Raw genomic sequence first — 72,089 nt, forward strand, 5'->3', positions numbered from 1 at the left:
ACGTTTATATTTGGAGGCATTTATATGTATTAAAATGTGAATTTCTTATATTAAAGTATGAATAAACTCATAGCTTAATATAAAAAATTCATAGTTTAATACACTACATTCACAACTCATTTACATGTATAAAATTCAAATCTAGATAACAAAAATTCAGAATTCACAGTTTAATAAAACATTTCAGATATTAATTCAAAACTTAATTCAAAATTTCAATCACCAAAATTCACAACTTAATGCATCAAAAAATCAGAATTCATAGTATAATACACACTTCAAACAACAATTCACAACTTAATACAAAATTTTAAACACTTGTTAATAAATTAAAAACTTACAGATCTCGTTGAAGCATTTCATCAAGCACCTTGTCTGCATATTGTTTTCGATCTGATGTGATTTATAGATCTAAGATTGTCATGTTTCATAGAGTCTCCTGATATTATAGATCCGAATAGATCAAACCAGATATGAGAAATCATTATGTCTTTGACTTCAGATCTAACAAGATTTAAGCTTGAAATTACACTAAACATATCGGATGTGACCAGATCTAACCAAATCCGAGAAAGCGGTATGTTTTTGCTTCAGATCTGAAAGATTGATGGCAATTGATGACTTTTCCGACGTCTTTGGCTTCAGATCTGAAAGGTTAAGAGAGGCGACCCAATATTTTCTGGTGGTTTGGTGAGGTGGTCGGAAACGAAGCATAACTCACATATTTGAAGGTATACAAGGCTAACATCGATAGTTACGAAGACGATTAACCGAAGCAACAAAAATTGTAACACCCTGATTCTCAGGTATTGATTTAATATAAGAATTTTCTTGTTTTCAAGGGCTACTCAACGAGTTGGTTGCCCTACTTGTCGAGTAGCAGCAGGTTGGTCCACGTGTTTTAGTGACCTACTCGTCGAGTCTACGAAGGAACTCGACGAGTAGGAGCTGGCAGATGAAACCCTAAATCCCAGGGTATTGCACCCTATTTAAAGTATCATTGGCCTTCCTCGGCCTCCCCTTTACAGCTACTTGACACCCTTAAACCCTAATTCATGTGAGGGTCCTCCATTTGTGTTCTTAATCTTGGAAAGGGGATTTTTGGTGAGAAGAAGCTTGGAGATCAAGTGTCTAGGAGCAAAGGACATGTGGAATCAGGAACCTAACTCAGTTGGCACCCTTTTTAGGAGGTATTAAGCCATTATCCTAACTCTCCTCTTCATTATAAATCTATTTTGGGTGGATTTTAGGGCTTTTCTAGCTTAATAGGAAGCCTTTCTTGTGTTTGAGCTAAGTGATAGGTTTTGGTCATAAGACATCCTATGTGCTCATACAAACCCTAATGCTTGGATCTAGGTTTCTCTATTGTACATGCAAGTTATCCAAGACTATCAACCCTAATTCTAGCATTCAAATAATCATATTAACATGAGAATAAGTTTATAATGTTACCTTGATTGTTATGTAGCAATAACAATCCTAATTCCTCCTTGAATTGACTTTGGAAGGCTTAGAGTCACAAGTGTCACTCCTCTAATGTTTCACAAACACCATAAGCAAGAGGATGAAGAGGAGAGAGGATGGAGGCTACCAAAAACGTCTATAAACCCTAGAGCAAGTCTTAGCCACGTTTTTGGTCCTTAAGGGATCTATATATAGTTAGGCTATTAGGGTTATCTAACAAGGAAACCCTAATTTGGTTACTTAAGCTCTAAGCAACCCATGGAGCCTTTTCCTTAAGGCCTTGGACGATTTCATATGGGCTTCCCCATAGAATTCGTCCACCTTATAATATAAGGCAATCCATGGCCCAAATTGCAATTATCTTATAATTACAATTCCAGTCCCTTAAGTTTAATTAATCTCTTTTAGTCACAAAACTAATTACTAATTAATTCTTGACTAATATTAATTAAACAATATGATTTCTCCTTTATATTATTCCCATAATATATTAATAAATCATATTTAATCCTTTCTCTTCATAATTCATCCTATCAAGTTGCTTTGGTGAAGGCAACCCAAAAGGACCATGCACCATCGGGTCAAGTACATACCAAAATAGTTATGGACTTAGACACTAATCCAACAGTCTCCCACTTGGATAAGTCTAACAACTATTTTGCGTATGACTTCAGATCCTGATCTGCAATCGTAGCTTTCCAAAGCCGCTGTCAACTCTGATCCTATCAGACACGTGTGTCCTTAGATAAGGGATCATATATTCCTCCATTCTAGATATCATATGACATATGATTTCAAATCATTCTCTTTGTACTATATCTAGATTCCCGATTTATGACGACTGACTAATTGAACAAATCAAATTAGCCCTAGCCCGGCCGAGCATTTATGTTTGTCATCACTAAATCATCGAGGGGCCCAAAGATATCGCTTTTATCCTACTTTGGATAAAAGGAACGGATAAACTTTGATACAATGCTTGCTTGCACTCACTCACCGAATCACACACAACAATATGTTTTATAACACCAAGTTACTAGTGAGTTTACATATTATCAATGTGCAACCGATTTGCAAGATACAACTCACACATCTCGGTTTCAAGAATATAAGATGTTATCGTCTCACCAATCACTCATGATACAATTCATGGAGTGATCCAAGTGAGCGTGGGTCTAATCCAATGCTCAAATCATATTCATAAGCACTCATGAACGTTGCAGCAAACATTTGCTTATGTTTAATACCTTATAGACAATCCACACACCAATTCATGACAGTCTTCATTCATATCTACTTCCAACATATGAACAACTGTGGCCCGTTTGAATAATTCGATTATTCTTAATAAACTCAATTATTCTGGAAGTCAAAACATGCAAGGTGAAACACAAGAATAATACTAATCCCATATGGCCTCATACCTTTGAGCATAAATAAAACTCCTTTTATTTATCACCATATCGATTACTCATTATTTGTCGTTTCGGGTAATCAACTTCTTACTTGAATTATTACACTTGTCCCATGCTCTTAGCATGCACACAATGTTTTCCTATGGTTCTTACTTTGTGAATTAGACCAAATTGAGCACATTTCCAATCATTCTCATTTCACAACCCCAAATCCTTTTTCATAAGTGAAAGAATATCAAATTCTTGCTACTTATAGAATATGCTAGATTCTAACATTCTATGCAACTATCCTTTCGTAATGTTACTTCACGTAAGTCACAAAGACTATTGTCAATGATATTACAAAGTCTTGTATCGAAGATTGTTACAAGACAATTCCTTAGATATGATGTCTCTCACTCAAAGTACATTCCTTTGAACGTCCTTTTGCATAAAAGTTTCTAATCTAGACATAGATTTTCAATATTCAATTTCCAATATGGATACATTTCCATATTTTCCATATGACAACTTATTCTTAATAGAATCTTATCTATTCATAATAATGTCGATATGGTCCATCCAATATGGAAGCATTTCCATAATTTCCATATGACAACTCATTCTTAATAGAATCTTTTCTATTCAAAATAATGTCGATATGGTCCATCCAATACCATGCTTCCAACTACTCACAAGCAACCAATCCTCGTCGAACTTTGGATTGTCCTTTGATAGTTGTTTAATTATTTTAGTCAAAACCGATTCTAGTCCTTTTTCCCTTTAAATGTGCTAGACATTTGGAAAATTTTAGAATCGTCAAATATTAAAGCATTTGCAATCGATCCTATACCCGAAGCGTGTGAGACACGATGCATAATATTTTATTTGCTATGTTCTCAAAAAACCGAATTGTGAAGAGGAATGCCGTAATCATAATCGAAATTTCAAGAACACACTATGTACCTTTGACTAAATTTATTAACATTTCTCAACCTAAGCTTTTAGATTTGAAATGAAGCATAATATTCTCTCCCTTAATTATAGCAAAACAACTTTACAACCCTTACGACTTTGCAAGGTATAACTCTTGTTTTCTATAATTAATATTGCCAACTTGCAATACTTTCCTTAATAATCATACAATCATAACATTTATGCTCCCACTATCATGATGATTATTATAAACATAACACTTATGCTCCCACTAGCTTTGACATGTATTTAGAAACAGCTTAACTTTCAGAAAAACAATGCTTATTGAATTTCTTAAGTTCATGTTTCTAATACTTAGTGCTTTGATAATCTTTTATCAAGGCTTCTTGAACTTATACACCTTTGCCTTAGATAGTTCATATGTGTGTCTAAACAATTGCCAAACCTCACAATTCAAATTATGGAAAGGGATACCGTAACCATAATCGAATTCGAGAATGCAATTTTACAATCATTATCTTCTTAAAATCTTTCTTAGTGAAAGCATTTCCTCACAATCATTTCCATGAAGGAGGAAATCTTATGACACTTAGATTTAAAAGGTGTATGTGTTCCTATCCATGTGAATTTGTTAAAACCAAAGTTTACGACAAATTCAAACTCATATGGATCGAACTTTCTTAATCTCGATTTCTTGCCTTATGGTAGCACAGCTGCCCACCATGTCTTCCAATTAGTTAAGCAGCTCACCTTTTCTTATCAATGTACTTTCCATTGATCAAGGTCCTTGCCTTTTATGCATTCAAATGAGAACTCATAGGACTCACATGCATAATTAACTCGATTGGATTGGCACAGAAACAAAATAATGTCAACACGATAGGTTGTAAACCTCAACTCGTGTGCTAGTGATGATCGATAAGGTTTATTTGATTTGTTCTTGAACCTTTTCAAACCATTAAGACTCCCACTGACTCCTTGACATATAAGATTCTCTTGTCAATAAACATTTCTTGACAAACAATTATTCAAGAGTTAGCGTAGTTTTTTATCAAAACATTTCATAAGTTGGTCATAGTTGGTCTTTGTCTTATCCAAGACATCACAACTTTTCCATATTTGATGAATGCTATAAACCTTCTTAATACTTATCACTCAATATCACAATCTTAACTCTAAGACTTGGAACGAAGTATGATTGACTTTCTAATTTAACCATTTCTTCAATTCTTGATTCCTCTTCTTAGACATAGAATTGCACTAAGACTCACTTAGATGATCAATTGAGATATGGTTCTTAATCATTAAGACTTATCATAAAGCATAAAAGCTACTCTCCCTTCTTCTTAGAATGGAGAAACTTTTATCTTTCTGCCTACTTGATTCTTCTTATTCGTTTTGCTATTGATTTAAACTTTTTCAATCAATTCATAATTACACTTAATCTTGTAAGTATAATCATATTTACTAAACCTTTAGTAAATCATGACGAATATCATTGTTACTCTTATGGTGGACTTGATTAACACGCAACTTTGTGTGCTTGATCTCCTAGTCCTTCACTTGACATTTCGTCAATGAATTAGTCTAATTTCCAAATATGAAATTTCTCATTCATCGCGCAACCAAGTTGCATGATTCCAAGTTTCTGTCCAATTGAAACTTGGGCGATGAGAAACTCTCCCTATTTGGTAAACTCTCGACATTCCATAAATAACATAATAAGAACCAAATCCATTATTGCTAATAATAGAAACATTCAAACATCAATTTTTCATATACGCCATTGCAAGGATAAATAATATAAAATCAAAATTTATTTTATTGCGGAAAAAATTTGTCCTTACAATGCAATTCATTTAAAAACTATGCTAATACATCTTTCTTAGCAATCTAATTCTAACTCTAAGTAGTAGCTCAAGAATCTAATCTTCTAGAAATGCGATCGAAATCCATTCCTTCACGGTTAGATTCTGCTCATTTCTTCCCTTAAGCTTCCTTTATTTTCTTCGATCCTACAAAATATCAATTGTAATCTTATCACATTATGTATTAAGAATCTAGAATAGAAGCTTAAAAGAGTTAGTTAATGGATTTTACCTATATTAGAGCCATACGTTTCGACTCTCCCATCTCTTAGATCTCTTAGGTAAATGGGGCAGCTTCGTCTCCAATGCCCTTTTTCTTGGCAATAAAAGCAAATTGACTCTTTTGGAACATGACATGGAACTACTTCATACATGGCCTTTCTCTTATGATCAAACTTTTCGATCATAGCATGTCTTTCGTTGCCATTGTCTATATCCATAGAGGTCTTGAAGGCAGATTCACCAATCAACTTTGCTTTTCTATTGCGCCAAACCATTGTTGATTCAGCAGCAATAAGCATATAGGTGAGATCTATAAGGGTCATGTCGCGGTACATCATATTGTACTCTCTTACGAACTCACTATATGAGTTAGGAAGTGATTGAAGAACCCAATCAACAGTCATTTCCTCACAGACAACGGATCCCAACATTCTTAACCTATCAATGTGTGACTTCATCCCTAGGACGTGTGCACACACCGACTTTCCTTCTTTATGTTTACTTGCCAAAAGGGCTTGAGTGATCTTGAACTTTTCAAGCCTTTGAACTTGTGGGTTAGGGAGAATAATTGGAGGAGGTGGAGGAAGTGAAGCATGATCTCTTGTTCCTCGATCGAATCGTGGAATATCATCTTCATGTGGAATGCTTGTTCCACGGGATTTGGGAAGACCATAGTTGTCGAACTTTGACATCTACAAAACGGGAGAAAACGAATTCAAGTTAGTTGATTGATTGAGTCCTTAGTAAATCACCCAAATGAGATACTAAGGCTAGGACCCAACACAATATTCTACAACTCGGGAGAGGGATTTCGTAACCCTAATCGCAGAATATTTGAAGGTAAGTGAATGACAATTCACTAATTTCCACCACGACAAACGAAAAAGAAATTTAAGTTTTAAATCTATGAAAACTCCTAGATCCTTTGAGATTCACTGAACTTTCAATGGCATGTTTAAATCTCGATATGCCCCTCTTGTTTGTGACTGGGATGCCGAGGATCACAAAGCAGGTGTGAATAACCATGCAAACTACATGGTGCCCCCACATGTTACAGTCACCTATTTGATGTGCCGATAAACCACACACGCTCCACCGAACTATGACAAACATTGAGTCACCCTTTGCTACCTTTGCTTAGAACCATTTAGTGTGCCGGTTAACCACACACGCTCCACTAACGTCTTCGCAAGGGCACAAAGTGTAATTTCATGGAATTGCATCAATTCACTTTTGCCTAAGTAACTAAGATTGGGAATTTTATGAAAACATTTAGTTACTTTTATACTTCATTATACTTATAATGGAAGGTTTCGTCCTATCCTACCCGTTCAGCTAACGACCCTCCACTAGTCAAGAGTGCGGTGGGTAAGAGTGGATACCCATTCAATCGCCATTTTATAGGCAATTTCCTTAAACACCCCTTATAGACTAGCTTCGTGAATGAGGCCTACTAACGGTAAGACTGAATTCTACTCATACATATATATAATGTTAGACTTCTAATGTTATATATAGTATAGGGTGTATTTTACACTTTTAAACAGAACTTACATTCATTTACACTAGTGATCTATATCTCTTTAATCTCTCAGTGTAATGTAACTTCACATCGTCACCTGTGATACACGTAAACTGAGTGGGTCAGGTTGGGATACCTGGTGAGTGCATAGGGTTTTCAAACCACAATAATATAATTATTATGTTTAATCATCAAACAATTAACCCAATTACCCATCCCCATTATCTTCTTTATTCCTAAGTACCTTCCCTAAGGATTTATCCTAAGGGTCGTCTCCTACATCATATTTACCTCTCATCTCCTTACATCGCATTTCCTTATATGTTTGTTCCTAAGGACTCTCCCTAAGGATCATCACCTATATCGCATAGACAATATTGATTCAGGGATTACTCCCCCAATACGTGCCCAACAAGGGTTAGGGTATCATCGCATGAATACGTAGTTACAACATCTCCTGAACTCGTAATTCATGGTGAGGGGTTAGAGTATCATCGCATGAATACGTAGTTACAACATCGCCTGAACTCGTAATTCATAGTAAGGGGTTAGAGTATCATCGCATGAATACGTAGTTACAACATCGCCTGAACTCGTAATTCATAGTAAGGGTTAGAGTATCATCTCATGAATACGTAGTTACAACCTCGCCTGAACTCGTAATTCATCACCTACAGGTTATGAGCCTGCTGGTGTTTCCACGGGGTTGTCCATAATAGTCCGTGGTCGCCATCTATACTCTGGTAGATGACTACATCTCCAAATTGTCGGACAAGGTTATAGTATCTTTCATCCTACATCACTGATTCATCATCACCTATCTATCCTCACCTAATCATCATCACCTTCCTATCATCACCTATCTCTCATCATTTTATTTTTGTCACACAGATACTATTTCATCTACCCATATTTTATGCCAACATATTTGTAGATATGAAATAAATATACATTTTTAATCATTTAAAACATGTATAAAATCGTTCATCCAACATAGAAAGAAAGTATTCAGATAATATGCACACATACACATAATTTATATAAAATACTTCATATCTATGTGTAAGATGAAAGGGACCATGCACTCACTTGAAAAGGTGGTGGTTCCGAACTTAGACAGCGCTTCGCTTCTTAAAAATAATTTCCTCTGATGAAACCTAGTATTATTACCACTAGAGTTTAGTCTATTATTCGCTGAGACTAATTAATAGTCTAGCTATTATTACTATTATATAAGCGTTATACAATACTTATATAACCCATAATAATAGCCCTATTACTTATTATAAGTTCCTAATAACGTTACTATAATTAAATAAAAGCTATATTAAAGATAGCATAGGCGTAGCTCACTTACAACGGGTTTTATAGAAAAACGGGCTTTGCTTGGAGTAGCGTTCCTGAGCCGAAAAGCTCTTCTTTTCATAGAGCACTCTGGGGCTTCCGCCTCGTGCTAGAGAGGTTCCCTAGGCTTTTCGGGGGGTTTCAGGGCTAGAGAGAGGTTCTAGAGAGAGAGTAAAGAGAAGAAAGAATGGGAAAGGTGTGAAAAAAAATGAGGGTAGGAGAGGTCCTATTTATAGGGTGAAAAATTGCTGAACTTGGTGCCACATGTCACCATCTAGTGGCAAGACTTGGGGAGAAAGCAATGGCCAAGATTGTGTCACATCACTCACTTTCGCACAACACACTTCCGACTTCTAAAATCCGTAACTTTCACATACATCCTCCGTTTTTGACGTTCTTTATATCCACGCGTAGGTAAAAATAAGATCTACAACTTTCATTTTGACTCTGTCGGCTAATTCTCGATCGATCTTAAATTTAACAGTACGAGGAGATTATACTATTAAATGTCCGCGTAAAATTGATAACTTCTACATACGGACTTTGTTTTCGTCTATCTTTTTACCGTTGAGTTCCTATTAATGATATCTTCAATTCTAGTTTAGGCCGTGTAGGCCAAAAAACAGCTCGATCTAAAATTCGAGTTTCGGGTTGTGCACTGCTAAGCCAAATCTTAGAAAATTCATAACTTCCTCATACAGAGTCAGATTTGGGCGTTCTTTTTTTGTATGTTCTCGTATTAACATATACTAAAACTTTTGTTTAGATTGCTAAGGCTAAAAGTCGCTCCATGGTAAATTTACTATTTACGCTTCCTGGTGTCGTGCCGGTTTTTCATTAAAACTTCGACGAGCCATAACTTCTTCGTTATAACTCGGATCTCGGCGTTCTTTATATGTACGGAAACCTTGAGACATATTCTAAAACTTGGTTAAGACTATTTATTATAAATAATCTTTTGCCGAAAAGTCTCTTTTCGACACTTATTGCCTCTAAATTAACTAGCCCGGATCTACGGGCGTTACACTGGTAGGTCAGTTGGGATTCAGTTAGCCTTTCTCTAGGAATGAGGATTGAGAATTCACTATGCTTATGTATATTGTTAGGGCTTTGTGGTGATACTTGAGACAAATATGGGTAGGTGTGGAAGGTAGTATGGGCCCGTACTACTGAAAGCAAAGGACCCATACGCGTATCGAGGAAGTGACAACCCCTAGGGTTTAGTAGGGAGTTGGTTTCCAGTTATTTATGTGGATTATCTGATATCTTGTGGTATGTTTGAGAATGGTGATGATGAGGCGCTTTGTGACTGGATCCGGTTAAGGATTAGGATCAAGAGACGGAGACCAGGAGGGACCAACAGCACCTGAGCCCGTCGTGCAGATGGGTACTGAGGAGTTGGTGTTGGATTAATGTCTAAGTCCATAACTATATTTGGTATGTATTTGACCCGACCCGGCATGGTCCATTTGGTTTGCACTTCACCGACACAATTTATATGGATAGTCTTTTGAGAATAGTATATTTATGATTAATATTAATATATTATAAGTTCTATCATATTAATATGGAATCATATTATTTAATTAGTATTGATCAAGAATTAATTTAGAATTAATTAAGTGATCAAAAGTAACTAATTAAATATGGACTCCTAAATATATGGAATGGGCAAAGTTCATTTAGGTTGGGCTAAGCTTTTATGGATAGTCCATGGAGCTTTTAACCCGTGGATCCTATGTAAATGAAAGGTCATGGGTATTAGGGTTTACATGGATGTAACCCTAATCCTCCATAATATATAAAGGGGTCCTTGACTCACAAAATTGACACAAGTGTGTGAAAATAAGAGTGGGCCGATTTTAGTGTGCATACATATTCTCTCAAGTTCTTCCAAGGTGTTTTGGTGATTTGTGATTCCATTTGAGGCTTCCACACTATTGGGGCTAAGCTCTTAAAGCTTGAAGACATCAAGCTACATCAAAAGGTATGTCATCTAACTAGAACTTTGTATTATAGGTGCTTCATAATATGCTAGTTAGGATGAAACCTTGGAATAGTTAATATTTGCATGTATAATAGAGAAAACATAGATCCAAGGTTTATAGGGTTGCATGTACACCATAGGAGTGTTAGAATGCTCAAAACCCAACAGTGGTATCAGAGACATGAGTTGTTTTCTGTTATATTGATGCAAATGTTTTATTTTCAAAGTTAAAAAAAAAAGGAAAAAAACATGACGTTTGTCAAATTTTAAGATAATTAGTTGTTTTTGTGAAAAACTAATTATTAGTAAAATTTGAATCATTTGCTATATGAGTTGAATTAGGTCAAATTTGGTAAAAGATAAAATGATATGATTATTTTATTAGTTTTAAAAGTTTGATCTAAAGAGTTTTTTGAAACCTCCATAAGTTATGGATATTAAAAGGTTTTAAAAAAAATTGATTCAAAGTTTTTTATGGAGTTACAAAACTTGGTCTTAATGTTTTAAAGAATTCCATAATTTGTTCTTAAGTTATGGAACATGAAAATTTTCATCATAAAACAAACATTAAACTCATGGAATCCAAAAGTTTTCAAGAGTTACAAAACTTGCCCTCGAGTTTTGGAATTTGGAAAACGTTTTTATGAAAAAAAAAAAGAATTGAATTCTAAAACTCTTGGGTTCATAACTTAAACAATTAATTAAATGATTTTAATTTTGAATTTAATAATTGGAATTATGATGTTTTTATTGAATAATTCAATTAACTCTTATGGACTTTATTAATAGATAATTAACGTGTTTAATTAAAAGAGAATTAATAATTCCATAATGACATGGTTTAAGTTTAATTAAATTAAGAGTATAGTTTAATTAATACATTAAACCACCAAGTATTTTAAATGTCTAAAATACACCCTTATAATATTATAATATTAAAAGTTTAATATATTATATGTATAAGAGCAAGTCGTCTTACCATTAGTAAGCCTCATTCACAAAGCCGGTCTATAAGGGGGTATAAGGTTACTGCCTATAAAATGGCAGTTTAATGGGTGTCCACTCTCACCCACCGCTTCCTTGACCGGTGGAGGGTCGTTAGCCGAACAAGTAGGACAAGGACTATAATTCTCCCTTCATTATAAGTATAATGATAAATATTAAGTAACTAAACACTTATAAATTCCCAATCTTAGTTACTTAGGAAAATGTTAATGAGGTGCTAATCCATGAAATTACACTTTGCACTTTGTTTAAGCCGTTAGTGGAGCGTCTGCGGTTAACCGGCACACTGACATGGACTTAACAAGGTAGGAAAAGGGTAACTTAATGTTTATCATAGTATCGTTGGAGCGTGTGTGGTTAACCGGCACATCGATTGAGGGGTAAATACTAAGGGTACCAAGTATATTTGCATGGTTACTTCACACCTTGTTTTGTGATCATCGGCATCCCAGTCACAAAACCTAAAGGGCACACTCGAGATTGAAACATGCCATTGAAATGTTCAATGAATCTTAAAAGAATCTAGGAGTTTCAAAACCAATTAAAACCTAATAATACATTTCGTTTATCTTGGTGGAAATTGGTGAATCGTCATTCACCTACCTTTAAATATTTTATAGTTTGGATTACGGCATCCCTCTTCCAAGTTATAAAATAGTTTGTTGGGTCCTAGCCTTAATATTTCATATTAGGTGTTATATTAAGGACTTAAATAATCTTTACTTGAATTTCTCCCATTGTTGATGTATGGTTTAGACAACAATGATCTTCCCAAACCAAGCTTTCCTAATGAATATGACTTCCCAAGTTTGGTTCATGGAAATCATACTTCTCTTCCTCCACCTCCTCCAATTATTCTCCCTGACCCACAAGCTCAAAGACTTGAATAGTTCAAGATCACTCAATCCCTATCCACAATGAAAGATAAAGGTGGAAGTCCTACGTGCACTCATGTCTTAGGACTAAAGTCACACATTGACATGTTGAGAATGTTGGGTGTCGTCCTAAGGAAGTTGGCTATTGACTAGGTCTTTCAGTCACTTCCTGAGTCATATAGAAAGACTACTATGTGACAGGTCACAACCTAACCCTAATGGATCTTTCTTATTTGCTTATTGTTGCTGAATCAAAAATGATTTGGTGCAATAGTCAAGCAAATATGGATGGAAGGTCTATTTCTCAAACTTCCATGGACACATTGGAAGTCCAAAAAAGCTTTCTCTTCCCAATGGAAAGGGACCGGCCTTGGTCAACCTGGTTGACCGGAAAGTAAAGAGAAAGTCTAAGTCTGGCATAGCCTTTTGTACCATTCCCGAAGATTCTATATGTTTTCATTGTGAAGAAAAGGGGAATTGGAAGCGAAGTTGCCCAAGCTACCTAAAAGAAAGAAGAATCAAAAAGTTTGAATCTGCTTCAGGTAGGTCCACTATCTAACTCTGTTAAGTTCCCAGTTGATGATTCTTAATACAAAATGTGACTCAGTTGCATTTTGATATTTAGCAGGATCAAGTAAAGGGAAGGAAACTTAAGGAAAAGAGTATGATGAATCTGATCGCGAAAATGGATTTCAATCGCTTGGTTGAAGATCGGATTCTTGAGCTACTTTTAGGAGTTATGATAAATTGCTAGGAAACATGTAATAACATAGTTTTCATTTCAAGTTGCCTTGTAAGGAAAAGGTTTTCCGCATTTTTATAAATAAATAAAAGTTTTACTTTATATCTCCTTGCAATGGCATTTATGAAAACTTGATGTTTGTATGTTTCTAGCAATATTGGAAATATGAATTTGATTCTTTCGTTTGTGGTAGTGTCTAAATTTACCAAATAAGGAAAGATTCTCATCACCCAAGTTTCAATTGGACAAAAACTTGGAATCATACAAGTTGTATAGTATGATGTATGAGAAGTTTCATTTTGGAAAATTAAGACTAGTTCCTTGTTCACATGTATATGTGACTCAAGAGAAGGACTAAGGGATCAAGTACACATTCTTGTGCACTAGCCAAAGTTCACCACAAAAGATGGATAAGACTATTCATAATGATTTACTAAGGTTTAGTAAATATGATTATACTTACAAGCTTAAGTATAATTCTGAGACATTGGAAAAGTTCCAAATGTATGGCAGAGCGAATAAGAAGAATCAAATTAGGCAAAAGGACAAAATTTTCTCAAATCTGAAAAGATGGGAGAGTACTTTAGTATCATGTATATATGATCATCTTATGATTAAGAGACCTTATCACAATTCATCCTCTAAGTGCATTCTGATAGCTAAGAAGAGGAGTCGTGAATTGTTGAAGTGGTTAAATTAAAAAGATGATTCATACTTCGTTCCAAAACAAATATTAGAGTCATACTCCAAGATTGTAACTTAAGTGACATATCTCAAAGAAGGTTTATAACACTTATTAAATGTAAGAGTAAAAGTTTTCTACTCTTGTACATTTTAAATTGGTAAGTTATGATGTTTTGGATAAAACAAAGACCAACTAAGGCCAATTGTGTGAAGTGTTAGTCTTGATTAGAATCCACAATATTTCCTTGAATATTTGGCAAGCAATTCTTATAGGTCAAGAAGATAGTGGGAGTCTAACAGATCTGATATAGTTTCAAGAACTAATCAAGAATAAAATCTGTATTTCATCACTATCACACAACTAGAGGTTTATAACCTATTGTGTTGACATTTCTGTGCCCATTCCAGTTAAGTTGGCTAGAACATTTGAGTTCTACATGTTCTCAGTTGTTTGCATAACTACTTGGAAGCAATGGCAGGCCCTTGTGCTGCCAGGTGGCAAGAGGTTAAGATTGTACAAGTTCAATCCATATGAGTTAGGATTTGTCACTAACCTAGTCTTGTGATTATGGTTTTGACAAATTCACATGGATAAGAACACATACACCATAAAATCTAAGGGTCATAAGGTTTCTCTCCGATTCATGAAATTGATGGTGAGGAAACACTTCCACCAAGTAGATTTTAAGTAAGATAGCAATTGTAATCTTTGCATTCTCAAAGTCGTTAGTGGAGCGTGCATGGTTATCTGACACACTAACATGGACTTATGAGAAATGGCAAAAGTCTAAACAATCGAGACTATGATTACAGCATCCTTTTTCATAGTTCTTAAATTGTTTAGACACACATGTGAGTTATCTAAAATAAGGTGTATGATTTTGATAAAGTCTTATCAAAGCAATCTAGTATCAGAAATCTGAACTTTGGTAAGAAAGTCAATAAAGTATTGACTTCTAGAAGTCCATCTGTTTTCTGGATACATGTCAAAGCTAGTGGGAGCATACGTGTTATGCTAATAATCATCATGTTAGTGGGAGCATGATAATTATGATAAGTATTGCAAGTTAGCAATGTTAATTATAGAAAACAAAAGTTTCAATTCGTGAGGCTGCAGGGGTTGAAAAAGTTGTTTTGTTATAATTAAGGGAGAGGAAATTATACTTCATGTCAATTCTAAAAAGCTTAGCGTGAGATTTTAAGCTTAGATTGAGATTTTAATCATCTTTAGTCAAGAATATATATGTGAATTTCATGTTGGATTAGTTCAGCTTAAGGAAATTTTATATATTGCGTTCTCAAAATTCGATTATGATTACGGCATCCCTCTTCATAGTCAGATTTTTGAGAACATGGCAAATAAAAATATTGTAGCAAAAGACTGGTCTAGAATCATGTCTTTATGTGAGACATCATGAATCGTGTCCCATTTGCTCTGGGTACAAGACCGATTACATGTGCTATAATATTTATCCTTTCTAAATTTTCAAATGCCTTGGGGCATAAAGGAGGGAAAAGGTTTAGAATTGGATATGACTAAAGTGATTAAGCAATTGTCAAGGACAATCTAAGGTTTTACCAAAGATTGGTTGCTCAAGGACAGTTGGAAGTATACTGTTAATATTGGAAGGACCATATTGACATAGTCTGAAAAGAGGCAACTCTTGTTCAGAAGTGGTAGTTAAAATGGGAATATGGAGTTGTCTCCATAGGTGGAATTTATTTGTGTTAGAAAACTTAATGCAATATGAGACTTTGTTTCCTGGAGTTGATCTCCATTAGAATACTTTGTAATGTCTGTTGACAAGTTGTTGTGACTTTGTGCATGATCATTACAAGAGATTCAGTGCATATAAGTTTAAAATCTAAACAGATTTCAATAAATGATAGGAATTTGGAATTCTTAAATTTTTCGATAACGATTTGGGAGTGTGAAAAGAGAATCATTGAAATTATGTTCAATTGATCTAGTTCACAAAGTAAGGATCATAGACAAAAATAGAGTGCATACTTGGTGTATGGCAAAGCTATTGTTTAAGGGAGCATGGGACAACTAGTGTTTTTAATTCAAATATAAAGTTGATAAAACCGAAAAAATGAATAATGAGTAATCAGTATGGTGATAAATAAAAGTGTTTATTTATATTCATAGGGTTTGATACCATATTTGATTCATTTATTCTTGTGTTTCACTTTTCATGTTTTGACTTCCAGAATAACTAAGTCGCTCTTCCTGAATGATTAAGTTATTCAAACCATCCACAGTCGGTCATATGTTGGAAATAGATATGAATCAAGACTGTCATGGGTTGGTTTGTAGAGGTCCAAGCTGGTGGACAAAGCGGTACTACAACACTCATGAGTGCTCATAAGTTCTCAGTATTAGATTCAACCCGTGCTCATTTAAATCACTTCATGGATTTTATCACGAGTGATCATGAGACGATAATATCTTATATTCTTCAAACCTAGAGATATGAGTTGTTACTATGAGTTGATAGTACATTGATTGCACGAAAACACATTGGTAACTCAATGTTATAAAACGTGCCGTTGTGTATAATTCAACAAGTAGCAGAACAAGCCATATGAGTCGAAGTTTATCCATTCCTTTTACCTTCGGGATAAAAGTGCTATCTGTGGGGCCCTCGATGATTTAGCGATGACACATGTGAGTGCTTGGCCAAGCCAGTACTGATTTGATTTTTTCAATCAGTCAGTCATCATAAATCGAAAATTGCGAAACAACAAATGGACAGAGAGAATGATTATAATCCATTTCTCAGTCCATATGATATCTAGAATGGAGGAATATATGATCCCCTATCTAATGGACAAGTCATTGACAAGGTCATAGTTCGACAGCGGCTTTAAGAGCTACGATTGCCAGTTAGGTTTTGAAGTCATACTCAACAATAGTTTTAGACTTATCCAAGTGGGAGACTGTTGGATTAATGTCTAAGTCCATAACTATATTTGGTATGTACTTGACCCGACCCGGCATGGTCCATTTGGGTTGCACTTCACCGACACAATTTATATGGATAGTCTTTTGAGAATAGTATATTTATGATTAATATTAATATATTATAAGTTCTAATATATTAATATGGAATCATATTATTTAATTAGTATTGATCAAGAATTAATTTAGAGTTAATTAAGTGATCAAAAGTAACTAATTAAATATGGACTCCTATATATATGGAATGGGCGAAGTTCATTTAGGTTGGGCTAAGCTTTTATGGATAGTCCATGGAGCTTTTAACCCATGGATCCTATGTAAATGAAAGGTCATGGGTATTAGGGTTTACATGGATGTAACCCTAATCCTCCATAATATATAAAGGGGTCCTTGGCTCACAAAATTGAAACAAGTGTGTGAAAATAAGAGTGGGCCGATTTTAGTGTGCATACATATTCTCTCAAGTTCTTCCAAGGTGTTTTGGTGATTTGTGATTCCATTTGAGGCTTCCACACTATTGGGGCTAAGCTCTTAAAGCTTGAAGACATCAAGCTACATCAAAAGGTATGTCATCTAACTAGAACTTTGTATTATAGGTGCTTCATAATATGCTAGTCAGGATGAAAACTTGGAATAGTTAATATTTGCATGTATAATAGAGAAAACATAGATCCAAGGTTTATAGGGTTGCATGTACACCATAGGAGTGTTAGAATGCTCAAGACCCAACAGTTGGATTCCAGGATTCGGGATATCCTGCATGATGAGGTTGTTGTTGCATTCCGGGCACAGTTGCCGGAGATGTTTGGGTCGATTAAGACCGCCATGGTTGAGTACTTTGATGAGCGCTATGCAGCCCTTGCGGAAGCGGTTGCCGCTGCTGCTGCATCGGCTATAACAGCGGCAGAGGGAGGAGGAGGAGCCACTCGGGGCTTCCAGTACAAGGACTTCGATAACACGAAGCCCCTTACTTTTGATGGGACTTAGGACCCCATCAAGGCCATGAGATGGATTTCTGATGTGTAGGGGTGTTTCTTTACTTGCTCGTGTCCTACTGACCAGAGGGTCAGATGTACCCTGAACCTACTGAGGCTTGGGGCCAAGGACTGGTGGAGATTGACGACAGGGTCGTACTCTGATGAGCAGAGAGCTGCTATTACTTGGGAGCAGTTCTGGGATATGTTCTGCACTCGATAAATTCCACGGGTTGAGAGGGAACTTTTGGCACAGGAGTTTTTGAGTTTGAGACAGGATGGAGAGTCAATGACGGAGATCACCCATATGTTCACTGAGAGGGCGATGTTCTACCCAGAGTTTGCTTCTGAGCAGTCTCAGATGACCCGTTATCTAAGCATGCTCAAGACTGACATTCGAGAGTTTGTTTCCACCCAACGATGTGATACACTACTGGATTTACAGGAGGCTACCAGAAGGCGTGAGTTGGAGATCGAATTGCAGTTGAAGGAGCAGCGATCGGCGCCGGCACAGTCGCAGCCGGCGCCGAAGCGGTCTAAGACCGCTGATCCTAGGATCGGGAGTCGGTAGAACCGTACTTGTGGGAAGTGCGGCAAGGGTCATTTTGGGGTTTGTCAAGTTGGGAGTGGGTGCCACATGTGTGGCAAGGATAGGAACCTTGCGAAGGACTGTCGCCAGCCGGCCACGATTCCAAGTATGAGGTTGTGTTATCACTGCAATCAGGTTGGCCACTTGAAGGCCAATTGTCCGTTACTCGCTGCTAGGTCGGCGCAGGCTCCAGCGCCGGCTACACTGAGGATTAATAATGGGAGGCAGGGCAGAGCAGAGCCTCCGAAAGCTCAGGGGCGTGCCTTCCAACTGACCGCGAAGGAGGCCAGGGCAGCACCGGATATGGTTGTTGGTATGTTTCTATCCCTTAACTTATTGATCTTATATGTTTTATGCTTATATGTCTACCTGCGTTTAGGTACATTTTTAGTGAACTCCTTGCCTGCATTGGTTTTATTTGACTCAGGGTCGAGCTAGAGTGTCCATTGCGAGTTTTGATCGCCAACAAGCACGGGATTTCTACTTCTTCAATCTATCGAGGATGCGAGTTGGAGATCTTTGGAATGTCCTTTCCAATAGATTTGATACCGATTCCCATGGGGGAGGTATACGTGATCGTAGGGATGGATTGGCTTAGTCGTTTTGGTGCCATGATAGATTGCGAGGGCCAGCGAGTGGTAGTTCGAACCCCAAGTGAGGGAGAACTGATTGTTTATGGCGAGGGCACCAGGATGGGATCAGGGTTTTGTTCAGCTGCTAGGGCTCGACAATACCTTCAGCACGGATGTGCAGGTTATCTAGCATACGTGGTAGATACGCGGGCCAGAGAGCAGGTTTCAGTTTCAGATGTTCCGGTAGTCAGGGAATTTGTTGATGTGTTCCCGGAGGAGTTACCCAGAGTACCTCCGGAGAGGCAGGTTGAGTTCAGGATCGACCTAGTGCCAGGTGTGGCTCCTATCGCCAAGGCGTCGTACCGGTTAGCACCACCAGAGATGTTGGAGTTATCATCATAGTTGCAGGAGTTGTTGGGTAAGCAGTTCATTCGTCCAAGCAGTTCCCCATGGGGAGCACCGATACTCTTCGTCAGGAAGAAGGATGGTTCGCACCGGATGTGCATTGATTACCAGGAGTTGAACAAGTTAACGGAGAATAACCGTTATCCGCTCCCGAGGATAGATGATCTTTTCGATCAGTTGCAGGGTGCATCTTGGTTTTCCAAGATCGATTTGAGATCTGGGTATCATCAGGTTAGAGTGAGGGAGGAGGACGTGGAGAAGACCGTGTTATGGACATTATGAGTTTGTGGTGATGCCGTTTGGGCTCACCAACGCGCCAGAAGGTATTTATGGATCTGATGAATCGGGTCTACAGACCGATGCTCGATCGTTCGGTCATTGTGTTCATAGATGATGTCTTGGTGTATTCCAAGACCCAAGAGCAGCATGAGGAGCATCTAGGGGAGTTATTGGGAGTCTTGAGGCGAGAACGGCTTTATTCCAAGTTATCGAAGTGTGAGTTTTGGTTACGAGAAGTCCAGTTCCTTGGACATCTCGTTAACCTGGAAGGGATTTTTGTCGACCCGGCCAAAATCGAGGCAGTCATGTAGTGGGAGGTTCCGAAATCTCCCTTAGATATCAGGAGCTTTCTGGGATTGGCAGGGTACTACCGGAGATTCATACAGGATTTCTCCAAGATTGCAGTACCCCTCACTCGTCTGACGAGGAAGGGAGAGGATTTCCGGTGGTGTTCTGAGTAGCAGAGGGCGTTTGAGACCCTCCGTTAGCGGTTATGTGAGGCTCCAGTTTTGACACTCCTAGAGGGAGTTGAGGTTTTCGTGGTGTTCTGTGATGCATCCATCATAGGTTTAGGCGCAGTCCTCGTGAAGAGGGGACGAGTGATAGCTTATGCATCGTGGCAGTTGAAGTCGCATGAGACGAGATATCCTACTCATGATCTGGAGCTGGGAGCGAACACCATCGCTCTGAAGATATGGATACATTACTTATATGGGGTTCGTTGTACCATATATATGGATCACAAGAGTTTGAGACACATCATGGATCAGCCAAACCTGAACATGAGACAACGTAGGTGGCTGGATGTAGTCAAAGACTACGACTGTGAGATCCTTTACCACACCGGTAAAGCGAATGTGGTTGTGGACGCTTTGAGCCGCAAGTCAGTTGGGTCTTCCATTCCAGCGGTATGTATGAGGATAGCGGAGGATTCTCGGCTTGTGAGTTTGATCATAGATGCCCAGGTTGAGGGCATGCGACCGAAGAACTGGAGGTTGGAAAGGATCAAGGGTGAGAACACCCGGTTTGTGCAGGATAGCCGAGGATTATTGACCCGGTGCGGTCGGGTATGGGTTCTGATGTCTGGTGGAGTCAGACAGACAGTCATGGAGGAGGCTCATAAGTCTCACTTCTCTATTCACCCCGAGGCCACCAAGATGTAAAGGGATTTGAGTTTGAGCTACTGGTGGCCGTGCATGAAGCGATAAATCGCTTGGTATGTCGAGAGGTGCTTGACCTGTAGGATGGTCAAGGCCGAGCATCAGAGGCCGCATGGCAAGCTGTAGCCCCTGGAGATTCCTATGTGGAAATGGGAATAGATCACGATGGATTTTATTACCAAGCTGCCGAGAACAGCAAAGGGGTTTGATGTTATATGGGTCATCATGGATCGATTAACCAAGACCTCCCATTTCTTGGCCATTCGGGAGAGTTCGTCGGCCAAAAAATTGGCCGACATATATGTCCGCGAGATCATTGCTCGCCATGGGGTTCCGACACTATTAGAAAACAGTCCTTTAATGATGTGCAAACAATGACGTGCGCTGATAGAGGACGCGCATTTGTGCGTATCCTAAAGAATAATGTCAGTTTTCAAAAATTTGAAGGATAGAGGACACGCATTTTTGCGTGCCCAAAAATTAGTGTCCAACAAAAAAATTAAAAACACGGAGGGCACCAATCATAAAAAGCACGTCGTGTAAACGTGTCGCTTTATATTTTTTTTAAGGAAGGCGTAGTCTCTGTTTTTTAATAGCCCATGGGGGGGGGGGGGGGAATGAAATCCCAAAAACTTAAACACCCGCCGATGCATCTCCTTCTTCTCCTTCTAAAATCCTCTAACAAAAAACCCTAAAAATCCTTTAAGCAGTTCGTCTTCCTCTACCTCTGCACTCAATCTCTCTCTCTCTCTCTCTCTCTCTCTCTCTCTCTCTCTCTCTCTCTCTCTCTCTCTCTCTCTCTCTCTCTCTCTCCCCCCCCCCTTTGGAATCAGATTCTTGAAAGATCGAAACCCTAATCCTAGCCCTAACTACGATATGTCTTACCAACCGAGACCTTCAAATCACAACGAAAGCAAGGACCACCACGACAACCGTCGGCTATACCACCCTTACCAAGATCTTAGAGTCCCCGCACAAACCTTGTACAAACTTCCCACATCTCTAGAACACCTCTTTCAAGAGGAATACATCACTCAACGGCGTTCATGGGGCGAAAACCTGACATACTACACCGGCATCGGTTACCTCAGCAGCGCAGTAGTTGGCACCGGGAAGGGTTTAGTAGAGGACGTGAAGGCTTCTGAGGCTAGAGACACCATGAAACTTAGGGTTAATCAGAATGAAATGCGTGGTGGCTGGATTAGCGACTGGAGCGCTTTACAAGGCGGCGACGGGACTTAGGTTGGCGGCTGTTGCTGGAGCTATTGGTGGAATAGCAGTGGGATTAGCCATGACGGGGAAGCAGATTTTGAAGAGATACATACCAATCTGAGCTCGATATGTATTCAATTTCATCTTACTACAAGTTTTGGTCTTTTGAGATTTGCAAAGGTGATTCATCTGTAGTCTTTTACAATATTTTAGTATTTTAGTATTCAATTTCATCTTACCCTTTATGTTGTGTACTTTATAAGTGTATGGAAGGGTTTAGTCACAAATAAATCATTGTAGACTTTGATATGGGAATTGTAGGACGCATCAAATCAGTATGTTTGTCTTCACACTTCCCTTTATTTACACTTTCTATTTGTAGGACGTAGAAACCCCATCTTCTTAACAGAAATTTCACACAATTTTACGTATAGTGATTGTACGAAGGTGTGCAAGAGCATAGGGATGAAATGGAGAAAGCATTGATGAAATTCGGAAGCATCAAAGCTAAAACAGGAAGCTATTGGATTTCAAAGAAAGCTAAACAGGAGTTGTCCAACATCTCCAATGACCTAACTGTATGTTTGATTTTCCCTGTTTTCTCTTAATTTTATGTCTGATTATCGATTATGGTTAAAATGTAGCTCGATTATCAGGTTTTGGTATTAACCTAGAGCTACAATGTTTAAATATCGCAGACTTTATCAAGTACACCCATGTGACTCGTCGAGTCACTTCAGTTCTCATTCCATACAAAGGCTTTTCAAGTCATGCAGGGACTCCAATCCATAGATCCACTCTTCTATAGCCTAACCCTCACATAAAGTTGCAAACTTTACGTGAAATCAAGGAGATATAAGCCCAAAACACTTCTAGGGCTAGGGTTTAAGACAAAGGGCTTCACCAATGACTCTTAGAAAGGAACTTTAGGACCTTTTGGGCCATCACAAGTTTAGATCTGAAGTAGAAACTTCAGATCTAAGCCTCAAACTCGAGATAGCTCCCAAACAAGCTAATGAATCCCAAATTAACCACCATTCATGAATCAATAATGAAATAGCTTAAGGAGGAGGTTCCTTACCCCTGAAATGTGCCTAAACAGAAGTAAATACCAGATCTACCCAAGCCCCTTGATGATGGTCTCCAAATCCCCAAGCTTCTTACACCAAATTTACTCTTCCAAGCTCTAATTCTTCATTAATGGAGTCACACACATGAGATGAGGATTTCTGGATCTCAAAAGGGTAGCCAAGAGGCTCAACGTGGGTTATAATGTGCTTTATATATGGCACAATCCCCGGATTAGGGTTCTCTCCCTTCAGCACCAACTCGCCGACTCCAGCTGCCGACTCGCCGAGTTGGTCACTTAACACGTGACCAGAACCGCGACTCGACTCGCCGAGTCTATCCATCGACTCACCGAGTCGACCTTCCTTATTTACACTAAGAACCCTGAACTTGCACTTCTGAACTCGGGGTGTCCCAATTCTCCCCCACTTAAATTAGGCTTTGTCCTCGAAGCCTGCAGCAACACATCCCAAATGATACTCCCACAATACAGCTCCTGGTCCCAACCGACTCAGGTTCCTCCAAACACTGCTATCAAACCCTATGAAGTCCAACTCTTCCCTCACAGAGTCACGACAACTACTTCAAACCAGCCACCGGTTTCTTTCTTTAATGATGTCTACATCAACTAAGTATCACCCGATGATACTTCCATAATTCCAACTTACCCACTCACTTGCCCCTTACAGAATTGGATATCACCATGTACCACCGGGCCCTGACCCGGTACCAAACTGCTATCCCTTTCCTCTACTGGCATTACCCCTCTCGAAATCTCCGTTGGGACTCATCCCGCTTCCTTTCTGAATCCAACTCTTTCGTTGCTGTGTTGTCAATAATACATCCTACAGCTCTTGAGCAGCTCCCATGAGCTCTCATCTACACTTCAATACTCATATTGCACCTGCTCCAACACCCTCGGGCTGGAAAAACTCGACTCACTGACGATACCTCCAGACGTCCCCAGGATGAGTTACCGCTACATACATAATCTCATGATCACAACCATACTAAAAATCCAAGGCTCCATCCTTGCATCCCTTCCGAACTCCTCCAGTTCTACACCACCGGAAATTCTTCCGCAACCTCTACAGACACCCAATCCGGATGTGCTTCCATCTACTGGCACAATCACAGTGCTCAACAACCATAATTGAAATTCTCTCAATCATATGTTTTCACTACTTCTTTCACTTCCGTGAACCAACACTCCCTCCCGGAGTTACATACCTTTCCCTTTCCTTATCCAAGGAAGTCTACTTGAACACCTTGTTACTTCAACAAGTGCCACGGTGCTCACACCCCACTCTACACTATTCCCTTATAGAGTAACCGTTATTCCATGCATCACACACACTCTGAATCTGCTCGCATGGACTCTCGGGTCCATGCACTGCTTTCCACTAACATGATCAATACTCGGGGCCAGACCTACTATTCGCTATTGCATCGCAACATACTCAATCCATCTTCTCATATAGATTTATCAACACATACAGAGTCTTTAGCATGATTGGACCGCCTTACCAGGCCTTCACCCAATCTGGACCACTCTCAGAACCTTCAGCATGTCTGGACCACCCTCCAGGGCCTTCATCCTGTCTGGACCGTTCTCCGAGCCTTTGGCATGACTGGTACGCCCACCGGCCTTCAGTCTATCTGGACCGCTCACTATCATACATCATGCCGAAATATCCTTCCTGGGAATCTCTCCCACACATACTATTCTAGCCCTCTAGGGGTTCCGAACTCTAACTCCATTCTATATACTCAAATCCCGGCCTAATCCTAGGCCTCACACAACCAATCACCTTTTCTGAAAACCTTGGTCTGTACCCCACCCTATTTGACTGCCACTTACTAATACCAGCCCATACTCTTGGCTGACTGAAACACTACTGAATCCCAAACAGCTAATCAACCTCAAATACTTGTCGATCCTCCTGAGAATTTTTCCAATTCTCCCCACTTAGAGCACTGACTTCCAACCACCGGTGACCCAACCGGAATCACTTAAACAACCCTACTCAACATATTCCTCTTATCCATGAACTGATTTCCTCTAAAACAAGAAACCTTCACGAAATCACATCCCGACATCGCACATCTCGAACTCTAAGGGAGTTCGACCCTCAGCTGAACACTCCTCAAATTGCAAATGCTATACCCGAAATCCAGACCAAAAAGCCTAATTCCCCACCAACAATCCCCATGGATGATAACCAACTAAGACTCCCAATACCAAAACCCTCAATCATACGATAAACCCAGCGAAAGGATGAACGAATACAATACCATGAATCATGCGAACGAGACTAGCAGATATACAATACTCCATAATAACCACAAGACAACAAGATAACAAAATGGAAACATACCCGCAGTTGCATCTGGCTCTGCCCTGACCTCCTCGGTAGTAAGCTGAAAAGCTCGACCCTGAGTCCTTGGAGGCTCCGCTCCACCCTGGCCCCCGCCAGTAGTCCTCAAAGTGGTCGGTGTTGGAACCTGCACCGGTCTGGAAACGAGCTGTGTACAGTTGGCCCTCAAGTGACCAACCAGATGGCAATGATAACAAATCCTCAAATCCTGAACTGGGGCTGACTGCCGACAATCCCTCGCATAATGCCCCTCTCTCCCACACTTGTGGCATGCACCACCGGGCCTACAAACTCCGGTGTGACCCTTCTCGCACTTCTCACAAGTGTGGCTGCTCTGACTTCCCAACCTGGAATCAACGGTCTTGGACAGTTTAGGCGCCGGGGCCTGCCTCTGCTCTCTCAACTACAACTCAATCTATAACTTACGCCACCAAGCGGCCTCCTGCAACTCCAGTAAGGTCTCGCACCTCTGTGTGGACACAAACTGCTTGATATCCCTCTTGAGCATACTCAGATATCGGTACATCCGAGCCTGCTCCGAAGCAAACGCAGGGCAAAACATCGCCCTCTCAGTGAACATCCTGGTGATCTCCGTCACCGACTCCGAATCCTGCTTCAGTTCCAAGAACTCCTAAGCCAACCTCTCCCTCTCAACCCGTGGAACACAACGGGTACTGAACATCTCCCGGAACTGATCCCATGTAACCGCAACCCGCTGTGCATCCGAATAAGATCTCGTAGTCAACCTCCACCAATCCTTCACCCCGAGCCTCAAAAGGTTCAGAGTACACCTCACTCTCTGATCCGCATGGCATGAACACGTGAAGAAACACCCCTCCACGTCCGACAACCACCTCATAGAAATGATCGGATCCTGACCCCATCAAAAGTAGGGGGCTTCGTATTATCGAAGTCCCGATACTGAAAACCCCGACCGGCTCCTCCACCTTTCGCTGCTACAGCCGCTGCAGCCGTCTCTGCAAGAGCTGCATAACGCTCATCAAAATAGTCGACCATGGCGGCCTTGAATGACCCAAACATCTCCGGCATCTCCGCCCTGAACATAGCAACAATCTCATCATGTAGGATCTCATAAATCCTGGCATCCAACTCATCCGTACTCATCTGACCGATGACCTCGGGTGGCACTGATCCACCCCGACCGCCCTCTCCTGATCCCGATCCTGACCCGGATCCACCCCCGGCATGCCTCGTAATCACCATACTGAAAATACACCGCGAGGCAATCAGATGCTTCCCCAATAACCCGGGAACCAACTCCCAACTCGACCCTAGGGGTTGTGACTTCCTTGATACGTGTATGGGTCCTGTGCTTTCAGTAGTACGGGGCCATACTACCTTTCACACCTACCCATATTTATATCAAGTATCACCACAACACCCTAGCGATAAACATATACATGGCAACACTCAATCCTCGCCTCTAGAGGAACAGCTAACTACCTCACATAACAGGGAACCCTAGGCTAGCAGGCATCATATAATCAGGCAATTCTATCATGCACTTCCTGAAGATTCCTAGCCTAGTATTAGCATGCTGTTCTAACATATCACATAATCAAATAACTTATATGGTATTTTGGGGTCTACTTACTGGCTCTGGCTGATCGTACCTCCACATCCTCCTCTACTTCTTTTTGAACACCATTTCAATTTCACTTTGAAAACTCTCCTTGATTTGAGACTGGATTCACACGAATGTTCCTCCAATTCACTCAAACCAAGGCTCTGATACCAACTTGTAACACTGTGAAAATTTACAACCAATTTAAACTTTTCAAAAACAACCCATATTCATTAAGTAATTACAAAAAGGTTTTCAGTTCATTTATTATCAGAGTATCCCAGAAACATCAACATAAAACTGAGGAGCGGTACGATCACGCCTTCGCCTTACCACGGTCTCCTGAAGTACCTGAAACAATACACTGAAACTGTAAGCCCGAAAGCTTAGTGAGTTAACCCCAAAATACCAACCACAATACCACACACATATCGTATCATATCATAAACAGAATAGCCATGTATATCGAGTCTACAGTGTGACTGGTCCGCCTGCACCAGGCTTTCAGTCCACCCGGTCCACTCTCTCTCCGATTCTACAATATGACTGGTCCGCCCGCACCGGGCCTTCAGTCCCCCTGGTCCATTCTCTGAGTCTACAGTATGACTGGTCCGCCCGCACCGGGCCTTCAGTCTGTCTGTTCCACTCGCCGAGCCTCGGCACGTCTGGTCCGCCCTCTTGGGGCCTTCAGCCTATTAGGACCGCTCGACAGGCCTTCGGTCTAACCGGTCCGCCCTGGGTATGTTGGCCTATAGCACAAAGCAGGAACCGCCTCAACCCAACCCTAGTCCAACAACCATGTGCACATAAACATATAATCATATAACATCTCACAACTAATCAAACCGATCCAGCATATCACATAACATAGCAACATCCTAACCAGGATACCGACTTAACCAGTCACTAGCATAGCATCACCCTATATACCAAGATACCGACCTTAACCAGGTCTCTAACATATACCATCCTAACTACTAGGATGCAGACATAGCAAAGCAATAACATAACAACAACTACCCGGATTTCCATCCGATAAAGGGTCGGCCTTGGTGCCTTAGACCCTATTGATATAGTGAGGATAACTCACCTACAACTGTCGACTTGAATAAATAAGATCACGCTGCTCCGACCACTAGCACGAACTCCACCACTGAACAATACCAATTAACCAAATCCAATAAACACCAATAATTACCAAAATACCCTTGGAAGTCAAATTGGTCAACCTCTGGTCCAAGTCAAAGCCCTCAGTCAAAGTCAACCTTCCTGGTTGATCCTACTCGCTGAGTCAACCCGTTGACTCGTCGAGTTCCTATGCTCAGAACTCCCATGCCATGACTCAACTCGCCGAGTCGCCCCATGACTCGTCGAGTCCAACAAGCTCTGAGTCCCTTCTTGCTCAACTCACCGATTCACAGCTCAACCAGAAAAGGTTAGGATTCCAAGACTAGACTCGCCGAGTCCGAGCACAGACTCGCCGAGTCCAAGGCAATCGTCAATAGACTCGCCGAGTTGTTCTTCCAACTCGCCGAGTCCATGCACATATTCATACAGCTCGTCGGGTACACCCATGTGACTCGCCGAGTCTCTTCAGTTCTCATTCCATACAGAGGCTTTTCAAGCCATGCAGGGAATCCAATCCATAGATCCACTCTTCTACAGCCTAACCCTCACATAAAGTTGCAAACTTTACGTGAAAGCAAGGAGATATAAGCCCAAAACACTTCTAGGGCTAGGGTTTAAGACAAAGGGATTCACCAATGACTCTTAGACAGGAACTTTAGGACCTTTTGGGCCATCACAAGTCTAGATCTGAAGTAGCAACTTCAGATCTAAGCCTCAAACTCGAGATAGCTCCCAAACAAGCTAATGAATCCCAAATTAACCACCATTCATGAATCAATATTGAAATAGCTTAAGGAGGAGGTTCCTTACCCCTGATATGTGCCCAAACAGAAGTAGATTCTAGATCTACCCAAGCCCCTTGATGATGGTCTCCAAATCCCCAAGCTTCTTACACCAAAGTTTCTCTTCCAAGCTCTAATTCTTCATCAATGGAGTCACACACACGAGATGAGGGTTTCTGGATCTCAAATGGGTAGCCAAGAGGCTGAAGGTGGGTTATAATGTGCTTTATATAGGGAACAATCCCCAGATTAGGGTTTTCTCCCTTCAACACCAACTCGCCGATTCCAGCTGCCGACTCGCCGAGTTGGTCACTTAACACGTGACCAGAACCGCGACTCAACTCGCTGAGTCTATCCATCGACTCGCCGAGTCGACCTTCCTTATTTACACTAAGAACCCTGAACTTGAACTTCTAAACTCGGGGTGTTACATAAACTCATGGCATTTTTCATGGTGTAGTTTCTTGAAATAGAGAAGGGTCGTTGTGGGGAGTGGGTCAATTGCTTCTCACTCTATTGCTGATCCTTTGGCTATAAAACTCGTCTGGTAAGAGTCTAGGGACTGTTTGGTAATTGTTACAAAATCTGGGAGACTTTTTGCTCTTAGTCAAAACTTGAGGGGTTGATTGTAATTAGAGAATGATTTCCTTCTCATATATTGGATTTCACAAGTCACGTGTGGACAGAATGCTATTCGATGGTTTTGGTGTGCAAGTAATGAACAAATTTGATTAAACTCACATTTGTCTTGACAAAAGACATGATCGTTCCTTTTAAGGTTATTGATGGTTTTGGAGTATAAGGAGTTTTTGGAGGTTGCTTCAACTGCTGGAAAAGATAAGGAACCTTTCATAGAGGTATATTATTATACATAATTATAATATTCTTCCTTTTAAGGTTTTTTATGTTTTCTATTTTGTAAATTTCCAGGAATACAATGCTCATAATGACGACACAACATTTAATTTTCAAATAATAATGACTGCTGATCAAAGGAGCAAAGCAAGACAAGGAGGGTTGTTGAAGAAATTTAAACTTACTACTACTTTAAGCACAAGTAACATGCACTTGTTTGATGCAAATGGCGTGATAAATAAGTATGACACCCCTGAACAAAGTAAGAATGTCACAAAATGCACAAAATTCTATCAATTTGTTTTCATTTTTGGTTTACTGACTGTTTTACCCTTTGTGCTTACAGTTCTTGAAGATTTCTTTCCCCTTCGTCTTGATTATTATTGACTATTTTACCCTTTGTGCTAAGTTCTTGAAATGTTTTTAGATTTCTTACAGGAGTACAATATCTGCTTTAAAATAGTAGAGAGATCTGAAGATGGTTTAGTTCCTCGATTACCATCTTTAAATACAACTGGAGTTCTACCCGAGGTTTCATTTTAACCATAGTTAAATTGATAAAATTGATTTAATGTTTTGTATTAATCTTTCATATGGTGTTACTTACCTTTGGTAGTTACTGAAAAATCTGGTTGAAAGAAGGAAATATGTAAAAAGATTATTAAAGACAGCATCAGGCCTCAAGCATCAACAATTTGATATACAACAACGAGCATTGAAACTAACAGCCAACGGTATGTATGGATGCCTTGGTTTTTCCAGTTCAAGATTCTATGCAAAGCCACTTGCATAAACAGAGGATAGTGTCAGATATATCAAGGAATTCCTATGAGATAACACTCGTTGAGGTTCTGAAGGTGAGTGAACCTACATGTTATTTTATTCATTTTTTGGTCATCTTTCATCATCAGTCAATTAATTTTCATATTGTTTTCAGACATTGGAAGCAATGCCTGATTTAAGTGAACCCTCATCTGAACTTTCCAAGAGTAGACAATATCACAACTCAAACGCAAAGATTGAACATGTTAGAGCTTATTTTGACAAATGTGGCATACATGTATGTTTTTTATATTAATTTTTAGTCTCCGAAGGTTTTAAATACGAATCATGTGCCTGGAAATGATGCATGATCACCATGAATTTTTTGGATGGCTATGGGAGTTACATTTATGAAACCAATTTATTAGAATGTATTTTTCTTGTCGGGAATGAAAATTTGATGCCGTGAAACAATGATTTACATAGACCATTTGTGATTTTCTTGTAGGAGTCATATTGATGTTCTTGCTGGTCCTAGAACTTCCGCTGAATAGACTCAGACTCAGACTCAGAATGTTAAAGAAAAGAATCAATTATATAAACACGAACTTTCTTCCAACAAGAGAATAGGGGTTCAGAAATGGTGTGGATCCGCCCCCACTGATGTTGAGAAGCTAAGTAAAGCTCTATGTCCAATTTCGGACTCGTTCTGGTAGAAATATGCATGTTAAGTGGTCAATTACTTCTAAAGTCTGTTTTGTTGTCATCTTTCATCTTCACTCGATTAATTTTCATATTTTCTTCAGACTTGGCCTGCTTTATCTCTTATTAAGCCCTCATTTGAGTTTTCGAAGAATAGACAGCAACACAACTCAAACATAGAAGTTGTTTCGGATGTTCTTGAAGAAAGTTACAATTTATGTAACTTGTTTTTTATGTATCTTTAAAATTGTATCCATTTTATTCTAATGGTTTTAAATATGGATAATGTGCCTAAGAATAGTGCATGATCTACATGAATTTTTTGTGTTATATAATATATTCTTATGGCTATGAATCCTTTATGATAGTTAATTGGGCCTCTTACATTGCATCATCGATCATCTAATCGTGATCTCCAGGGGGTAATATGTCATTCAAGAGGTTGTAATTAATTTGTCATCTAATATATTACGGTGTTTTGAATTGATATCAGATAATTTTGGTGTTAATAAAATTTCATTTGGATGGCTATGTGAGGGAGATTTGTGAATCAATTTATTAGAATTTATTTTTTTGTCATTGGAAAAAAATGACGATTTGATGTTTATCAATGTTGTGAAAAGTAGTCCAGCAGCTTACTTTGACTATTTGTGATTTTCTTTTAGGAGTTGGCGTGAAGTTCTTGTTGGCCTCGGAACTTCCTCTAAACAGACTCGGATTTGGAACATTAAAGGAAAGAGTCCATTACATCAATAGGGATTGCTCAACGTGCAAGACATCCTGATGAACTCACAAAGGATAATGAGAATTTGATGATTGGCATTGACTATTATCTAGCACAACAGGTACCTTTTTTTGTAATTTTTAATCTTTTAATTATATTATCTAAATACTTAAATCATTTTTTTGGGTAATTAAAAATTATAATATGTTTTAACTATAAAAATAAATAGTAATTAAAAAAATTATATATAATATGTTGTCACAGGCTGCAAGAGATGCTGGAGCTCTTAGAGAAGCTAAGGACAAACTGGAGAAGTGAGGCGAAGAGCTGACATGGAGATTAGACTTTGAAAAGCATTTTAGGGTATATTTTTTTGTATTTCTTTTATCTAATTAGTTTGTAAATTTTTGTTACAACTTCTATTCATTTGTTTGATCTTTCCATGTAACGATTATTTGTATGACATTAAATTTTATGCAATGGATTGTATTTTTTGTATATGATATTTTATTTTTATTATAAGACATTAAATACAAATTTAATTTGAAAATTAGTAAATCAAAAAATAATAGTTTTTTAAACATATAAAATTATGATACGCAAAAATGTGTGTCATCTTCATTTACGACATGGCCTTTCTTGACAGCGGCTTTAATGATACGCAATGCGAGTCATAAATGTGTGTCGTAAGGTTACGACACACAAATGTGTGTCATCTTCCTTTATGACAAGGCCTTCCTTGATACGCAATGCGTATCGTAAACGTGTGTTGTAAATGTGTGTCATAAATGCGCGTCGTAAATAGACGACGCGCAAAAGCGTGTCGTCTCTCGTTATGACAGGGCCTTTCTTGATAAGCATTTGCGCATCATCTAAGCGTTTTACGACACGCATTGCGCGTCGTAAAAGGCTGTTTTTCTAGTAGTGCGGTCTCCATTGTGTCCGAGCGGGATGTTAGATTTACCTCCCGTTTCTAGCAGAAGTTCTACGAGGAACTGGGCACGCGGTTGCATAGCATTTCATCCTCAGACAGATGGTCAAAGCGAGCGGACCATACAGACCCTCGAGGACATGTTGAGGGATTGTGTTATTGACTTTGGTGGGAGTTGGGATTCCCACCTACCGCTTGCAGAATTCGCCTACAGCAACAGCTATCATTCCAGCATTGGCGCTCCACCTTTCGAGTTGTTGTATGGGCGGAGATGTCGCACCCCGGTTTGTTGGGGTGAGATCGGACACAGGGTGATGGGACGGACGGAAGTAGTCTTGCAGACTACCGAGGAGAGTCAGCAGATTAAGCAGTGGCTGCAGACCGCTCAGAGTCGACAGAAGAGTTACGCTGACAAACACCGATCTGAATTGGAGTTTCAGGTGGGCGATATGGTACTCCTTGAAGTCTCACCCTGTATGGGTGTGATCTGCTTCAGGAAGAAGGGGAAATTGGGTCCCCGCTACATCGGACAGTTCAGGATCATTGCCAGGGTGAGCAAGGTCGCTTACAGGTTAGAGCTACCGGAGGAGCTTAGTCGGATCCACAACACTTTCCACGTGTCGCAGTTGCGAAAGTGCATTATGGATCAGGAGGCAGTGGTATCATTGGGTGATATTCAGGTCGATGAGTGTCTGAATTATGTAGAGAGGCATGTGGCCATACTGGAGAGGAAGATGAAAGTTCTGCGGAACAAGGAGATACCTTTGGTGAAGGTACAGTGGGAGCATCGGAGGGGGTCCGTGTGGACGTGGGAGCCGGAGGCAGAGATGCGGGAGCACTATCCAAAGTTGTTCGTCGCAAAAGACTTCGAGGACGAAGTCTAGTCCAAGTAGGGGAGGATTGTAACGCCCCGATTCTCAGGTATTGATTTAATATAAGAATTTTCTTTTTTTTTCAAGGGCTACTCGACGAGTTGGTTGCCCTACTCGTCGAGTAGCAGCGGGTCGGTCCACGTGTTTTAGTGACCTACTCGTCGAGTCCAGGAAGGAACTCGACGAGTAGGAGCTGGCAGATGAAACCCTAAATCACGGGGTATTGCACCCTGTTTAAAGGATCATTGGCCTTCCCCAGCCTCCCCTTTATAGCTACTTGACACCCTTAAACCCTAATTCGTGTGAGTGTCCTCCATTTGTGTTCTTAAGCTTGGAAAGGGGATTTTTGGTGAGAAGAAGCTTAGAGATCAAGTGTCTAGGAGCAAAGGACGTGTGGAATCAGGAACCTACCTCAATTGGCACCCTTTTTGGGAGTTATTAAGCCGTTATCCTAACTCTCCTCTTCATTCTAAATCTATTTTGGGTGGATTTTAGGGCTTTTCTAGCTTAATAGGAAGCCTTTCTTGTGTTTGAGCTAAGATTTGAGGTTGCAACCTCAGATCTGAACTCTCTTGGGTCTCTAAGACCATAAAGTTTCCAGCCCTTGCAAGAATGAGACTCTCTTAAGGTGTAAAGCTCCATTAGAAGCTTAGATTGGTCATTTAAAGTCTCTAGGGCCTTGCATGCACGTAAAGTTTGCAACTTGACGTGATAAACATGCCTTAAAAGCTTGGATCTGCAATATGGAGTCGTTGCATGGCTTAAAATGTACCTGTATGGAAGAAGGTCTGAAGGGACTCGGCGAGTCGCATAGTCAACTCGGCGAGCCACTTGAAGATGGTCATGTACTCGACGAGTTGGATGAACAACTCGGCGAGTCCGATGAAGAATGCCTTGGGCTCGGCGAGTCAGTTGAATGACTCGGCAAGTGGGCTAGATTTCTTCCCAAAACCTTTAGACACGCATGAACTCGGCGAGTTATAGGGAAACTCGACGAGTCAACCAAGGATTTCACGACTTCTCGAGTTCAGGAAGGACTCGACGGGTCGGTGAGCTACACTCAGTGAGTCGGGTCGTCATGGACTGTTGACTTTGACCGTGGACTTTGACCTTGACCAATGGTTGACCAGCTGACCTCTGAGGGTATTTTGGTACCTTAGAAATTTATGAAAAAGGTTTTATGGTAACTATAAGTGGTGGAATTCGTGTTGGTGATTCAAGAGTTTGAGCCTATCACTTCAGTGCGACGTTTGTGAGGTGAGTCACCTCACTATACTAAGGGGACTAAGGCACCAAGGTTGGCCCATTGGATATGTTACCCTAGCAGTGTTAGATGCTGAGTATAAGTTAGTGTTGCATACTAGTGGTTATGCTAGTTAGGTAGATCTGTAGAACTACCTGTATTGTTATATGATTATCTACATGCTCAGTGGTTATATTATATGTTGACATGTTATGTGGGATGGGTTGAGGTTGTACTACTCCGTGTAGTAGCCAACAACCTCTAGGAGAATTCTAGATACGAGCTGTGGGCCCGGTAGGCAATCAATACTCGTACTGTGGGCTCGGTGACAATCCAGATGTGAATTGTGGGCCCGGTAGGCAATCCAGACTCACACTGTGGGCCCAGGGTATTCCAGTTTGTGAAGTTGTTGACCTGTTACATGTTGTTATTTGTTCCTGTGTTATTGGATTATACGGGTATCGGTATTTTGGGGGGAACTCACTAAGCCTCAGGCTTACTGTTTCAGGTACATCAGGGGATCACGGAGAGACAAAGGTGTGATCATACAGCTCCTCGTATTTATGTTATGTTTCTGGGATACTCTGATGTTATACATTTTGAAAACAAGTTTTGTAATAACTAATGGTTTTTGGATTGTTAAAAAAGTTTAAATTGGCTTGAATTTTTATGGATGTTTCAACAATGGAGGTTGTCGGAGGCTAAATGCTCGTCGCCAACAGTAATGGCTTCAGTTCGACTGTAATGGCAGTAGCTGACATCGATGTTATAGATCCGATGGTGGTTTGACGTTGTCGACAACAACGGTCACCAGAGCATCAATATTGGTTGTCGTCGGAGGTCGCATCGTTGTCCCCGGTGGTGGTGACGGCGGTTGAGGGGTAACCGATGGTGGAAATCAAAAGGAGACATTACTTGAGTTATTGAAGCTTGATGAGAGAGAGAGAGAGAGAGAGAGAGAAAGAGAGACCAAATCCAGGTCTAGATATGATTTTGAATATAACAAGTGTTGTGTAAAAAGTAGGTTAAATAAAACTATTAGTTGAATAGACAAAAATATATTTAATAAGGATGGTTCTTAGATGGTTCTTAGATTTTCTATATATATATATATATATATATATATATATATATATATATATAGGGTTAGGTTATTTTGTTTTTACTAACTATTGTGTGACAGAATGCACAGATATGGACCATCGGATGGAATATAATCAAATGTCATGATTTGATGGTCTATGGTAGTAGAATAGGATAGCATGTACCATATAATCACACAAATTTCAGCATAAGGGCATTTTAGTCAATTAACCTATATTAAAAAAGGAAATTTTTGGATTTTTAGGGATGATTAATTCCTTTATTTTTTAAAAATCTGAATATTTTAAATTAATTCAAATTTAAAAATTCGATTTTATTCTGTCAGAATGATAGAATGTCAACCATAAACTAGTAAATGTATTTTTCGATTTTATTTTGTCAGAATGGCAGAATGCCAAACATAAACTAGTAAATACATTCTGAAAGAATACACAAAATCAATTCTTGAACTAATAATATATCAAAAAATTACATTGTATGATTGTGATTCATTGAATAATAACAAACATTCTAAAAGAATAAACAAGTATAATTCTTAAAAAATAACAACATTCTTAAAAAATGAGTGTGATCATTCTTTAATTCATTCTTCAACCCTTTCCCATCAGGTCTTCAAGCCATTCTTGAAGCCTTTTCTACCAGAAATTCATTGCCAAGTAATTTGTAGTGATACACTTGTAAAACCTGCACATTAAACATACAAATAATTAAATACAATTCTATCATAATACAACAAATAATATTCTTACAAAATAAACTATTCTGCAAGAATATTCTTTAAGAATTTGTATTATCAAGAATATACCCAACAAACAAAATAAGGAACTAGCATCAACCTATTCTGACAGAATAAGGAACTAACATTCTTCGGGTTCCATGTGTTTCTTCTCGATATGCTCAATGTATTTAACTGCAAATTCTAACAGAATAAGGAACTAGCATCAACCTATTGTTATGAAAATGGCATCAAACCCAATCAAAATTGAGTTATACAGTTCTGAAAAGAATAAGGAACAAAGTGAAGTAAAAACATTAATGATTTTTAACTATTTTTTCATTGAGGCATTTTATTGAACACATGGAGGCCATGACAGAATGTTGTTTCAAGAAATTACCTGTGATCAGATTAAGCATATCATGCAGGCTAGCACCAAGTTCCTTTGGCATGGCTTCTAACAAGGGTATCAATGGACGAAACTGTGACCCATTGAAACATGTAGCTACAAAGGAGACAGACACTGTTAACCGCATATGTTAATGGTGGAAAAAAGAAAATTTTTGATCAGTTGAAACACACACACACACACACCTGAGATAAAGTTCTTATTTCATATTTCACTCTCAAAATCTGTCTTGACCAATTCTTCAATGCCTTCAATGAAACCCGTCTGCATTTCTTCTTGTAATCCCTTAAATTACCTGAAGCACATGCCTCTGTGATGAAGTTCAAGGTGCTGTTTTTAGTATCCCTCCAGAAACTGTAAAGAACAATGATGTTTTCATTCTCTAATGTTTGTAACAGTTTGATTTTTGAAAAGATTCTCTTGAGAACAGATGGATCTCCATCGAAGCTTCTTAGTTTTACTTGGTTCCATGCCACATCCCTTCCTTATTCTTGATCAAATCCCCTCTACACCTTCTTCATTGCACCAGCGCCTAACAGATCACTGTATCTCCCAAATTCAATCGAAAGTTAATGAGTACAAAATTCAATCGAAACATCGAAATTGTAAGACCTAATTGAGATAACGAAGAGTGTAAATTAGGAAAAGTGAACCTGAAACGTGAACCTGACCGCCAACCTCCTCCGCCTGCAACTGTCGGTGCTTCTCGGGTTCTGCGAGTGAAATCACGGCGGCGATTGCTGCGACCGAGCCGCCTCCGATGACTGCCAGTGTTGTTCCGTCAAATGTGTCGGCTCTTAGTGCGGATACAGTTAGGGTTCTTCGATTGTTTAGTTTGTAGGATTTAAGATTAGGATTGGAGAATTGTGTGGTGGTGAAAGAGACATTGTGGGAGTCCGATGAGAGCGTAGGATCCTAGCTTCTTGTGGTGTAGGGTTTTAATAGGTAAATAAAAATTGATCCCTTAAATAAAGGGATATCAGTTGTTAATTTTGGATATTCATTAATACATATATGTAATATTACTAATTTACCCTTATTTAATTAATTAATTAATTAATTATTTGCTAATTTCTTATTGGTGCATTTAGGCACACAACATTTGCTAAAAACATTTGAACCTATCTCTCTCTCTCTCTCTATATATATATATATATATATATATATATATATATGGCTAGGTTCATTTGTCTCTTACATTTATTGTGTGTTAAAATACACCAATAGAAATTTAGAAAAATTAAATAATTATTTAATTGAATAAAGATAGATATTAAATGATTTCCATAATTATATATATATATATATATATATATATATATATATATATATATATATATTAAATAATATCCATAATTATAATTATTTTTTATGGAAACTAATTAAATTCGTCATTAATGTCAGCAACAACATTCTTTCAGAATGAATTCGCCTCTAAGTTTTCATGTGTGGGTTCGTGTTTTGTTTATGGAACCACTCACTTAAAATACAACAAAGTTGTATGTAATATGAAGAACGAGAGTGTATTCTAGTAGAATACACTCTCATTCTGTTCGAATATACTCTCATTCTTCAAAAATAAACTCTCATTCTACTAAAATATACTATCGTTCTCCATGTTCTAGGCAACTTTGTTGTATTTTGAGTGAGTGGGTCATGAAACAAAATACAAACCCATATATGAAAAAAATTAGATGTGTATTCATTCTGAAAGAATATTATTTTTGATATTAATGATGAATTTAATTAGTTTCCATAAAAAAGTAATTATAGTTATTGATATCATTTAATATACATATAATTATACGAATCATTTAATATCTATCTTTATTTGATTAAATAATAATTAAATTTTACTAAAATCTTATTGGTTCATTCTAACACACAATAGATGTGAGAAACATTTGAATATATATATATATATATATATATATATATATATATATATATGTGTGTGTGTGTGTGTGTGTGTGTGTTCAAGTTCATTTGAGACCATACTAATTTTGTGAGACCTTGAGACGCAATCTAAAAATAATTTTAAAATTCAAAATAACAGGAAAAATACGAGTTTTTTAATTATTATTTTTGTCACTTTTTTTCCTTAAGAAAATTAAAATAAATAAATAAAAATAAAAAAATTACCGTTTTCTTTGAAAAATACGTGAAATATTTTAATAGAATATTACACTGTAAATATCTTAATGTGATTTTTAGAATGTTAGAATATTCTACTAGATGTAAAATATTCTAATATTCTACTAGAATGTTCTAATATTCTAGTAGAATATGTAAAAAAACGGTATTTTTTTTGGTATATTTTTGGAAAATACAAATGACGAAAATAACATTTAAAAAAACAATTCAAAAATTTTCAATTATTTTGCATTTTAAAAATGTTTTTTTAATCTACAAAATAAGTGGCTAAGATTGCGTCTATCGGTCTCACAAAATTATACCATCTCACATGAAACTAACCATATATATATATATATATATATATATATATATATATATATATATATATATATATATATATATATATATATATATAATACCTTAATAAATATTTAGCCTCAAATACTAAATTTTAAGAGATATACCCCTTAACGCACCATTTACAACAACTTTATGCAGAAAATCAGATAAGTGAGTCAGTTAAAGTTGAACCCGCATTCCTCAATTTCAGCCGATTTAATTGCTCAAAACTAATTGAATCGGTTAAATCCATGTTATATAGCATCTCAGTCTTCTTCAATCTTTGTGTGTGTGTGTGTGTTTGTTTTGTGTTTACAGGCTTGAAGCAGCCATCACAAATAGACACTTCCACTGCTTGTGTTCTATCTTGAATCAGTCACCACTCTCAATCATCAACCGCTACAAACAACTCACAATTCTTTTCTTTCCCCACTGCTTTATGTCGCCGCCTTTTTATCTCATGAATATAGCGTTTGAAGGTAAGAATACAGGCGTTTATTCTCTTATTATTCAAAATTTCATATTTGTAAGAAGTATTCAAGCTTCTCTTCGTTCCTTCATCTTTTTATCTTGGTCTCTACTTCATTCACTTCTCTAATTTTAATTTTCTTTCTTTTTCCAACTTTCGGAAATGAGGGATTGGAACGATGGTATTATATTAATCAGTTTTTGTGTTATTGGGTTATGTCATCATCGCGTTGTGGTTCTGATTGGTTCTCCTTCATTGTATATGGTTATCCATCCTATTTAATTTTTGTTTTTGAATAGCTTGAAGAAAAGGGCAATTTTCGTGTTCCTCAATCATCATAGGTTAAAATCCCTTTACCATTTGCAGGTTTAGTCGCAATTCATCATCTCCCTTTTTGATTTATATGTTCTTCTTTTTTTATCTAATCTAATTGAATCGAAACTCATCTCAACATAAATATGTATAATCGACAGTCACATCCTCTCTATTATCAATCTCTGCATTTAAACCCTCTCTCTGAAAATCCCTAAACCCACCAGTTTACCCTTTCATTTTTATTAACAGAATAGGGTTCAAGATAATTTCGATTAGCTAATTTGTTAATTCTTTAGCTCATTTAATTTTCAGGGGTGTCGTTTTTGTTGTTGTCTAAGTCGACCTTCTCCTCCCTGGTAGAAAGGCTTTCCAAGGTAAAAAAAAGTATCCATCTCTTTTTTTTTAACCACCACCACTGCCACTTTGGTTCTTTCTTTATATCTATGTGTATGCTATATATTTCTATGTATATTTTTTCATCATTTATGTTTGTTTTCAAAGATCATTTCATATATTTTTTTAATTGATTAAGATGATAAGGAAAATAAAAAGATTTTTTATTGGTGAGAAAAGTTTGAATTTGTTTAACAACACTAGAAAGTGATCAACTAACAACACAAGTTTGGTGAAGATGATCCTTATCCACACATACATAATGTAATATCTCACTTCTCTATGTACAGTTATCCAAGGAGCAAAACAACATATTGGGTGACAAAATGATTTAGGATCTATGCTTCCTTTAATTATGTTACTATTCAAGTTACCCATGATAAATCAGAGTTGCAAACGTGTGAGTATGACAATTTTAATGCTCAAATATGTCAAACCATGAAGTTTTATCAAAGAGAGCAGGATATGGCATTCAAAAGTCAATAAAGCTGCAATTAGAAGGCATAAGTTTGTAACAACATGTGCATTCACATGGCAGATAAATTTTATTAATAATAACTGGACATTTTTCAATAATATTTAAGATTTTACTTTTTTTACATACATTGGGCAACAACCAATAACATATAATATACATGATAACCGATGTTATGTCTTATACCGCTTTTTATTTTTCACATGTCACTAATTAAGCACTACATCATGATCTTGTAGGCTAATAATAGAAAGTTTATATTCACGAGAGCAGGAGAAAGAGAGGGACAACAATTGCAAAAAAAATCCAGCAAAGAAGGTTAACAGGAAACCTCACCTAAATATTTGGATTTAAAACATTTTTTTCTTCTGATCTAAGAATGGTTGTTTTTATTGTAACAATGGAGTTTCATGTTCAATTGTAGTGAAAACAATTGTAGATAAAATATTCGGAAGTGGGGAAGAGGAAGAAAAAACAAGTAGTTTCTTATGACGTTAATGAGTTATGGTGATGAGATTCATTTGCTTTCAAAGCATTCCAAGATGTTTTGTGGTTTGCCACCAAAGTGTATGTAAAGAAAGAGGTAGTTTTATCTTTTATGGTAATTGGTGTATGTTGTTGTGTGTTTTATTAAAAAAACACTTATCAATTATTTGTATATAAAATTACACTTGATTATCTATTACTTTATCAGAGTTATCCGAATTTAGGTTGTTATAACTTCACCTGATGGCAATGAAGTTTGTGCTGATTATAATGATTGTTTGATCATATCCTGTTGAAAGTCAACAGAATGTTGTGTCATCTTGAATTTATATTTTTGGAGGACATAAAGATAAGGAGAATTTAACCCCCCTTCCTCCAACCAACCGGATAATAATAATTAGGTGTGAACCTCATGTATTACATGTGTGTATTTAAAACAATTAAATATGTATAAACATTTGAGAAATTTGAATTTATAAGAAAAATGAGAAAAATATTGAATTACTAAAATTAAAGTGTTTTTTTTTCTCTTTTAAATCTAAACAAATCATTTAGATAAAATAATCAAAGCAAATTAATGAGATTTTATTTTAAAATTTTGAAATTATAAGAAAAATCCATTAATAAAATTGATATGCATTTATTATTAAATTTAAATACAATATGAAATTTAATAAAATAGGAAAACCACAAAATTACATATGGAATAAAAATTAATTCAAAATAACCACAAAATCACATGTGGCAAAATGAATAAGAATGTGACAAGTGGCAAAAAAAAAACTTCATTTATTAGAGAAGATAAATGAAAGAAACAATAAAAATAAAATATATGGTGGATTTTGTTTGTCGACAAGCAGTTGCACTCACTTTTGATTCTCAATTTAGTATAAATTGTTTCATTGCTATAATAAATTATAAAATTGTAAAATCTAAAAAGAAACTCAATTTACAAAATAGGATTTGGCCCTGTCAAGGCATTTTTTTTATTTTCCTGAATATGAAGTCATAATTTATATGATCTTTATAAAACTGCAATTTGATCAATATATTAAAACCAAACAAAAACATTAAAAAATAATTAATTTAAATGAAATAAGAATTAGTTTCATCAATCTGTTTATTAAAAATAGACATCCAAAATAATCGATTAATAACATGTGATTGCAATCCAATCAGTTATTACATGTACGCATCCAAATATAAGTTTAAGAAATTTGTCACACTCATTAAGATGTTGTTTGTTTTTTGGAAAAAAACCTCTTCAGACCTCTTATTGCTGCGCGGCGCAGCACATACGCAACACTTTTCATCTCGCAGTCGTTTGTTTTTTAGAACTCATTAAATTATGTTGTTTGTTGTTTAGCGCAACACTTGTATGGTCTCTTCCAACCCCTTCTTATTCTTTTTTTCTTGCTGAAATTTATATGTTGATGAAATCTTATTTCACATTTTTTTTTCTTTATTCTTGTTGAAATTTTTTGTTTTTTATATTGAGTAATGATAATTTTTTGATGAAATATAATTATTTTTTGCTGAAATATCTCTATTTTTTATTGAAATATCAATATTTTTTTATTGAAATATAATTAATTATTGTCGAAATGTTATACATTATTAAATTTTCGATATTAAAAAACTATTTTCGGTTTATAAAATTAGTTTATTTTAATTTTTTAATATTCGCAGCAGTATGCAGATGTTAAAAAAACAAACACGCTTCTTATTACAGTCTGCAGCCGTTTGGTCCACCTCTTCTACTGCAGAGGGTTGCAGAAGTGGTCCGCAGACTTCATGAATTTTTGCTTCAGAAAATCAAACAACACCTAAGTCTTTATTTTGATTTTTTATTGAACATCAAGCAAGTAACATTAACAAAACAAAACCAAAGTGTGGAGTTCAGGAGATTACAATAAAGTGTTCACAGTCGGAGACATACACCAATCGGACCAAATAATTTTGCAAAGGTTTAATCTACTATTAATCCAACTAAAGGTTAAAACACAAATATCATCCGCCATAAACATGATAACCCGCCGTTCACTTTTGAAGACAATGTCATTTCTCGCCTACCATATGACGCAGAAGATTGTTTACACCAGATTTTGATATGTTACAGACTATAATGAATATGTTATACTATTTGTGTAACACCGTGAAAATTTACAACCAATTTAAACTTTTCAAAAACAACACATATCCATTAAGTTATTACAAAAAGGTTTTCAGTTCATTTATTATCAAAGTATCCCAGGACATCAACATAAAACTGAGGAGTGGTACGATCACGCCTTCGCCTTGCCACGGTCTCCAGAAGTACCTGAAACAATACACTGAAACTGTAAGCCCGAAAGTTTAGTGAGTTACCCCCAAAATACCAACCACAATACCATACACATATCATATCATGTCATAGACAGAACAGCCATGCATATCGATTCTATAGTGTGATTCGTCCGCCTGCACCAAGCCTTCAGTCCACCCGGTCCACTCTCTCTCCGAGTCTACAGTATGACTATTCCGCCCGCACCGGGCCTTCAGTCCACCTGTTCCACTCTCTGAGTCTACAGTATGACTGGTCCGCCTGCACCGGGCCTTCAGTCCGTCTGGTCCACTCTCCGAGCCTCGGCATGTCTGGTCCGCCCTCTTAGGTCCTTCAGCCTATTCGGACCGCTCGTCGGGCCTTCGGTCTAATCGGTCCGCCCTGGGTATGTTGGCCTACAGCACAAAGCAGGACCCGCCTCAACCCAGCCCAGTCCAACAACCATGTTGTGACAACCGTCAAAATTCGAGTCGGTTCTAGATTTGACTAGACTTAGTTGCACATATAGGCACTACACGTACTAGACTTAGTAACTAGAAGCTAAGTTATAACCTACTAGAAACTTGGAAACAATTAGAATCAATGGATAGTGTACTTAAATTTCACATTGATATGTGAATTTTACTACTACTTAACTTTAGTGACTATCTATATTAGGGTCACTCTTTGACTTGAACACCATTTCATGAATCATATACACACATCATGTACTTGACCTAGAAGTAAAAGTTAGGTCAGAGTCTCATAGAAACTTAAGTCAAAGTTGAAGAGTAAGACTAGTATACTTGATTCCTCAATTTCGCTTGAATCTTGGAATCACTACATAGAATGCCAATAAACCGATAAAAAAATATTACAAATGTTATTTCTAACTTGAATAAGAGTTATGAAACTCTAAAATAGTTTCAAATCTCAAAATTTAATTAATTTTGATATCCAAAGACTTACAAACTCTCAAAAACCCTAAATGCCCTAAAAACTCAAATTTATAAACTTTAACACCTAAAAATCCATAAATTTGGTATGGACTATAAAATATTAATTTAAAATAACTCAATTTAGTAAAATATAACCAAGGAAAAAAAAATTAAGTCATTAGTATTTAACCTTATTTTCTAAGCCAAAAATCAAGGTTTTGTGAAGGAAATTTAGAATAAGGTGCATTTTTATAAAAACTTGATTTATAAAATAAAGTTATATTTTATAAAATTTAAAAGAGGGAGACCCTCTCTTCATTAAAAAGTCGGATCTCTCCTCTCTCTCCTCTTTCCAACACATAATCAATTCACTCTACCACTCCATCTTCTCTCTCTCACTCTGCCCCTCATTCTCTCTCACACTCCACCATTTACCACACTCAAACTCTCTCTTTCCCTCTCTAAAACCATGAAATTCTCCATCCAATAACAACTCTTAACCTTCAAATCTTCATCTTCTAGGATTCTTCTCCATGGTAATCACGAAAATCCTTCAATCTCCTTCACTTTTCTTTCTAGTTTCAAAGGTTTTTCTTGCATTTCCTTGTTCTTCTACACCATTCTCTTAGAAAATTTGTGTGAATGTTCATTCACTTCAGTTTTGATGATGATGGTGGTAGATTTTCACCAAAAGCATCTTGCATGTTACAAAATGGTGAAGATCCATGACCTAAAACCTAAGTCAAAACCATGAAAATGCACTTTTCTACACGTTTTGGTGGAAAATCACCACATCCATCCAAAGTTTTCTATCAAAAACGATTTTTGAACATTTAAAACTAGGGGTGAGCAAAAACCGCACCGCAACTAAAATTAACCGCGAAACCCGCATAAACCGCAACCGATAAACCGTAACCGCAATTAAAATCGATAATGTTTAATAACAGAAATACAAAAATTTTGGGTAATTTTGGAAACTTTTTTCTATTTATTTCAATTTTTATTAAAATAAATGCATAAAAATCATAAAAATTGGTTAAACAGTTTAGAAACCCATTTTTATATTTTCACAGATTAAGTATGCGTAATGACATTACTATAAAAAGTTTGGGGCATTTTCTTAACTGATTTCTATTTTTCATGAATTTTTATATATTTAGAGAATTAAATATATGAAAAATGGTTATGCATATCCATAATCCATGAAAAAGTATCTAGTAGTCTTTTAACACATTAGAACCAAAATCTGAAGTTTGATCATTTTATTAACTGTTTATTATTTTTCATAATTTTATAATTATTCAAGAAACGAAAGTGGTGAAAAATAGTTAGACAAATCAAAAATTCAAGAAAATTTATCTTGAGGTCTTTGACTTCAATTAAAACTAAAATGCAAAGTTTGGGAAATTTTAGAACTAAATTGATTTAGTTTTGAATATTCAATCATTGGAACACCTCTAAAATGTTAAATATTAACATTTCAATAATGTAAAGTTTCCGCTTAAATTGTTATATAACAATTGATTCTTTGAAACTTAATTTCCACAAAAAAAATATTTATAATTTATCAATATTCAATTGTGCCTCAGTATTGGCATAATTCTATTGTAGTAGTAAGTATACTAGTGTTACATTTCGATTAGAGACTCACTAGTGAGTAGTGAATACCAATATTGTAGGAATCGGTAGTGGTACACGTGGAACATAGTCAAGGCACCATTTGCATCATCTCAATGTATTGTGAGTATTCACGTACTCCCCTATTTTCGGTTTTTATGTTTTGGGGTGGAAAAGCATGTCCTAAACTACTTATGTTCGTTATATTTAATTGACTCATATAAACTTGATTACTATATTTTGCATATGGTGAGTCTTCACGCACTCCCCTATTTTTGGTTTTTAAATGTTTTGGGGTGGAAAAGCATGTCCTAAACTATTTTTATGTTTGTTGTATTTATTTTGACTTGTATGAAACTTGGGTGCTATATTTCGTATGTATGTGTATGTTACTTTAATTCATGAGGACTGTATCGCGGTTAAGTCCCTGGAATCTCTAGACACAACTCATTAACTCTTTTGAGCCTATGGTTATTATGGATAGCGCTATCAAGAGGTAGGCAACTCCTCGCTCGGACGATTCGCTTGAGTGCATTTTACCATTTTATACACTATGTTTGCGATACACATAGTAGTCAATAGGGCACAATTCGGTCATTAGGCTTGGGTTGTGAACTCATGAATGGAAACTTGAGGCACATACGAATCTTTATGCGCACATGAAACTTGTACTCTCATTTTAGCAACGACATTTGTATACTTATTTTAGCAATGAAACTTGTATACTTATTTTAGCAACGAAACTTTTATGCTTATTATAGCAACAAACTTTGTTTCTCATTATAGCAACGAACTTTTATTACTAAAAACTTATATACTTGTTTTAGCAATGAAATTGTTTGCTCCTTGTAGCAACGAAATTGATTGCTCATTTTAGCAATGAAACTTGTTTACTCGTTTGAGTAACGAACTTTATCTTCCATGAGAATATGAATGCTGCATCTTATTTGGGCAACATACTTTATCTCTCATGATGACAAAGAACTTTGTTTTTACAAACTTATTTACTCATTTTAACAATATACTTTTATTATTGGAAACTTTTATCAAAACTTTGATTTCAATTCATGGAACCAATATTACTTTGTTTATCTGTGAGTACTCACCAACTATTTTTATAGTTGACGCTCGTTTTAAATGCTTTTTCAGGAATCATCGAGTAAGTGGCACTTAGGGACACTTCAATTTAGGAGCATTCGCATGTGTTGTATTTCAATTTACATTGTAATTTCTTTTAAATGTTGTTCAAACCCATTGTAAAATTGCAATGATTTTTAATACTATGGTTGGTGTTGTCTTTTAACTTTTGCTATGAAACCCTTTATACTGCCACGCCTCGTGTTTCCGCTTTAGCGGGGTGTGACAGGAAATGGTATCAGAGCCGAAGGTTATAGAGAATACCGGTTTCCCTTTGGAAAACCACAACTATAGCCAAAAAAATTTCTAAACATTTTTAAAATACTAAACATACTACTGGTATAACTAATTCGAGTACGCATTATTGGACTCTAATTAAGTATAGCCTGGCCAACTATGCTTAATTAAGGAAATTTAATGCAAGGCTTGAAACAGTGATACTAGAATTATGTTCAAAACAATTTTCAACTTAAACTTTTGAAAAACAAAAATTTTCGGTGTGCGTACGGGCATTGCATATTATAGGCATTCATCTAGGTACACTTAGAAATTAAGTGCACTTTTACCATAATGCCTTTATTTAGAAATATTCCTATCCCTTATCATGTGCTAGGTTAACCACTTAGGTTATATCACTAGCCACTCTAGGAGCAATGCACTTAGTGTTGAGAATGGGTATTCCTTGGTAGCTATTGAATTTAGATGTAAGGTTAGTAGCTAGATATACACTAGTAATAATCATAAGTCAAAACCTATACCAATTATTCCTCAATACCTCTTCATCGTCCTCGTGCTAGAGTTACAACTATGAAAAAGTGTTTCGATATCGACACAAATGATAATTGGATCATCATGTAAGGGGGTAGATGAGTCTCCACTAAATAATCACTTGGATACCATTGGCGGGCATTCCGGATTCAACTCACGAGGAGAATCGGAGGTTTAACCCATACGTGAGACTTTATTACTACGCTACGATTTAGCTCTAGGTTGTTTCCACATTGAGCTTAAAACTTAACATAGGATATCCCTTTGACCTTTATAAAAGTTCATAAACTGCATTGGCACCATAAAAAGTTTTACTAATAATTTTTCTTGTCCTTTATCTTGGGGAAAAAGACATTGGTACTCGCTTTATACTCGCCTTGTACTCGCCTTAGTATTTAGGTACGATTAGCTACACTAACATACCTATTCATTACTTCTTAATCTTCCATCAAAAAGTTATTTCGCTTCATAGGTTTTGTTTATCATCAATAAAATATTTTATAACCACTTCATTCAACTTATTAGATTTTTCCTAACAATGTAAGCCATATTCTCGCTAAAAGTCTTTTGACAACTTGCTTTAACTTAAAACTTTTATTCAAAACTCATTTTAACCAATATTGTTTTTAATCATGCTATTACAATCTCATTTCAAATCCATTTCAATGGATAGATGTGCTTTTGAGGGCACATAAACCATTTTAAACATTGCTTACCATTTTGACTCGTTTTCAAAAATCTAGAAACATTTTCTTTTACAGTCGTGTTTAAAATCTTTGCTACAAAACATAGACCTATGACATTGAAGTTCATTTTATTTGTAAAAGCTTCATTGAATCTTCAAAACACTTTTGTTTGACATTTTTAACAGTTTTCTCATTTAGACATTGTAATTTACTTTAATGTGTTTCTCAAAACCCAACGTGATGTTTATGCAAATTTCTACTTCAAACATATTTATAAGACATCTCTAATGCTTGTATTTCAAAACACACATTATTTGTGTACTTTGCTTCAATATAGTTTTATAATCTATGAAGTTTTTAAAAATTATAGCATTTGAAACTTAGTGTTCACTTTTAAATTCCCAGTGATGCACTTTCGACAACGCGAAATTATTGTTTTAAATATACCGAGTTTTACCTTATCTATTTTAACCGTTGTTGAACTCAAGCCTAAAAGGGTCAAGACTGTCAGATTTTCAATTACCAATTGTAGTGCTTTTTTTTTTTTTACAATTGGAGTTTAACTTAATAGATAACTTGTGAATTTTTAGCAATCCTTAGCAAACACTTTCAAACTCGCATATGTTCATTTAACCATCAATATACATCAAATATTGAAGTTTGAAATATATCTCAACCTGGTTTTAAATCTACCTATAGGTATTGTTCTTATAATTTTAACAATAACAATCATTGTCGCCGCTACCTTCCTTTTCTTTTCCCTGAACTTGGTTTCTCGCTCTCCTTCTGATTTTAGTCTGACTCTGTTTCTCTGTATTTTGCTTCTCTTGGTACCATGTCCGTGCACATATAGACTAGAAGTCTACCCTTTCGTTATGAGCGATTAATACATGTAGTCTTGAAAAATAATTTTAATTTAGTCAGCTTTGATATATTCAAATATGTCATTTATCATATACTTTTTATTTATATTTTGAAATCTACTCTCAAACAAGTAATCCTTATTTACATTTGCTCTTTCGTTTTAAATTCGGAAACTTGATTTAAAATGCAATTTTCATTGAATTTTTCATTATAATTAATGCACAAGATGAATACTCTTATGCTTATCATTTTTCTATATTCGGAAATTATATGCGAAGGATATGTTTCCTTATGTTTTTCTTTTCTTTCAATACATCAAAATTTTTGAATTTTACGATTATCTATTCTCTAAATGATTGTTTTCGTAGAACCACTAAACTAAGAATGCACTATTTCCAAAGATCAACATTTTTACACATTTCTTAAAATAGCATTTTACTTTGAAATTTTCAGTGAGTTCCTAAACTCTCAAACTTGTTTTCATAAGTATTCAGACTCCTCGTAAACTTGAATTTGTCCTGACTTAGACGATTGGATAATTTCTCAAAAGTTTAATATGAATATTTCTATATAAATTCCCTCATTGATGACTTAAACCTTTAACCTTAATTAATCTTTGTATTATTTCACTACTTTGTTGGATCGCCACACATGTATTTACATTATCTTAGAATTATTACATATTTTGATAATAGTGAGATTAATTATCATTTCTAAAAACACATTTTGATAATAGTGAGATTTTTATCACTTCTAAGCACTTAAAATGCTATATACACAATGTGATTTAATTTATCATAAACTTTCACCGCCTTCATTAGAAACAATGACTCTCTAATTATATATACTCTTCGAATATAGTTCTATTATTGTAAGAGTAACCGTAGTAGTAATTACAGCCTCGGAGATCCTTAATCATTTTGTAATTTATTTTGTAGACGACACTTAAATACCCTTTACATTTGAGATGTACTAAAACTTCGTTGCCTACCCTTACTACGTATTTTTAGGAACTTACCCTCGATCGCTTCCCTTTCATTCGTGCTAACCCTTCTTATTTCGAAATATATCTTTTCCAGAGGTAATATCTAACCCAGAAGTGAACAAATTGTTCCTAATCTCTTCTTTATTAGGTGGCGAATTTGCACTTAGTGCTAATTTAGAATGCGACTTAAGCATCAATGTGGATTTAACGCTCAGTGCAGTTGGTGATTCAGCAAAACTTATACCGCTCTCTTAATTCAGATAATATCTAACTAGATGATTTTTTTTTCAAATAGGTCACCATGGCTGGATCATGATTTCCATGATCCTAATTTCTCGCAATCTAGACTGTAGAACTCGAATTAGGGAAACATTAATTTGATTATAGCTAAAATGTTGGGCTCTTCCTTTGAGGAATTAACCCAAAATAATCAAAGAGCTCTTCAAGTCACCACCTCTCCAATTATACAATTGTATTCGGCTGAGTTCTAATAGAATGCGTCACGAATTGAATTTCGGGGCGAAATTCTTTCAACCGGGGGAGACTGTGACAACCGTCAAAATTCGAGTCGGTTCTAGATTTGACTAGGCTTAGTTGCACTTATTGGCACTACACGTACTAGACTTAGTAACTAGAAGCTAAGTTATAACCTACTAGAAACTTGGAAACAATTAGAATCAATGGATAGTGTACTTAAATTTCACATTGATATGTGAATTTTACTACTACTTAACTTTAGTGACTATCTATATTAGGATCACTCTTTGACTTGAACACCATTTCATGAATCATATACACACATCATGTACTTGACCTAGAAGTAAAAGTTAGGTCAGAGTCTCATAGAAACTTAAGTCAAAGTTGAAGAGTAAGACTAGTATACTTGATTCCTCAATTTCGCTTGAATCTCGGAATCACTACATAGAATGCCAATAAACCGATAAAAAAAATATTACAAACATTATTTCTAACTTGAATAAGAGTTATAAAACTCTAAAATAGTTTCAAATCTCAAAATTTAATTAATTTTGATATCCAAAGACTTAGAAACTCTCAAAAACCCTAAATGCCCTAAAAACTCAAATTTATAAACTTTAACACCTAAAAATCCATAAATTTGGTATGGACTATAAAATATTAATTTAAAATAACTCAATTTAGTAAAATATAACCAAGGAAAAAAAATTAAGTCATTAGTATTTAACCTTATTTTCTAAGCAAAAATCAAGGTTTTGTGAAGGAAATTTAGAATAAGGTGCATTTTTATAAAAACTTGATATTTTTATAAAATAAAGTTATATTTTATAAAATTTAAAAGAGGGAGACCCTCTCTTCATTAAAAAGTTGGATCTCTCCTCTCTCTCCTCTTCCCAACACATAATCAATTCACTCTACCACTCCATCTTCTCTCTCTCACTCTACCCCTCATTCTCTCTCACACTCCACCATTTACCACACTCAAACTCTCTCTTTCCCTCTCTAAAACCACGAAATTCTCCAGCCAATAACAACTCTTAACCTTCAAATCTTCATCTTCTAGGGTTCTTCTCCATGGTAATCACGAAAATCCTTCAATCTCCTTCACTTTTCTTTCTAGTTTTAAAGGTTTTTCTTGCATTTCCTTGTTCTTCTACACCATTCTCTTAGAAAATTTGTGTGAATGTTCATTCACTTCAGTTTTGATGATGACGGTGGTAGATTTTCACCAAAAGCATCTTGCATGTTACAAAATGGTGAAGATCCATGACCTAAACCTAAGTCAAAACCATGAAAATGCACTTTTCTACACGTTTTGGTGGAAACTCACCACATGCATCCAAAGTGTTCTATCAAAAACGATTTTTGAACATTTAAAACTCATGAATGGTCTTCAAAACTACATGCATGTGATGATCTTCAAGCTTAGATGCTTGATGATCAAAGTTGTTGTTAAAAAGCTTTCAAATATGTTAATGAAAGATTTATTTCCAAATAAATATCTAAAAATCATTTTCTGACCAAATCCAATTTTTCCCAGATTCTCATCAACAAAGTAAGATGCTCTGTAAATTTCCAGAAGATAATTCATTTTTCTCGTATTATTATAATTAATGCTAAAATAGGGCAATAAATCATATAAAATACTTCCAGAGGTCTATAAATCCGGAAGAAATTCATGGATGACCCCTACGGTTCATAATGACATCTAATTAAATTTCATCGATTTATGTTTCTGTTTAGTATGATTTTCCATTTTCTTTTTGTTTGGGTATAATAAATCACAAAACCACTTTAGGAGGTGTGAAAATTGTATCTAACAATTTTCTCAGCTCTTACCTGTGGTGGGAGACTCAGAAAAGTAATTTCACAATTTTTCATCATGCCTTCCTATTTTTCCCAATTTTTGGTAATTATAATGGCCTAAAAATTGGAAAAATAGTTCTGTTTATCCAAAATTCATGAAATTTTACCAGAACATCATGTTGTACAGTAGGAGGTTACGTAAAATTTTTGATGATTTTTATCTACTGTATACTATTTTTCTCCAATTTTTTAATGTTAAATACACTTAAATACACTTAAATACCCAAAACCGGATTATACAGTATGAAAACCACTTTTGGTATTTTTCCCAGATTACTTACACTGGAAATGATGTTACAAAAATTTTTGGTAATTTATTTTAACTGTTTATTATTTATTCTTCAATTAATGATTATTTAAGGGGATAAAACAAGGAAAAATATAAATACCCACTTAAAAATATCTTTATATTTTTTCGAGCCTATTTATGTATAATAAAATTTAAATAAAATGTTTGGATAATTTTAGAAACTGTTTTCTATTTATTTCAATTTTTATTAGAATAAATGCTCAAAAATCATAAAATTGGGTTAAACAGTTTAGAACTCGATTTTTATATTTTTCCCAGCTCTATAATGTTTAATAAAAGTAATACAAAAAGTTTGGGTAATTTTGGAAACTGGTTTCTATTTATTTCAATTTTTATTAAAATAAATGCATAAAAATTGGTTAAACAGTTTAGAAACCCATTTTTATATTTTCACAGATTAAGTTTGTGTAGTGACATTACTATAAAAAGTTTGGGGCATTTTCTTCACTGATTTCTATTTTTCATGAATTTTCATATATTTAGAGAATTAAATATATGAAAAATGGTTATGCATATCCATAATCCATGAAAAAGTATCTAGTAGTCTTTTAACACATTTAGAACCAAAATCTTAAGTTTGATCATTTTTATTAACTGTTTATTGTTTTTCATAATTTTATGGTTATTCAAGAAACGAAAGTGGTGAGAAATAGTTAGACAAATCAAAAATTCAAGAAAATTTATCTTGAGGTCTTTGACTTCAATTAAAACTAAAATGCAAAGTTTGGGAAATTTTAGAACTAAATTGATTTAGTTTTGAATATTCAATCATTGGAACACCTCTAAAATGTTAAATATTAACATTTCAATAATGTAAATTTTCCGCTTAAATTGTTATATAACAATTGATTCTTTGAAACTTAATTTCCACAAAAAAAATATTTATAATTTATCAATATTCAATTGTGCCTCAGTATTGGTATAATTCTATTGTAGTAGTAAGTATACTAGTGTTACATTTCGATTAGAGACTCACTAGTGAGTAGTGAATACCAATATTGTAGGAATCGATAGTGGTACACATCGAACATAGTCAAGGCACTATTTGCATCATCTCAATGTATTGTGAGTATTCACGTACTCCCCTATTTTCGGTTTTTATGTTTTGGGGTGGAAAAGCATGTCCTAAACTACTTATGTTCGTTATATTTAATTGACTCATATAAACTTGATTCCTATATTTTGCATATTGTGAGTCTTCACGCACTCCCCTATTATCGGTTTTTAAATGTTTTGGGGTGGAAAAGCATGTCCTAAACTATTTTTATGTTTGTTGTATTTATTTTGACTTGTATGAAACTTAGGTGCTATATTTCGTATGTATGTGTATGTTACTTTAATTCATGAGGACTGTATCGCGGTTAAGTCCCTGGAATCTCTAGACACAACTCATTAACTCTTTTGAGCCTATGGTTATTATGGATAGCGCTATCAAGAGGTAGGCAACTCCTCGCTCGGACGATTCGCTTGAGTGCATTTTACCATTTTATACACTATGTTTGCGATACACATAGTAGTCAATAGGGCACAATTCGGTCATTAGGCTTGGGTTGTGAACTCATGAATGGAAACTTGAGGCACATACGAATCTTTATGCGCACATGAAACTTGTACTCTCATTTTAGCAACGACATTTGTATACTTATTTTAGCAATGAAACTTGTATACTTATTTTAGCAACGAAACTTTTATGCTTATTATAGCAACAAAATTTGTTTCTCATTATAGCAACGAACTTTTATTACTGAAAACTTATATACTTGTTTTAGCAATGAAATTGTTTGCTCCTTGTAGCAACGAAATTGATTGCTCATTTTAGCAATGAAACTTGTTTACTCGTTTGAGTAACGAACTTTATCTTCCATGAGAATATGAATGTTGCATCTTATTTGGGCAACATACTTTATCTCTCATGATGACAAAGAACTTTGTTTTTACAAACTTATTTACTCATTTTAACAATATACTTTTATTATTGGAAACTTTTATCAAAACTTTGATTTCAATTCATGGAACCAATATTACTTTGTTTATTTGTGAGTACTCACCAACTATTTTTATAGTTGACGCTCGTTTTACATGCTTTTTCAGGAATCATCGAGTAAGTGGCACTTAGGGACACTTCACTTTAGGAGCATTCGCATGTGTTGTATTTCAATTTACATTGTAATTTCTTTTAAATGTTGTTCAAACCCATTGTAAAATTGCAATGATTTTTAATACTATGGTTGGTGTTGTCTTTTAACTTTTGCTATGAAACCCTTTATACTGCCACGCCTCGTGTTTCCGCTTTAGCGGGGTGTGACACATGTGCACATAAACATATAATCATATAACATCACACAACTAATCAAACCGGTCCAACATATCACATAACATAGCAACATCCTAACCAGGATACCGACCTAACCGGTCACTAGCATAGCATCATCCTATATACCAGGATACCGACCTTTACCAGGTCACTAACATATACCATCCTAACTACCAAGATGCAGACATAGCAAAGCAATAACATAACAACAACCACCCGGATTTCCATCCGATAAAGGGCCGGCCTTGGTGCCTTAGACCCTGTTGATATAGTGAGGATAACTCACCTACAACTGCCGACTTGAAGAAATAAGACGACGCTGCTCCGACCACCAGCACGAACTCCACCACTGATCATTTCCAAATAACCAAAACCAATAAACACCAAATTACCAAAATACCCTTGGAAGTCAAACTGGTCAACCCTTGGTCCAAGTTAAAGTCCTCAGTCAAAGTCAACCTTCCTGGTTGACCTTACTCGTCGATTCAACCCGTCGACTCGTCGAGTTCCTTTACTCAGAAATTCCCATAATACGACTCAACTCACCGAGTCGCCCCAAGACTCGTCGAATCAAACAATCTCAGAGTCCCATCCTGATTAACTCACCGAGTCGTCCCTCGACTCACCGATTCGAGGCTTAACCAGAAAAAGTTAGGGTTCCACAACCATACTTGCCGAGTCCAAGGCAATCTTCAACAGACTCGCCGAGTTGTTCTTCCAACTCACCGAGTCCAAACGTGACATCTTCATTCAGACGATTTCAGGCCAGTTTATTGCTTCCAATACACAGATCTGGACTCCTAGGGCCAAATTCACACATAAAGTTTCCAACTTTACGTGCATGCAAGGCTCAACAAGCTCCAATCAAGCTACAAGGAGGTTTTGGGACACAGATACTCTAACTCAAGCCCAATAGCTTATGCTTTAAGCTTCCATGGCTCACTATTAAACTAGATCTGAAGTTGTAACTTCAGATCTAACCTCTAAACCCGAAATGGATTCCAATCAAGCTAAAATTCCCAAAAAAACAACCAAGAATGGATCAAGAAGGAGAAAACTCAAGGTAACGACTAGTTACCTCAGAAATGTGCCCAAGAAGGAGTAGATTTCGGATCTACAATGATCCCCCGATGCTAGCCTCTTGATCTTCTAACTTTCTCCTCTTAAATTCTTTTTCCAAGCTCAAACTTTAACAATGGAGGCTCACACACACTAATTAGGGTTTCTGGAACTCAAATGGGCAGTAAAGAGGCTGAGGGTGGCTATAATGTGCTTTATATAGGGCACAACTCCCGAAATTAGGGTATTCTCCCTTCAGCACCAACTCGCCGAGTTGGTCACTTAACACATGACCAGAATCGCGACTCGACTCGCCGAGTCGAACTTCCTTATTTACACTAAGAACCTTGAACTTGCACTTCTGAACTCGGGGTGTTACAATTCGTTTAGTGAGACCAATTCACTAATTAGGTCTTCATTGTAATTTAATTAGTTTTTTATTTAAATTTTAGTTAACTAAAGAAAATTCAAAATTTAAAATTATTGTTAATAACATTTGTTCACATATCTTTTATTTCTAAATTCAAAACAACATATTTTCATTTCTAAACAAAAATAAATAAAATATTTATTTGTAAACGTGTTGCATAATTCCGAATGACTGTATTTTATTTCTAAATTTGTATCAATGAGAAATGTTTTTTTTAATATTATCATGAATTTGAAATGATCTATTTTCGACACAATAGATCCAATATACGAAAACACATATCCAACATACATAAACGCGACAAACACATTAAAGAATACATTTTTCGCCGAAAGTAAAAAGAATTGTAGAATTGAAATTATTTGTACTCGTCGCTTGGTGCTGGTAAACGACTAATATATATATATATATATATATATATATATATATATATATATATATATATATATATATATATATATATATATATAAGTTTATAACCCGTGGGAAACACGATTACTAAATTAAAATAGGTATATAAATCAAAAAAATTAGAAAATTAGGTTGCTAAAATAAACATATATTATAATTTATTTTTGATGACGTTGAAAAATCTCAAAATCTACTACATTAATATTTCTTGAATTTCTTGAAAATGTAAACATAGTAAATGTAATAAAATTTGCTAAATATCCCTTAATCAGGGGATAGGTGTGGTAGGTAATATTGACATATTTTTTTGACATATAATTTATGAGTATTTATGAGTATGAGTTGTAAAATGAAATTCAAATTCGAGAACCAAAACAATGACACGTGGCATCATATTAATTTAATAGTTTGACACATGACAGAATAAGATTAACCCTATTTATTTATTAGATAAGGATATATATATATATATATATATATATATATATATATATATATATATATATATATATATACACACACACACACACACACTCTAATAAATGAAACTTTTTTGCTACATGTCACACACTCATTGATTTGGCCACATATCATTTTGTGGTTATTTTCAATTAAATTTTTTCCACATATAATTTTGTGGTTTTTTCCAATTTATTAAATTTCACATAATATTTAAATATAATGATTGCAGTAAATGTAATAATAAATGCATATCAATTTCAGTAATTGACTTTCCTTTTAATTTCAACATTTCTAAATTAAAACTTCATTAGTTTCTTTTGTTTATTTATCTAAATTATTTGTTTAAGTTTAATAGATAAAATATCACTTCAATTTTAATAATTCAATATTTTTATAATTTTTTTTATAAATTCAAATTTTTTCAAATGTTTAGAATTTTCATACTTATTTTTCTTCTAGATGAAATCATGTAATCCATGGGTCAAATGAGAACCACGTAGTATATATATATATATATATATATATATATATATATATATATATATATATATATATATATATATATATATATATATATATATATATATATATATGGAGTGGTTCACATGAGAACCATAAAAGATTAAGAACCCTAAGAACCTCATTTAATAACTAAATATATATTGTGAATATTATTAAGTTTGTTAAAATCCTGATTTTTGGCTTTTTGGTAAGAAAATTGCAAAATCGTAATTTTTTTTAGTCTAATACTTCCGTGCATGCATTCATTTATATTTTAACACAAAACTTTTATAAAATACAACTTTATACAGTTCATTTACAGTTTAATACATAAAATTCACAACTTAACAGAACTTATTTTACACTAATTCTCAAATTCATAGAAATCAAACCCAAACTTTACCACCACCAAATGCCGCCACCAACCACCTGTGCTAACATTGCAACAACTCTTTCTTTCAAATGAGATCTGCATATAAAGTCAGACAATGACATGTTAAATACTAGATTCATAGTTTAATAAACTGGTTTATTCATCCATTTTGAATTTAATGCAAAATAATTATAAAAACTAAGGCATTCTTACATACTTATATAACATTAAAAATAAATATATTTACAAGAAATTAATACAAATTTTTTTACATAAATCATTCATATTTTATTACAAAAATTATTAAAAAAAAATCATAGCAACATGTAGTCAATTCATCATTTAATATACTCAATTATCGTTTAATATATATAAAATTTAAATCTTAATATAAAAAATTAAAACTTTAATACATAAAAATATCATATTCTTAACTTAAAACATACATTTATACATTTAGATCTAACGGTTGGTGTTTTTCAAAATTTAATGTACATAATATTCACAATTTAAATTTTATATAATTTTGTTAAAATTAGAGAAAATCATATATATGTATAATGATTCTTTCTTCTCATATTTCAGAAGCAAATAAAAAATTCATAAAAATTTCAAATCTTAATACAGTCAATTCACAGCTTAATACAATCATTTCACAGTTTAATACATAAAATTCACAGCTTAATATAGTAATTCATAGTTTAATACACAAAAAATATATATGCACGACTATATTTTTTTAACTTAATACTAACAGTTATATGTTCATATCTAGAGGCATTTTTATCTATTAAATTGTGAATTTATTATACTAAGCTGTGAACAAATTTACAGCTTAACACAACAAATTCACAGTTTAATATAATATATTCACAACTTATTTACAAGTATAATCTCATATTTCAGTGTATGAGAAACTCATTTATATTTTAATACATACATAAGTTATCTCATACTTCATAAGCAAACATCAAAAGAAAAATATATACGTGAATCATAAAAAAAGATAACTTATCTGAAATCAACGAAGATGATGAGTGAGAAATAGAAGATATCATTACTCTTCCACTATCGCCACCATTAACACTGCCAAGTACCAGTCTACCATATGTTTCCATCAACCATCGTCACCACAAAGCATCAATGTCAACACCAACAACATCATTCCCTAAAAAATCAGAAAAGGATTAAGAGAGACAGATCGACGACTTCATGCTCCTGAAGGTCTCTCCTTGGAAAGGAGTGATCCGATTCAGGAAGAGGGGCAAGCTGGGGCCCCAATATATTGGTCCTTTTCAGGGTGATTGCGAGAGTAGGAAGGGTAGCCTACCGGTTGGAGCTAACTGCGGAGTTAGGTCAGATTCATGACACCTTCCATGTGTCGCAGCTGAGAAAGTGTATAGCCGACGAGTCGGCAGTGGTGTCATTAGAGGATATTCAGGTGGATGCGATCCTGAGCTATGTTGAGAGACCAGGGCGATTAGGGATCGGAAGATCAAGGTTCTGAGGAACAAGGAGTTGCCTTTGGTGCAGGTCCAGTGGCAACATCAGAAAGGGGTCGGAATTGACTTGGGAGCCGGAGCGTGAGATGCGGGAGCAGCATCCCGAGTTGTCTGCAGAGTAAGACTTCGAGGGCGAAGTATGATTCTAGTGGGGGAGAATTGTAACATCCGGATTCCTAGGTATATTATTATATTCTTTTATTTTTGGAGGATGTGAAGGGACTCGGCGAGTTGGTGCTTAGACTCGCCGAGTAGGGTCGCGGATTCTTATTCGGGTTCATGGCTGGACTTGACGAGTGCATGAGTGGACTCGGCGAGTCCACGCTATTTAATGAAACCCTAATTTACTGGGTTTGGGACCTATTTAAAGGCCCTTAGGGTTGTCATTTGCGGCTACCAAACCCCAGAGAGAAACCCTAAAGGAGCTAGAGCGATTGTGAGAGGATAGGAGCCATTTCTTGATCTTTGTAGTTGATTCTTGCAAGAAGGAGGTGTTTCCAGCTTAGAGGAGACCAAGGAGGTTGCGCATCTGTGGATTTCGAGCAAGAGACTTCATCTTTGAGGTATTATATCGCCCCTTTATCTGTTTTGTTGAAGGAATCCATAGATGTAGAGTTTTATGACCTTTATTTGAAGAAAATTGTGAGGATATGGCCCCTATTCACTTTGAGACTTCAGATCTGGACAGATAGTGGTCTAAAGATCTTATCTCAGTTCGCTTTATGTTGAGCTTTGGAGGTGTTGAACTAAGGACATTGCTTTTGGGGCTAAATCACCAAGTGAAGCCTCCTAGACGTCCCATGAGTGTCAAGATTCGAACTTTATGTGTTTATCAGGCTTGGGAAGGTCAGATCTATGGATCCAAGGAACATATCTGACCTCAGGAGGCCATTTGAGTTTGTGCATGGCATGAACTCGCCGAGTCAAGAGTCGGACTCGACGAGTTGTCCCGCGATTCGCAATCAGTGTTGATTTGATGAGTGGAGGGTTAACTGAGTGAGTCAAGTGAGGACCAGGAGTGTGAAGGACACGCATGGACTCGCCGAGTCACATTGGTGCACTCGACGAGTCTGGTCAAGGTTGACAGTTGACTTTGGGGGTTTAGTCAATGATTGGACATTAGAGTCAAGAGAGGGGTAAAATGGTCTTTTACCCTTCTGTGGGTGCCAAGAGAGGGTTGAGTCTAGTCTCAAGAGTTATATTCATGAGAGTATTTGCCTTATGAGTTAGGCGGTGGTGAGTTCGAGATTCAAGTGTGAGGATATCTGCTTTCTGCTTGCTAGGTGAGTCTTCTCACTATACTTTACCTAGAGCGGTAACAGAGTTATGTGATAGAGATATTATATGCTATCTATGTGATGTGTGGCGCTGCATTATTTCTATGTGATTTATGCTGTGTGTATATAAGAGTTAGGACCGGAAGGTCCACAGAGCTAGGACCAGAGGGTCCGCAGAGTTAGGGCCCACCGAGTTATAGCCTCGAGTGGCTAATATATGTTATATGTGGTATTTTTAGAATTATGTGCCAGTGTATTTGTATGCTATTTATGTGTTGAGATTTATTATGATATGTGATTCAGAGTTCTCACAGTTAGGACCTTTGGGTCCATAGAGTTAGGGCCAGAGGGCCCACCGAGAGTTGGGACTGGAGGGTCCCACTTAGACACACTGAACAGAGGGTCAACAGAGATTATAGCCTCGAGTGGCTAATATGTGTTAGAGTGGTATTTTTGGGAACTCACTAAGCTTCATGCTTACAGTGTTTTGTGTTATATGTTTTAGGTTTTTTCAGGATCACGGGACAACACCGGCTCGATTGTACACACCAGAGGAAGCGTTTGTTTTGAGGATCCTGGTTTATTAATTGATTAAACAAAAGAGTTATGTATCGTAATTAAAATAAAAAGGAGATTTTTATGAAAAGTGTTAAAGAGATAAACTATTTTAATTGAAAATTTTCTTTTGAAAATTTCGGTGTTACAAGTTGGTATCAGAGCCTTGGTTTGAGGGATTCGGATGCACCTTCGGGTAAATCTGGACTCAAACTGAGGGAGTAATAAAAGTTTTCAAAGAAATGATTTTCTAAAAGTGAATAAGAGTTCAAAGAGAAAGCGAGAAAGATCAGTGTGTACAATCAGCCAGAGCCCAAACGGTGATTTCCCAAAATACCCTTACTTTTGTGTTATGAGATATTTATGATACATTTTATGAGATATTATGCATGCTAGAGACAGACTAGGTATTTCATATTTTAGGACTAGAGTGGCCTGATTTGTGATGCCTTAGCCTAGGAGTTGCTGTTATATGTGATGTGCTTTTGAGTATGAGTGAGAGTATTCAGTTGGAATCCTTTTAGGGGATTTGAGTAGAGGAGTAATCTAGGAGAGACGCCTAGATGAGTATTGTGGTGTTTATCGAAGAATAGTTAGAACCCGCGAGGGGCAGAGTTGCAGAGTTCGGTGATACCTTGAGAATGAGCAGAGCAAGCGGAGTTATCATCCAGAGTGAGCTCTATGTATTCTTCGATGCCCGAATGCTGCTTGCTTCATGCTTTGTGGAATTCTCGATGATGGGAGTCAGCTACCAAGTGAATATGACGATATTCAGGAGGTAGATGACCGGCATCATTAGGAGCTCTTCAGCAGATGATGGCGAAGAAGTGGGAGTGACCTTAGCCAGATGAGTACGCTGGCGGAGTAGAGCATTTCGCTGAGGAGCGAGCACGCGTGGCGGAATTAGTGAACGAGAAGGTTGAGCAGCTATTTAGGAGCTCTGGAATGGTTCGTGTGGAAAGTATGGGTAAATGTGGCAGGTAGTATGGGCCTGTACTACCAAAAGCAGAGGACCCATACTCGATACTGGGAGTATTCTGAAGGTTCTAAGTAGCAGATTGAGAAGTGATGTCATGGTTCGAGTACCATACATCGTAGCAGATTGAGAAGTGATGTCATGGTTCGAGTACCATACATCGTAGCAGATTGAGAAGTGATGTCATGGTTCGAGTACCATACATCGTAGCAGATTGAGGAGTGATGTCATGGTTCGGGTACCATACATCGTAGCAGATTGGGGAGTGATGTTATGGTTCGAGTGCCATACATCGGAGCAGATTGAGGAGTGATGTTATGGTTCGAGTACCATACATCGGAGCAAATTGGGAAGTGATGTCATGGTTCGAGTACCATGCATCTTAGCAGATTGAGGGGTGATGTTAGAGTTCGAATGCCACACATTGTAGCAGATTGAGAAGAGATGTCAGGGGCTGAGTACCATGGTTCTTAGCAATTGATGCTTGTGATTCTCCGGTTGTCCGATCAGGATTGATTGGTGGAGTTTGGACGCGATGGGGTTTTAGGCCTGAGGGCCATGATTGAGTTCGAAAAGGCATCCCTTGAGAGGGAGGTCGAGAGCATTTCAGAGTACCTTGGTAAGATGTCAGATGTAGTCGCAAGACTCAGGGATTGGTAGGGAAGGCATTTATGGGGGATTGCGGTCTGAGTGACCAATCAGCCGATGGAGGAGATGTCACCTTCTATGACTTGTTGGGTGCTATTTATGTTTCCTATGGGAAGTAGGAGATGTGTGATATTTCGGTTTTGGGTTTAGGAGTAAACCCTAGGGGTGGTCATTGATGATGATTTTTTTTCCGACAGAGTAAACCTTTGGGTCCATAGAGTTAGGGCCAGAGGGCCCACCGAGAGTTGGGACTGGAGGGTCCCACTTAGACACACTGACCAGAGGGTCAACAGAGATTATAGCCTCGAGGGGCTAATATGTGTTAGAGTGGTATTTTTGAGAACTCACTAAGCTTCGTGCTTACAGTGTTTTGTGTTATATGTTTCAGGTTTTCTCAGGATCATGGGACGACACCGGCTCGATTGTACACACCAGAGGAAGCGTTTGTTTTGAGGATCCTGGTTTATTAATTGATTGAACAAAAGAGTTATGTATCGTAATTAAAATAAAAAGGAGATTTTTATGAAAAGTGTTAAAGAGATAAACTATTTTAATTGAAAATTTTGTTTTGAAAATTTCGGTGTTACAGAGGTGTTGGTGTTCATCCAAATGGTTGAAGAAGATGAGAGGGTTTTTGTTGTTTGAAATGGTTTTTGTTTAGATCTAGATCTATGATCCGATATAATAGACATAGAATAAAAAATTGGGCTTAAGTTTTGTTTAATTTACAATCTTGCCATTTGGTGTTTTAGCTATCAACACAAATATCTTTTAATATATATATATATATATATATATATATATATATATATATATATATATATATATATATAGAGAGAGAGAGAGAGAGAGAGAGAGAGAGGGAGGGGGGGGGGGGGGGGAGGGTTAGTCTTTGTTATCAAACATTATTAACGCACTTCTTGTTAAAAATAGAGGTTGGTTTTTTTATTTATATATTTATTTGTCGTTTGAAAAAAAATTAATAAATGAAGAGAAATAAGCACTTACCTTTTTTAGCTTCATTGGAAAAGTCAAATGTAGTCCTATTTATCATCGTTGTCAGCGGATTTAAGGGCTTCAATTTCAACCCCATTATTTTTATATTATAATATTATCTTAGCCTCGCTATAGCTAAAAACTAAATATCTTTATAATAAGATAAAACGAAATCGTTATATACGATAAAATATAGGGAAAATGATTTAGAAGGGTAACTATTTTTTTATCTGTGTTCACATATTGACAAATTTTTTTTTTGTACATAATAAAACAACTAACTTATTTTAACTGTTTAAATTACACCAATATTATCGGCTAATACATGTTTTAACCGGTAACTCAAAGGGAAAATGACTTAGGAGGGTAACCTTTTATCCGTGTTCACATATTGACAACTTCTTATTTTTTGTTCATAAGAAAACAACTAACTTGTTTTAACTGTGTAACATCCCAAAAATCATGACCAAAAATTTCGTTTTTAATTTAATATTAAAACTATAATTGTCAAACCATTAATTTAATACTCCGACATCGGGCCCCGCCTGGCATTGAGCCCCGCTCGGTATATAGATCTGTCTCTCTTAGGCCCCGTCTGTCTCCGGACCCCGCCCGCTAAACACATACAATCATATAACATGCTAACACATAAAGAAACATACTTTATTGTATCCATGTCCTAAGAAACATACTCTGCTAATAAGAAACATACTCCTCGCTGTGTGAATGAGTCTAAGGCCACAATGTCAGCCCATGTAGTCTATGAGTAGGAAGACCTAGGGATTAGCCATAGGCATTGTATGCTAGTATGTTATTCCAGAACAAGGTCCGATGTCGGGCGGGTGCCCGAGGAATGTTTGCATGTTAGATTATACTTGTTGTGTGTGTGATACTTGTATGTGCCTGGTAGGGAGGTGAGTGTGGGTGAGGTCCCGTATCTCATCACCAGTTGAGTACGGACGATATTTCGTATCTCATTATTAGCAGAGTATGTTTCTTAGGACAGGGATACAGTAAAGTATGTTTCTTTATGTGTTAGCATGTTATATGATTGTATGTTTTTAGCAGGCAGGGCCCGAAGACAGACGGGGCCTAAGAGAGACAGATCTGTATACCGAGCGGGGCTCGATGCCAGGCGATGCCTGATGCTGGAGTATTAAATTAATGGTTTGACAATTATGGTTTTAGTATTAAATTAAAAGCGAAATTTTGGGTCATGATTTTTGAGATGTTACACAGTTAAAACAAGTTAGTTGTTTTCTTATGTACAAAAAATAAGAAGTTGCCAATATGTGAACAGGGATAAGAGGTAGTTACCCTCCTAAGTCATTTTTCCTTTGAGTTACCGGTTAAAACATGTATTAGCCGGTAATATTGGTGTAATTTAAACAGTTAAAACAAGTTAGTTGCTTTATTATGTACAAAAAATAAGAAGTTGCCAATATGTGAACACAGGTAAAAGGTAGTTACCCTCCTAAGTCATTTTCCCTAAAATATAATAATAACTAGTTGTGAGATATAGCGTTAATTTAAAATAAATGTTAAATATAAAAGTTAAAATATTTGAAAATTTTGAATTTATAAGAAAATAAATAAAAAAAATTAATTATTATTATTTAAAATTTTTATCTTTAAAATTTAAACAAATAATTTAAATAAATAAACAAAAAAAAACTAATGAACTTTAATTTGGAAATTTTAAAATTAAAAGGTAACTTCATTAATGAAATGAATATCTATTTTTACTAAATTTATTGTAATTATTACATTAAAAATATTATATGAATTTTAATAAAATAGAAAACTCATAAAATGACATGTGAAAAAAATTAATTCAAAATAACCATAAATGACATTTGACAAATTAAATAAAAATATGACATGTCATTCATTTATTAAATTAGATCAAAATATCATAGAGTCATTTATTCTAAACGATACTATATTTACAAAATAAGAATTTAAATTATGTAAATAGTTACCCAGTAATACTTTTTTCCTATATCGGTACTATTATAGTTTTAAATTATTCTCTTAGCGAATAACTATTTCATTGACTTTAATACTGAACAAACCTATAAAAACAAACACCACTTATAGAAGTACATTTAATATTAAAAATACATATATTAATACCATTCATAATTTTTCCTTATTCAAAAAAATCTTATCCAATCACAGCATAACGATAAATTAAATATTATCATATTAAGTAATTCAGATTCATCATATTAAATATGAGAGCGAAACTTGTCTCGTACTAACTTGGCTACTTCAACTTTTCCTCGAAGGTCATTGAGAACCTGTGTAAACGAAAAGTAACAGAGGCGATAACAAGGAGCTCACGTCACATCACACATGCCAGTGTAAGGGGATTAACAAGCTGCGACCTTCGGAATTCTTCAATGGATCACACAGGGGGTTCCAATGGGGAGGTTCCGGTGGCCGTCGATGATAATGCCGCCACCATCACCGTCGCCAATAGCCGTTTCAATATTGCCCAATGTTCATCTTCTTCCTGCAACCAACAGGTATTTCTAATCGTCTGAATTCGCAAACATACTTAAACGTTTTTATCGAATTCTATCGAATCTATGTCTTGTAATTATTGCATGTGGTTGTCGGTCGAACGAACTTAGAAGCTCGTTCACGTAATCTATAATATGATGTGGTTAACTTAAATGCATGTTTGATTGATACGATGCGTGTTCTTATCTTCAGGATGCATTTTGAAAACTGCAGTTATACTTATCGCAAATTTCCGCGTTTCAGTTTTTCATTTTTGTTGTAGTAATTTTGAACAGTTTCACAGTTTCACTGTTAGATAAATCGGAAATGTAAAACATGTTCCCCTGCTAATTTTGTAGAAATTGATGTCGGATTTATGCATCCTCATCAGGACGTTTAGCATATAGCTGATTTTTCAAATCTCTAATCTGTTATCCTCTTTCCAGTGAAATATGTTGTTCTTCTATGAGAAATTGATGATTGTTTCCCTCTTCAATAGTGTTGAATAAGAAGATTTGGGAGAAGATAAAGTCCGAAATTAGGGTATAAAAAATTCTTTATTCCAAGTGTTCCCTCTCAGTTTGGTCTTATTATCGCTGCATTTAGTTATTCATAGTGCCTATCACTGTTTTATGTTGAGTGTACATTTAAACCCTAGAATCAGAGTGATTTTGGGCAAAGTATGGTGTTGAATCTGTCTTTCCAGGGTGCAATTGAACTTAATTCATATCCATATATTGAGCTTTATAGAATTTATATTACTTCTAGTTTACTTTCAGAAAGTTTGCACTAACAGGAGTGGTAATATGATGTTGTAATTAGTCACACCTGATGCTAAATGATGCATGGGTCATAGGCTTAGGTGGTTATCTTTACAATGGATATTCACCTAATGAATCAAAGATGATAATATTTCACTGTTCATCTGTAGGACATGAATATATTTTCACCTAATCTATTAAAGACAACCTTACCATATTAGGTAAGTGATAGGAGGATATACCTGTGCATATTACTGCATCAATGCCTTTTCAAGAATCATCTCATTTGAAAATAAACAAGAGTAGAAATACTCAAATACCTCAATAGTCAACATGAATAAATCCCCACTCTGTTTTGTTAACAGTTTCATTAGGGGTATCAGTTATGTGCTGTCTTTTCATAATCTTTAATAATGCTTGCATACTGTTGAGTGAGCCCACAACTCCACTGACTATTTCAGCTCTATATAACAACTTGTGATTCACTACTCTCTTTTAACTTCTACTAAATAGCATATTAAATTCCTGTTTATTGACTTAGGCTCTGACAATTATTACATTTGGAACTTGTTTTCCTTGCATTCTTCTTATATCTAATTATATGTTTTGATTTAGGGTACTAATAAGTGGGCCACTCTATTACTTGCTTACAAGTCATTAGGAGTTGTTTTTGGAGGACTTGTGACTTCTCCACTTTATGTCTACCCTTCAATGGCTTTAAAATCTCCAACAAAAGATGACTATTTGGGAATCTACAGCATCATGTTCTGGACTCTTACTTTAATTGGAGTTGTCAAATATGCTTGTATAGCTTTAAAAGCAGATGATCAGGGTGAAGGTATATGTCAATATGTCATAATGTCATATTCCTTTTAATTTATTTACAAGAATTTGGATAATGTTGGGACAAGCTTTGACTAGTCAATGATGTGGTTGCCAGGTGGAACATTTGCTCTATATTCATTACTTTGTAGGCATATGAACATTGGAAGTATTACTTCAACAACAAGTGTGAATTCACAAACAAGTCTTCCATATAACAACTTGCATCAAGGCTTTGAAAAGCCAAGTAGACTTGGGATGTTTATTGAGAGGAGTTTAATTGCAAGAAGGGTTTTGTTTTTCATTGCAATACTTGGCATGTGTATGTTAATTGGTGATGGCATACTCACTCCTGCCATTTCAGGTTTGCTTCTATAAAATAATATTTATATATTATATTCACTTTTATTTAATATTGATTTTGTGTTTTCTTTTAAAAATTTGTAATCAGTGTTGTCAGCAATGGATGGGATCAGGGGTCCTTTTCCAGAATTCAGCAACTGTAAGTTCTTATTGATTGTGCATCATTCCTCTGATTTTTGTTTATTCAACTACATTTATAATGATCTTGTCATCTTTTTTATGATTTTTTTTTTAAAAATTTTCAGCTCTGGTGGAAGCTCTGTCTGCATTAGTTCTTGTTGTTTTGTTTTTGGTTCAAAAATTTGGAACTGGAAGAGTGAGTTTTTTGTTCTCACCTATCATGGGTGCATGGACATTGACAACTCCTGTTATTGGAATTTACAACATCATATATCATTACCCTTCGATTTTCAAGGCAATATCACCACATTACATCTATCAATTCTTCTCAAGGAATGGCCATGAGGGATGGTTGTTGCTTAATGGTATGGTCCTTTGCATAACAGGTAACAGCCTTTTTCTTTTTCTTTTATTATTATTATTATTATTAAAAACTATTTTTTGTTAAGTTAAATTTCTGGATGGGTAAATGATGTGTGTCTGTAGAAAGTGATGTATGAACATATAGACTGGTTATTTATCGAGTAAATGACCATTTTACCCTTCTTCCTAGAAGTGATGCTGAATAGAGGTTAACTGTTTATGAGTTGAAGTTTTAAATGATAAAAATTACTATTTTTTTTTTGACAAAACTACAAAATTGGTCCTTGTGGTTTGCAAAAAACTGTGGATAGGATCCAAAAAGTTTTCAACTTGCATGAAAGGTCCAAAATTAAGAAATTCCCATGGTTTTGGTTCCTGAAAGACTTGAAATGACTGTTTTGCCCTTTTAATTTCTTTTTTTTTTATATTTTTTCATTATTTGTTTTAATATTTTATTAATTAAAAATAAAAGGGCAAAATAGTCATTTCAACTTTCTTAGGACCAAAACCACAGGAATTTCTTGATTTTAGACCTTCAATGCAAGTTGAAAACTTTTTGGACCCTATCCACAGTTTTTCGCAAACCACAGGGACCAATTTTGCAGTTTTGTCTTATTATTATTATTATTATTATTTTAAACACTGTACTATTGCCTATTAGTAATAAGAGAAGAAATGGAATTAAGATGATATGAATATGATAAACAAATCAATAAAAGTATGTTGCTGTTTTTCTCATTTAACTCTCTGAATAAATGATTATTTATTTTTTAGATAGGGTGTATTATAAGATTTTAAAACTGATGACTAAAGTGGAATACACTCTTTATTCTTATAATCAGGTTCTGAAGCATTATTTGCTGATCTTGGACATTTCAATAGACCATCCATTCAGGTTATTCCATTTCTCTTTCCTTACCTTCCTTAAATTACAAAAGAAAAAAAAAATACAACATTGTGACAATAAAAAAAAAAAAAATTAAATGAAATGAGATTGCTAACACTCTGTGACATGTGACAGATTGCTTTTCTATCATTGATATACCCATCATTGATTCTAACATATGCGGGACAAACAGCATACCTAATCAAGAATCCAAATGATCATGAAGATGGATTTTACAAATTCATACCAAAAAACTTATATTGGCCTATGTTTGTAATCGCCTCGCTGGCAGCTATTGTGGCAAGTCAGTCGTTGATATCAGCCACCTTTTCTGTTATCAAACAATCCGTTGTACTGGATTATTTCCCACGCATCAAAATCGTGCATACATCATCAAGCAATGAAGGCCAGGTGTACTCCCCTGAAACAAACTACACTCTCATGGTTCTCTGTGTTGCAGTCATACTTATTTTTGGAGATGGGAAAGAGATTGGAAATGCTTTCGGTATGTCCTCCTCATTACTCATCTCTTGTGTTTTATATTTGCCAAGTTAAAAAAAAAAAAAAAAAAAAAAAAAACACGAGAACTCCATAAAAGTCATTATATTTTGGTCTCATAATCAATCGATTTAGTCCTTTTATATATATTTTTTTATTTAATTAAGTCCCGAAAACCGGCAATTGTATTCATTTTGAGTTTTTGACCTACCATTTTACCCGGTCAACATCTCATCTCACTTTC

The 72,089-nt window shown here is 36.0% G+C and overlaps 1 protein-coding gene, 1 long non-coding RNA gene and 1 pseudogene across 2 annotated transcripts in view; all 3 read left to right on the top strand.

Moving 5' to 3' along the window:
- The first annotated feature begins 21,863 nt into the window (after positions 1 to 21,863).
- LOC145050711 (mitochondrial import inner membrane translocase subunit TIM23-1 pseudogene) lies at positions 21,864 to 22,320 on the top strand (annotated as a pseudogene).
- A 17,779-nt stretch (positions 22,321 to 40,099) lies between these two features.
- Positions 40,100 to 42,304, top strand: LOC145050712 (uncharacterized). The gene is made up of 4 exons (XR_013683432.1): positions 40,100 to 40,411; positions 41,029 to 41,090; positions 41,824 to 41,902; positions 42,009 to 42,304. It is a non-coding gene; the product is annotated as an uncharacterized LOC145050712 (long non-coding RNA).
- Positions 42,305 to 67,774: 25,470 nt separating this feature from the next.
- LOC145052703 (putative potassium transporter 17) overlaps positions 67,775 to 72,089 on the top strand; it is a 5,882-nt gene continuing 1,567 nt past the window's right edge. Inside the window, exons 1-7 of the mRNA XM_079000565.1 lie at positions 67,775 to 68,055; positions 69,409 to 69,631; positions 69,734 to 69,979; positions 70,067 to 70,117; positions 70,224 to 70,484; positions 71,304 to 71,356; positions 71,483 to 71,852. Of these exons, the coding sequence (XP_078856691.1) occupies positions 67,930 to 68,055; positions 69,409 to 69,631; positions 69,734 to 69,979; positions 70,067 to 70,117; positions 70,224 to 70,484; positions 71,304 to 71,356; positions 71,483 to 71,852 (1,330 nt within the window). The 5' untranslated portion in view covers positions 67,775 to 67,929. The remainder of the gene's footprint in view (positions 68,056 to 69,408; positions 69,632 to 69,733; positions 69,980 to 70,066; positions 70,118 to 70,223; positions 70,485 to 71,303; positions 71,357 to 71,482; positions 71,853 to 72,089) is intronic.

Source organism: Lactuca serriola, chromosome 5, assembly GCF_051521515.1.
Source record: "Lactuca serriola cultivar US96UC23 chromosome 5, Lser_US96UC23_V15, whole genome shotgun sequence".
NCBI classification, from domain to species: Eukaryota; Viridiplantae; Streptophyta; class Magnoliopsida; order Asterales; family Asteraceae; genus Lactuca; species Lactuca serriola.